The following is a 72,089-nucleotide window of genomic DNA, read 5'->3' on the forward strand; positions in this document are numbered from 1 at the left end:
CTGTCAAATTAATGCTGTTATATGCCGAATACAAATTTTAATGCTTTAAAATGCTTATCGATTACTAATTTCCACAACCAAATCTGAATTCCTAGACCAAAATTTGATATGTTTTCAATTTCGGGAATTCCCGGGACAAAATATGAAAAATCCCGGGATTCGGGAATTCTCGGTTTTGGAAAAATCCCGGGATTTTTGTCCCGGAAATTTCCGGGATGGACGCACTAGACCCAATCTCATCCCCAAGACCCAACGTCACACCTGATGACGGAAATTGAACATGTGATGATTCACTTAAAACTTCATTTGAAGGTTTTTCGACTGCAAAGTTCTACGTTTTGTTCTAAGTTTTTGAAGAAAAACAATTACCCTTGAAATTCACCAATTCGAAACCTTTCTGTTTTACAATATTGTTTACAAAAAAAATTACTTCAAGAACTAGAACGAATGAAACTCAAACTTTGTTATGCTAGTATGAACTATTTGGTATTTTTTGTGAATTATCAAGTAATTCCGGTGTTCCACAATTGTGGGAGGTAAAACAATATCTAACAGTTTGAAGTTTTTATTCAATATTTTCAAGCAAAAATTTCGAAAAAGTATCAAATAAATCGATGTTAATTGTTGTTATTTCATCAACACATCATGCCTTCGTCACGGAAAAATTTTTATCTCGGTGGTCAGTTTCGATAATAGCATCAAAATTGGGGTTTTCCAAATTATTTTTTCAAATTTTTCTGGAAAAATCAATTTAATTCCTGTTTATCAAAACTATTCGCATATATTTGAAGCAAATATCATGTAGAATAAATTTGCAGGACAGATATTACTTTTACATCGAAACTCGAAACTTATAACAATTTGAATGTACAATAAGTTGCAAATTTTCGAAATTCTGTGATATATTTTTTCAGTTGAAGACCTGTAAAAATCAAAGTATTCACTCTACAACTCACAGGTCTTGGCGGTCTCTATTGCAAGATTTGTACTCGCACCTAGGCATCCGAAGGATTGGATGGGGAGTGTACCCAAAACTTTTTTTACACCTAGTTCCCTTCCACTCCGGGATTCAAACTGTGACATTTCGATTGCGAGTCCAATTGTTGACCAATGACTCCACCGAGGCAGGCACCAACTCCAGGGAGACGACTGCTAAACCTGGAGTGACCAAACGACCTGTTTTGACTTTCAGGCCGGGACCGACATTTACTTCCCCGTCCGACGGAAAGGCGTGGTCAAGCATTTCTCGTCTCAAGAAACGCTAACCGGGATCGAACCCAGACCGAATGGGGTCACTGACAACTACGCTTGCAACTACACTACCAACCTCGGCTTGAAGACCTGTATCTCCGGCAAATATCAAATGGTCACTACTGGTTACATTCTTCAAGTTTTTTTTTCTAAGCTTTGACTAAAAATAGTAATATCTGTGCCAGGAAATCTACCGGTTCCGGAAATACGGAACGTACGAAAAGTTCGACAAACCGCCCAAAATCCCGAACCGCCCGAGCTTTGGGGAAAAAACCCAATCGGCCCTGTGAAATTTATACAGAATTTTACGATTTCGATTGCTGCTATTTTTGAAAGGCAAATGAACATCGAGTGGTAAAATTTTTGGTATTTTTGGTATGATTTTCACGATTGTCAGTTTTGATTTCATAATAACAAAAATGCTTCCGCGGAACTACCAGTACGCGTCCACCGTACGCTATTATCAAAACTATCTTAATCATTTGGTATTTTTCTCAACGTGTTCCAATGAAGCCATTAAATCGTCCTACCAGGTAAAAATTCGAAATGGATACCCTCCACAACCGACCGGCAGCTCAGCTCTGTTGCGTTCTGTGTTCTGTATTATATTGGCACTCACTCTCTGTGAAGGAAACGGCGGTGAAGAGCAAAAAAATGCGCGCACATGCAGGCAAGCAACATCACACACATAAAAATAAAGTTTGATTTAATAACATTTAAAGGTTTTATGTGTGCGGTCAGAGGTGTTGCACGGAACCGTAATCAAAAAATAATGAAAACAATTTTACGCGTAAGGAAAAGAGAAGAGGTTAATAGCTATAATTCAGATGCGTTAAAGTGTCTGATGAAGTTTAATATAATATTAAATCGATGCATCGTGAAAAGGAGTATAATTTCATTGCATGTTTATATAAACCTGCCCCATAATGATAATAATAGGCATACGCGGATGTTTTAGTGCGGGGAAACCTGGTAGAAATCCACACAGTAGAGAGCGACAAACTTTCCTCGACATGGCTCAATTTCCGAAGAAGTTTTGATCCGTCCTGTGCTGTGGACTGACTTTTACTTTAACGTTGTAATTTTGCAATCCATTAGCGGCATTGACGTTAAATATGAACTGCATTTTGGCTGCCGGAAATCTGCATCAGAAAGAAAGGTAATATTTTCAGAAAAAGTGCCAAGCAAAAAGAAAAACAACAAAAATTGTGGCCTGATAAGGTTCGAAATACATTTTGCATATTGATTAACAGCTTGATTAATCACTTCATTACATTCACAAATTCAATTCAAATGCAAACAAAAGAAATATAAATTTATAAACCTTGATCAAGGGCGAACTGGGACAGCAGTTTAAGCAGTTTAAGCCATGTGTTTTGCAATGTTTTGTAAGTATTGTATGTATTACATTAGGACATCTATTTCCGAGTTTGAAGTTTTTAAATGCGGTGGTATACACTCAACCCCCGGTTGTTGGTCACTTTTTCGTTTGACACTTTTTTAGTTTGTACCCCGTTGGTTGGTCAGAGTCAAACTAAAAAGTGACGAACTGTCACTTTTTACACGGCGCTCACGCACACTATCAAAACAAACGTTTGGTGGTGTGTGTGAACTCTGTGTAAAAGGGGTGTCAAACTAAAAAGTGACCCCGTTCGTTTGACAAGAGTTGGTGTCAAACCATCGGGGTTTGAGTGTACTGGTAAACGTGGTTGCCTCTCACCCCAGTCGGCCCCGTCCGCAGTCGAGAAATGTGTCATCAACCGTGACGAGAAATGCCCAGAAGAGTCGCTGGACGGCGGTTGGACTCGCAATCCAAGGGTCGTCAGTTTGAATCCCTGGGTGAATGATCCATATGGACGAACAAATAATGCAAAATGCTTTCTATGGTCAAAACGTTTCTGCCAAATAATATCGTTGCAAATACATAGTTTTTGAACAATTAATTCTGTTGTTTTGCAATCATTAGTTCTCAAAATTTATAAGTATGCTGGTTGGTCACTTTTTCGTTTGACACTTTTTTTAGTTTGTACTCCTTTGGTTTAACAAAGTCAAACTACAAAGTGACGAACTGTTACTTTTTACACGAGACTCACATTCACTATCAAACCAAACGTTTGGTAGTAAGTGTGAGCTCTGTGTTAAAAAGTGCCAACATTTGGTGTCAAACCATCGGGGTTTCAGTGTATTGACAAACCACATTTTCTAAAAAAAAAACTCCTTCGGTACTGGACATCGGAATTTCTCAAAGATTCAAAATATTTTCAAACGAGCTCAAATTAGCTAATTGTGATAATCAACACAAGAAAAAGCATTTCAATTAATTTTTCTTATTGTTGATTTCTATGCGAAAAAAAAATCAATTCCCGAAATCGTGAATTGTGTTCATGAATTTGAGAACCACGAAGGAATATATTCACGTTTGGAAATGCACTATACTCATGAATAAGTTCCTTCGTGGTTCCCACATTCATGAACACAATTCACGATTACGGGAATCGATTTTTTCCGTGTAATCCCATTGAAATTTGGAAGTTTTTTGAAAAATAATATTTTTTTTTTCGTCCTCTGATTTTTTTACCTGATTTTAATATAAACTTTGTAATTGTAATGGTCAAAAAAATACAAATAAGATCCATTTCCGCCTCGGTTCGATTGCCGATGCCAGTTCAACGTTTGATGATTTCAAAATTTGAACGAAAAAAGTGTTTTAAAAATCATTTTACACCAGTCGTGTTGTTTTAGTTTCAAAATATCAAAATATCAACGAATTTTTTTTATCGCGAAAATAAAACTTTTTGCGGTACTGTACATTGAAATTTCACATGATTTTTAAATATTGTTTTATCCAAGCTTCCCTGTACCGTGTGGTACACGCAGTTCATTTGTACCTCGGTTTTGCTTTGCGCCTGCTTTGTTCGGTTTACACCCGTACCCGACTCACTCGAGCCGATGGTATTTTGGTTCATCGTACCAGCGCACCACGACACTCTCGGCTCGTCGCCTCGGTTTCGTGTTTGGCACTCACCCGTGGCATGAACCCAGCTTATGACCAAGATGCTTCACTCGGTACGAGCCGAGCTACGTGTCGCGGTACGCGATCCCTCATTTTTCTGTCCGATTTTGAAGGAGGGGGGGGGGGGGAGAGCGACATAAATTTTAAAAAATATTTGCAGCAGCCTTACCGCTTGGTAACAGTATGTTCATTTTAAATGGATAAAAAAATCGTAGCTCACTCAACCCCGGTGGTTGGTCAATGGTCACTTTTTCGTTTGACACTCTTTTTTAGTGTGTTTGTTGGTTTGACGTCAAACTGAAAAGTGACGAACTGTCACATTTTACACGGGACACACACATACTATCAAACCAAACGTTTGGTAGCAAGTGTAATCGCTGTGTAAAGAGGGTGTCAAACTAAAAAGTGATCCCATTCGTTTGACTATAACTGATATCAAACCAACGGAGTTTCAGTGTAATTGGTGTTGTAACGATTCATTTGCAAATGGAAAAGCTTTTGTTGAAAAAAGGGAAATAAATATTCTGATCGGATGTATTTCTCATTGACGAACTGTCATTTCTAGCAATCCAATTAGATACTCCTTTTTCAAAATTAAGAGGAAGCATGGTGAATCACGTAGATCACGTATCATTTCAATCTTAGGAAGCCAAATTTACAGATTTGCTTGTATATTATGGTAGGGGAAATTCTCGCATGTTTGGCAGGTTAAGTACTCGCACCTAATTCCATCCAATTTGCTGTTTTAATTATTTAAACAACTTATTTTGTAAAACTGTTGATACAAACTTGCTTGCTCACTTACTATTGAGCTATTTACCACTCGATTTCAGTTGGAAACGCTTTTTATGAGCTGTAATTGAACGTCAAAATGCTGATATGGCAACATTAGAGGCACAATTGAGTTAGAGGTTGCTTCCTTAGATGTTTGAGATGGTGTCATTGTCGTGTTTTTATTTTTATTTTTTGTAACTGTTTGAAGTAGTTTGTGTAATTTGTGCGCCATTTTTAAAAATGGTCGTACTTACTTTACATTTACTGCACGGGAAATTCTCAGGTTATAAGCTGTCTCCGGAGGCGTTGAAAATTAACTTGATTCTGGGGTGATCCTCTCCAACTCCGGTGCTGCGGAATACCAGCTCGATGTTGAAACAAAGCCCAGCGATATCGTTGCCTTACCACAATCCCTCACGCGATTCAATCGAGTCCGAGATCGCACCCGATCTCGAGCATGTTACAGCCCAACAATAATTTTTGCTCGTTCGACAAACGACAAATGAGGATTTGTGATAGCGCTTTGTAGGCCGCGTAGAGAAGAGTGATAGCTTGGTAGTTCTGACATTTCAACTCGCCCCTTTCTTGTAGTTCGGGCATATGACTCAGACGGATGTTTGGGATTTCGGATTAAGAAATTTAAATCCATATCTGCGTTAACAGTTTATTTTATTAGAAAATTATAATAAACGGCCACAGGTAAATCGTTTGCACTCATATCAATTTTGTAGTTGCTCGCACGCACTAGTGGTGTTCCTCTCTACTCCACCTGTACTGATTGCTGCGCTGGCCTCTCGCCTCAACCTGCCTGGACCGCTCACTGTTGCCATTGGCAGCATGTCCATTGTCACCCCCATTCCCGTCATAATCCCGTCGACGGTAAATCTCTCGATGCTCTCTAGAGCTGGACGGCTCAAACTTTCTGGGCGATCTGTCGCTCCTCCAGTTGCCGGATCCTTCCGCATAGTTGTATCGTCCGTTTCTGCTGCTTTGATGGTAACTTCTGTCGTCGTTTCGCTGGTACGAATCGCGGGGAGCGCGACCCTCGAAGGAACGACGCCGCTCGTCACTTGGGGCCCGTTCGGCGGAATTTAGTGCCATGAGCGAGTTCAAGTAGTTGGCACGCTCCATCTTGTGGAATCTCGCCTTGTTGAACACTGTTTGAGACCAGGAAAGATATATAATAAGTAGGATGCATTGGAGTTCGATTATTTTAATACGAACCATTGATGGTATCACGAGGATTGCGGCCTTGCTCCAAAATCATGTAGGCACACACGAAGTAACCAGTTCGATTTAGCCCATGTGTACAGTGAACTCCAATCTGCTTGTCTAGAAATGATTGTTTTATTATTTATAACAAAATTATTTTATACCATTTATTACCCTTGTTCTGTTCATCACTGAGAAATTGTTTGACGATTTCAATGAATCTGGAACAGAATAAATTTATTAGATACTAACTAATTAAATGCTGTAAAAAAAACCAAACATTTACACACTTTGTACGTGTAAATTATTTCAATTTACCATACAAAATTGATTTTCATTTTCCATTTATCCGGCACGCTTTTCGATGCTTATCCGAGTGAGAATAAAGAATTGCATCGAGAAGCGCACACGCGCGATGGAACTATGACCGATCGATTCGATCGGATCGAATGGTTTATTACTCTAACCTGCACGCGGCGCGGATGCTGCATAATACAATTTATCGCGCATGTCGTGCAATACCTCCTATAAGGATGTGCACAATAATGTCGGTGCAGAGTAAATAGTGATTTTGAATAAATTTAAATAAAACAATTTTGTCGACTCGGAGACATCTTCTCGTTCTGTGAGAATCGATCACAAAAGTGAATAAATTATAACCATTGGAAATTGAGTCTTAGCCGCAATAACTAAACTTTTTCAGCTAAGCCAAAGCGCATCAAGTCACTAGCCTACATAGCTAATTTTGCGCGATCTTCTAGACACGATTGATTTATTTCCGCTGAGCGACAAAAATGCACACATTGCGCTGCGCTGCGAGACATATATCATTGCAACAGCGTTCGAACCCAATTCGAAGCCAGCTAGCCTTAAGAGCCAAATACTAAAGGGGTCTCCAAAATTGGATAGTACTCACTTGTCTACCAGCGATCGTTGCGGTATTTCATGACCCTTTGTTAAGAGCTTTTTGTGCTGAATATTGTAATTGTTGAATTCCTAAAGAAATAAACATGGTTAGAACTTAATATATCTTGTCATACTCAACACACTTACGACTGGACTGTAATATTTCGTCGTGTAGGTCAAATCAATCATCATTCCCAGATTCGGAAGCTGGGAGCGAACATCCGCCGGAGTGAAGCTTTCTGGTGAGCGGCCTTTGAAGAATGCCTGTTGTTGAAAAAACATAATGTGTTATTAGAGAGGTAGTTAAAAGATATATTTATAATTTATATTATTTTCCTTGGCAAGATATTTTAACATTCTGCGGTTCTAGAGAGCGTCAGTCTGGCTACTGCGCAAAGTGCGGCGGTCTGTTCTGAACTGTTGGTTGGCTGCGACTATAAAGCGCACTTTGATCAGCGCAACGCATTTTACGACCACGTGTCACTTCAAGGTACCAAAAACCAGCATGGCATCCCGAGCATGCTTTGCTTATTTCAGATTTTTTGCAGCCACGTGACTTATTTAGATATGAAATCAAGCATGTTGATCGAGCATGTCAACAATTGAGCCTACTAAGGGACCTCTGCGATTTCCGCAACGGCGGGATACGATCGCAGCGGAATGATAATTAATCCTGAACCCGCAATAATTAGATAAAAAAAAAATGAAAAAACGATATTTTGAATTGAATTGACATTGAAAATATCGGTTACGTCGAATTGAGATTTTAAAATTGATTACAAGTTTCGAGTACTTCTGTAATTCTGTAATTTCGGAATACATTCGTCCGGCTTCAGCTGAAGATTCATGCTGTCCCATGTTGCATGTTCGAGTGTAGACCTACGGAAAACCTTGCCGCGAGGAGAGGTGAGTGAGAAGTACACGAACCACCTACGACATAATTCCTCGGGCGGCCCAGGTCAACTCGAAGTTACCCCAGGCACCCCCAGTGCAGGACACATTGGGGGTAGAAAGCGGATAGATATTTCAGTGAATACAATAATTATGACAATATAGTTTCATATAATCCCTATTCCTTGATCTTACTTTTTGACACTATCAAACCTAGCAATATTACTATTGCATCTTACCATTCCCTTTTGATAGTGTCAACTTCAAACCTTCATCCATTGTGCAATTAACACATAATTTCCGCTATATTCTTCATGCGGAATCGTCGTCTACTTTCTTCGCCTTATTATCACTGAACCACGGCGCGATATTGTTCTCACATTTTTTGAGCTTCAACGACCGATTGTTATTCACGCACTTATAAAAATACTTGTTCTGTTTCGCGGCTTTGTGAAAAATACACGTGTGTTGGCTTATACAATGACTTTTTTGGTCATCGTATGCTCGCAAGGTACATGAAAGAGAAAAAGAGAAAAAATGGGATAAGTACAATGTAAAATAAAATCGAACATTGAATAACAGACTAACACATAAAGAAAGAATAAAGAAACCTTATTTTGCAACTAGACAGAACTACCAACTTGTAACGAGAAGTTTACAAGATAACAACTGAAGTTGTGAAATATGGGACAGGACAAACAAACTAGAATAGTTAATATATATAATAAAACAGATTGAACGTACCTTTAATCATATTAATAACAGTTATGCCCAAATTTCTTACCATTTTTTTTTTCAACTGTTACATTTCTACAATAATGTATTGCGATTCCAAGTTTGAAGAATAGAGTAGTTAAAGTTTGTGAGGTAAGGGACAAGTTATAGCAATAGCAAAATAAATAGATGGATAGATTTTACTAAATTTTATCTTAAAATAATAGGAAAAATCTAGCCTGATTTGAAAATAGCCAATGCACCAATTGCAAACATACAGCATTTCACGCTCACACCGTATGGAGTAAGTGTGATAAACTATATGTCGACATTCGGCGCATCACTTTTTTCAAAATACAGGAAATGATAGAAGGAAGGCTCCATTATGTAGAGCGGAAGGCTTCTGTAACACTTAGAACTCAGAACAGGCATCCTCTGAAATAAGAGAGAAAGACAAATATTAAAATTGTGGTATTATCACTAAATCCTATCATCCTTTCACCCCCCAAGACATGGTCTATCCTTCGTGCCTTCGTGTCTTGGGTGATGGCGAATTCTACCTTCTTCAATGATCTTCGGACCACCTCCAACTAGAATTCACAACAGGACCTCCCTCGGCTCCAGTTTACAACATGACAGCGACGAGAACACAGCCGAATGGGAGTTGACAGTATCAAATGCATGCTATAGGGGCAGGGGGGGCAGAATGGACCAGGGGGGCAGAATGGGCCACCCTTGGTTTTGGGCTTTAGAATAGATTTAGACCAATTGTAAGGCAAGGGTCTTATAAAGGACGTCAAATAACTTCACCATACCGAAAACGACGTTTGAATTCATTGTATTTTTCGAATTATGAGCAAAAATGTAAATTTATTAGAAAAACCACGGAAATGTTGTTTATTTCGAGGATTTTAAATAAGATTTTTGAAAAGTTGGATTGTTTGAAAAAGTTTGCTCAATGCTTATAATGTTACTAGATGCTACTACCAAGGTATACAAACAACAATGGAACCTTAAAATCATTTAGAGGCTTGGTGGTGGATGTGTTAAATTAAAATCCACTTGGGGGCAGAATGGACCACCCTTTTCCTTCCTTATAAAAACAATCAAAAGTTAAAAAATATGAGCTAAATGGATTATTTCACTCCTGGTAGCTTCGCAAATCACGTTTAATGCAACAAAAGTTGATTTTTTAGTTGTTTCGACGCTTAGTTGTAAAAATAGTGTCTTTTTTCGACATATTTACACTATTTTCAAAAATCTTTGTTTTTTTAAGTTACTATTTTTATAAAAGTGATCAAATTTCATGGAAACTATAATGGAAAAGTCCCTCCAGTAATTTCTTATCACCCTTCAACGTTGTATTAGAAGAAATGGCTTGTTTTCTAAGGTGGCCCATTCTGCCCCGCAGGGTGGCCCATTCTGCCCCGCACCCTGGAAAGTTAGTCGAAAAAACTTTTTTTTAAAGTGGCTCAAAAACAGTTTTAAGTAAAAAAATTTCATCAACCAAGTATACAACATTGAAGGGAACATTCCAAAGCATAAGCCTACTACACTGGATTCATAAATTTGTATGTTTTTCTATGTTTTTTGGTGCATTTCCCTTAGGCGGTCCATTCTGCCCCCCCTGCCCCTACCCTTTGCTTTGCTGGATACTTACTAATAGCATAGGGCGAGAGTCCTGCGACACTCAGCAATCATGTATACTGCCCATTTGCCACATTACAAGTTTCGAGTACTTCCTAACAAATTAATTTTCGAATTTAATATGAATTCCGATTAGTCCCCTTGAACATTTTGAATTAGGTTAATTAATTAGGTTGAATCTTAATATAAAAAAAAAACAAAAAAAAAACTAGAATGGATTTAGAACAACTTTAAGGCAAGGGTCTTATAAAAAACGTCAAATGACATCACCACACCGAAAACGATGTTTGAATTCATTGTTTTTTTCGAATTATGAGCAAAAATGTAAATTATTGACAAAACCACGCAAATGTTGTTTATTTCGGGGATTTCAAATAAGCTTTCTGAAAAGTTGGATTGTTTGAAAAACTTTTTTCACTGCTTCTAATGTTACTAGATATTACTACCAAGGTAATCAAACAACAACGGAACATTTAAATTATTTAGAGGCTTGGTGATGGAAGTGTTAACTTAAAATTCACTTGTGGGCGGAATGGACCACCCTTTTTCTGCCTTATAAAAACAATCAAAATTTATGAAATTTTTATTAAATGGATTATTTCACTCCTGGTAGCATCACAAATCACGTTTAATGCAACATTAGTTGATTTTTCAATTGTTTTGATGCTTATTTGTAAACATAGTGTCTTTTTGCGATATATTTACACTATTTAAAAAAATCTTTGTTTTGTTAAGTTACTTTTTTATAAAAGTGGTCAAACTTCATGGAAACTATGTTGAAAAGGTCCTTCAAGTCATTTCTTATCACCCTTCAACGTTGTATTTGAATAAATGGCTTGTTTTCTAAGGTGGCCCATTCTGCCCCGCAGGGTGGTCCATTTTGCCCCGCACCCTGGGAAGTTAGTCGAAAAAATATTTTTTTTAAAGTGGTTCAAAAATAGTTTTAATTGAAAAAAAATCATGATCCAAGTAAACAACATTCCAAAGCATAAGCCTACTACACTGGATTCATAAATTTGTATGTTTTTCTATGATTTTCTGTACATTTTACTTAGGTGGACCATTCTGCCCCGTTCACCGTTCACTAACGGTTGCATCGTAATGACGATCATGGCAGGCGCTGTGTGAGCATTCAATTATCGTTGTAACATTGCAATGATTTTATTTACTGTGTAGATTATTGAGGTTTTGCAACGCGACTGTGTTTCAAATGTAAGAGGCGCCACTTAAGAGGCTACTTGCCGTAAAATCGTATACCTTTCTGCCGGGTTGAAGAACAAAATCGATTATTTTTCATGATTCTCTGCATCAATCTTAATGAAACTGGTTGCAAAAGACGGGAAACTATTTTTGCATTAAAATAATGAACATCAATCTTGAAGCTAGTTGGTGAAGAAACATAATGTGTTTACTTATATTTAACAATTTTTATTGATTTTTTGAAGACTATCTTGCAAAAAAGTCCAAACCACTACCTTTTTCTAAATTTACAGTGTTATTCATAGAATAATCAAACAAACATTGGAATGTTGTACACCAAAATGATGGACATATTTTTTCCTATCGAAATCAGACATAAGTTTTATAAAAATGTAGATTTTGAAGGTAAAACCGGTTAAACCTTAATTTCAAATATGTATTTAAATTGTAATTTTAATTTTCAGTTCGTCGCTAGTGCATACTACTCAAAAAATCGTACAAAATGCATATGGAGTAACCCACAATCCATACAAAATATTGAACTAAACCTTCCCTAAAAAGAAATGCACATGATTCCGGGGGTATTCTAGTGAATTCCCATGAATTGATAATTTTCAGAAAAGTGGCTGGTCGGTGTCATCGTCATATCAGCAATTGTTTTTGAATAAAAGCTTTCAAAAAGTGTTTTAAACTGTCACAAAGCAATGTTTAGTTTGAATTAAAGTCCCCCCTATTTTTTTATTTAGGCCTGAGGGTTGGGTTGTAGAAGGTTACGCCACAAAAATATGACTACAAAGTCCTGTTTGAAACAAAGTGCCTTATAAAATTGGATATATGAATATAATGTTTCAAATCCGAGCCCCTTTTATATACACAAAACACCATCGAATCGATCGAGTTTCTGTTGTTGCAGTCAACATGAATCCAATAATAACCATCTCAGGCATTCGGCGCGCACCGACGCCACTTGGCGGGTGTGTACCAATTTTGTGTGTTTATTTTGGGAAACATGTCGAGTTCTGGTTATCAACAAAAACTATCTATCCCAAACATGACAAATATACGTGTGCGTTTTGGCAATATAGGTTTGCACGATTTATTATTATCGGAAAAGTGCACTTTTCATGTGTGTTTTTTGTTGTTGTTTTTTTTATGGCGGCAGTCGCTGCAAGAAATGGAAGGATATGAGCAGGGAAAAAAAGCTACATGTTATGGGAGTGAGTTAGCAGCACAGACAGCCATCCCATATGGGAATAAATGTGCGCCTTAAAAGTTTGTTCTTTACGCTCTGATAAAATTATATTCCAACCAAACGAGCGCGAGCCCCAGAGAGAGAAAAAAAACAATTATGATGGTTCCAAGGATTTGCCGCGCGCGCACGCTCGAAAGATGGTATAAATAACCCAGTATCATCAATCTGAGATCATATAAAGTTTGAAGAAAAAAATAAATTCTAGAGGCGGGGGCGAGCGAGAAAAAAGGATACAAGAAAGCTTACCGCAAGAATCAATCGAGGTGTCCTCATTTCTAATCGAAAATTACCAGAAAGTTTTGTTAAATGATCTTGATTGAAATTGTAATTTTGATTTATGTAGGAATTTATTAGCATTAGCATTAGCATTAGCATTTTAGGACGCCCTATCCACGCATGGCTCCACAACGCTTATCCCACTGTTTGGTCTGGTTGTGTTAGACCCTCATCCGGAACAATAATCCAACACGGGAGATACCATGTCTTCATCTTTTGATGAGTGTGTAATACAGCCCAGGGCATAAGGGGGTCCTTGCCGGGTCTAAGCTATCCTTTGGGGAGCGGAAGGAATATTAGTAAACACCTATCTAAAGTGCGCAAGGATCCCTACGACACCTTAGGGTTGATTTATGTAGGAATTTATCATATTTTATTGAAAATATGATTTTTATGCATGATTTATTTGGTTAACATTTCTACTTGAAAAAAAAATAGTTTAGTGCATCATTGAGGCAAAAATAAGTGCCATTTGAGAAGAAATAAACAATACCACAGTTCAACAAAAAATCAAATGTTTCTTGTCTCTGAGACGAGAATATGTGTTCCTAGTAGATTTTTGCCTGCTGAATCCGAATCCGGGCCCAGAATTGCTCCAAATGGTCCCAATTTTGAGATACACCCGTTTAAAATGTTAGTTTAGGCCAAAATTAGCTACTTTGTCGACTATTTTACAAAAGAACTATTGAATAAACAACTAAATCAATACATGTATCTTAAAGTTCACGTTTTCCCCTTTCTGAAACACCCCTGGTTTTTGAAATTTGATTGTTTCTACGCATATTTATAGCTATTTTAAAATTAGAATTTGACTTGCATGCAAGTTGGAAAAACTTGAATGAGAACCAACTGAAAATATAATTTTAAAATGGCTATAAATATGCGTAGAAACAATCAAATTTTAAAAACCAAGAGTGTTTCAGAAAGGGGAAAACGTGAACTTTAAGATGTATTGGTTTAGTTGTTTATTCAATAGTTCTTTTGTAAAATAGTCAACAAAGTAGCTAATTTTGGCCTAAACCAGCGGTTCTCAACCTGGGGTACATGTACCCCTGGGGGTACCACGAGCGGTCTCAAGGGGTACCGGAAGACAAACCCCGTAATGGCGGACATTTGAATGATATCCCGGACAAAATATTTGAGAGAAGCAAAAACCAACAGATTAGAAACAAAAAAATAACGCAACATTTTTTTTGTAGATTATTCAATTTACTTCGTGTTTGCTAATCGGAAAAAAAAAGCAAAGCAAACCACTTTAACGACCCCCGGGTCTATTGTGGTCTCTGTTGCAAGTTTCTGCTCATTTCTAGTCGTCCGAAGGTTATGTGTGGTGAGTCACTCAAAACCTCTTTTACGCTAATGGACCGACGTTTTACTTCCCCATCCGATAGAAGGCAAATTTCGTCTCGAAAAATGCTACCGGGTCTTTCTGGGATTGAACCCAGGCCATACCGGGGTGAGAGGCTGCCACGCTAACCACTGCGCCACCGGACCCGGCGCTAATCGATTATCATTAAATTTGAAAAACAACTATTTTGCATTATAGAGCATTCTACGTGCGTATGTATTGCGTGTACGTACACGAAAATAAAGTGAGGTTAAATTTTGTCAGCCAGCAAAACCGAATGGTGCGCTAGTGTGCGTACGCGAAACGTCATAAAGCTCTATTGATTGATACATACATACAAAATGGGGGCTGTCCATACACAAGTGCTTTAAATATTTTCGAAAATCTGTACATTGAGATGGCATGTTCTGATCACAAATCTTTGGCAAAGTTTATGATATGGTTTTCCCAGAAACATTTTTTTTTTTCGAATTGTTGGCCAAATTTAAAAAAATCGACAAAACACATAGCAAATATTTAAATGAGAAAAATCGCTTGCATTCGATAATTTTTTTTATTAATTTAAATAAAGTGTACCTTTTTTAAGATTATTGTCCTTTTTTTCTTTAAATTTTTGTCTCATATCTGGAAAAGAAAGAAAGAAACTACCATCTCTTAGAAAAATTCAATAGGTTGGTAAAAGATTCTAAAGTTTCATTATTTAACATTATTTTTTCGACCTGTAGGACCGGCCCGTGGCTTAATGGCTACGGCTCCCGCCTCATAAGCGGAAGGTTCCGGGTTCGATTCCCGACCGGTCTCCTTGAAATTATTTGACTATAATTGAACTTTGAATATGGACAAAAAACGCATGGAATCAGGTGGGATTCGAACTCACACCTTTTGGATTGGTAATCAGATGCTCTAGCCACTCGGCCACCGAGGGGTTAACACCCCTTGAGTGAATTAATCCGTAGTGGTGAAATAATGTCACAAGGTCATTTACCAAGGGGTAGGACACAGAGTAACTGAGTGACTCAATTTTACAAAATTACTCAATGTGGCTCAAAGTTACTCAATCTTCCTCATGATTTTTTTTTTCACCGAGTTGCGGAATTTGTGAATAAACGTTGACCACGTTCACAGAAGAGCGTGTTTACAAATACATTAGAAATATTTTCACGCCACGCTGCTGCTAAAGTTCAGTCAGTCAACGAAACCGGGAACAAACTATTCCGCCCGACGACGACGTCGATTCCGCCTGTTACGGATTGTGCCGTGTTGATCGTCGCCGCCGGTACCGGTGAATTCGATACTGGTATTATCTAAATCCGGATGGCACAGAGATAACATGCTGGAACCGTCCACCAAGATGTACTTGTTTCAAGCAGAGGCCATCAAGCGCAAGAGAGCCAGGCTGACGGCAAGTGCCCAACGGACCCCACCGACAAGCCCCTGCATCTGCCCCCCGGGAACGGAAACCGGTTTGAACAAGCCCGGTATCGCCATCGTCTTCGCCCCGGTCAACCTGGCCGCTGAAGTCAAGTCCGTCCGCACAAAGAAGCCCTGCTGGACAACGCCAAAAATGTGTCCGTCAAGGAACTGCGTCGTGGTTACGTCGCCGGTGACTCGAAAAACTCACCGCCCAGGTCATCGTGCTGAACCACCCCGGTCAGATCTCCAACGGTACACCCCAGTGCTGGATTGCCACACCGCTTGCGAGTTCAGCGAGATCAAGGAGAAGGTCTTTCGTCTTTCCGGCAAGTCGAGATGGGCAGTGGCCCGAATCGCTGGCGGATCGGATCATGATCTTGCAGCAGGAAGTTTGATCGGTTCCAAAAGCCAGCGAAGTGCCAGCACACGGTCGTCACAAAAATCTCTAAGAGTTCTAGATCTAGGAGAAGAAAATTGTCGTGGGACTGGAGGGGGGCATCTGAAGCAGTCGCTCCGATCTTTTCCTATTTTTACCAGCGACTAAGCGAATGATGCGTTTTTTATTGTGTATGTATATGCTTATTTATTTTGCTCCAAAATCATACCTAGACCCCTGGCAGAGTGATGACATGAATCATAGCGGTACCCTTCTGCACCTTAGCCTCGATGGCCTTCTTCTCACGGTGGCGGCGACCTTCTTTTTGGCGAGCTTCTTTGCGGCAGCCTATGTTGCTCCGGCAGCTCCCTTTTTCTTGTGGACAGCAGCTCCAGTGTCACTGGCGGCTTCTTTTTCAGCACCTTGCTGACAATCTCCAGGTTGCGTTTCTTCTCGCCCGGCAGCGCGCTTTTGCTTCCTTCACGCCGATTACGCGGTCCTTCGTTGGTCAGCTTCTCCTGTAACTCTCCGGTCGACGCCTTGGCGACGTTGGCAGCAGTCATCAACTTTCATCCGGGCGATTTCGTTCATGGCATACCTGTCAATGCGCAAATATCGCTTCGTCCTTGTTGGGTTCCGCATTCTGGGGCACCTCTACCACCCAATCCTTCTCCCTTTCGGCCTTGAACCGCTGGTAGCTGTAAGTGGGAACCGATTTGTCCAACACCCCGTCGTACCTTCTCGTCGCGGGCTCTTTTTCTGCTTTTGCAAAACCTCGTCCATTTTGCCAAGTTTTGAACGAAATTACTTGGAACCATCGGCACCGGCGACGTAGCCTAGTGGAAACGCTTCCGCCTCATAAGCGGTAGATCTGAGTTCAAATCCCGGCTCGGACCAACACAACTGGTGATCTTTTCCCTTCTGGATTCGATTGCTTAGTAAAGGGAAGGTAGTGTATCGTCACAAACTGGACCTTATCACGACACCTTAGGGAGGCGACCTATGGAATGTTAACATTAACCTAAACATGTTAACATTAGTTGAGTGAAAAACTGCCACTGAATCCGCTTTGTAAATGCCGGCCCCGATACTCTTCACGGGTGTTCCCCTCAGGAACTGGGAAAGATTTACTTTTATCGGCACCGGCGGCACTCTCTTTGGAAACGGCTTCTTCGGGGCTGGCTTCTTGGCGGCCTAAATGTTCTTGGCCTTGGCGGTGGCAATAGCAGCCAATTTTGGCTAAAGCCGCCGTCGGAGCCTATTTGCCAGCAGCGGCACTGTTTCCGGTAGCAGCAGCATTTATCCCTTTTTGGCTAGAGATCCTAAATAGGGAGACTGGACGAAGTGAATTTGACGTACCCAAACAGACGCGAGTTTGACGTATCCAAACGAGCATTTGCCTTTACGCCCAGCAAAACTTATCAGTGTTGCCAAGCTCAAAACATACGTTGCCAGATCGATTTAGCAAGCTTAGACCAGTCTCCCTATTTAGGGTCTCTATTTTTGGCCGGTTCGGTATTTGGGGCAGTGGCCAAGCCTTCTTGCCTCCCTCAACACCTTTCTGGCAGCCGGAAAAATTTACGCTCCCGCTGTTTTTGTGTTTTACAAGTTGTCAGTGTCAGCGTTTAAATGTCAATGTCAAAATTTGTTACGTCGTTTGTAAAAATCATGGTGAAGATTGAGAAACTCTGAAAAACGTGCGTGGCTCAATGTTACTCAATTCTATTCAAATTTTCTCAAAATCACTCACTGTCCTACCCCTTGTCATTTACTAAATAATACAACAATCCCTCTCCCAACGATTCCCCTACACACACCACACACCATATTCTATAAATAACTCGAAGTGGTTGGTACGGTATGTCCCCACTTCTTCTTCTTCCCCTGATGATTCCATGAAATGTGGGTTCCGTTCATAGAATCTGTCTCTTGCGGTTAATGCAACGCAGTTGGCCGGACCGCTTTAATGAGTGTAATACATTTCGGGGGTTCTCGAAAGTACTGCAATCATTAAAAATGACAAGAAAGAACTCAAGGCGTAATCTAACCATAAGTTCTTCCCGGATGCTTTCTTCGGACTGGCTGCGCTTGTGTTCGATTAGATTAGATTAGATAAAAAATGTTTAAAAAAATGTTCATGCAAAATATAGCAATATTATAAAAAAAATCCATTTATCTACAAAAAAATATTTTTTTTTTCGAAAAACGATCAAATTATCAGTAAAATATTATTATTACAGCTAAAAATTAAAGAAACGTATCAAATACAATCTAATCTGAATTGTAAGCAAAATAACATGCTATTATATGGTTTGTTCCTCTTGCCCCACTAGTTGAGTAAAACGTACTGAAAATCAATAATTTTATAATCTATTTTTTATCGTGAAAAACTGGATTTTTTAGAAACTTGTTCTATCAAAGTCTTAGTCAAGACCTGGGACAAGATGACTATCAAAAAATTCGACAGATTTTTTTAACGTTTTTAATGGATTTTAACGAGCATTTCCTTAGCTTGCCCCACTTTCCCCTACATGGGCATTGTTTGGCCTACCCAGTACTTGTTTTAAAACAATTCTAGACACAAACTTTAATCTATTAACAATATTTTTCGATTTTTTTAAATATTTAATAACATATTTTTTCATTTTAAGTGTTTTTTAATAACCCAATGCGGTTTCAAAAACACCCAGGAAGCAAAAAAAAAAATTAGTTCAAGAAAATTCCAGATTTAGTTTAAATTCTATCAATGTCTCCCGAGTTAGAGTTACAGAACATATAAACAGATTTTTTTTTCTCCAAAATTTATGTTTCTCATACAAAAAAAACGATATTTGGAATTTAAAAAAAACTCTATAGGCGAAAAAAATTCATGTTTAAAAACTAAGGGGTACCAGCAGCTTAAGCAAAAAGAAAAGGGGTACCTAGCCAAGAAAAGGTTGAGAAACGCTGGCCTAAACTAACATTTCAAACTTTTTTTCAAAATTGGGACCATTTGGAGCAATTCTGGACCCGGATTCGGATTCAGCAGGCAAAATTTTACTAGGAACACATATACTCGTCTCAGAGACAAAATCTTGTTGGACTGTGTACTTGATAAACGTTACTTGTAGTTATTTTGAGCTATTTTATTTTTGAATCTCTGTTAAAAAAATTCAAATTAGTGATAAAAAAAAAGAATTGAAGTTTTAAATATTGAATTGGTCAAAAATTAAGTTTAAGAATTCAATTTTGTTTAAAATACAATCTTTAAGAAGTAGCGAAATTAAAAAAGCTTACAATTTGAAGAAGTTTTTCATACCGTTCGATCATATAAATTCAGAAAGAAGCATTTCCAAGGTCCCGGAGCAGCGTGTTTTGATTGAATGCCTTTGGAATGCAAACATGCGATATTCGCTGCCTGGGTCCATCGTAATTCATGGAATTTCCAATCACCTCGTACATCTTCTAATCACCAGTATGCGCTGCACGTCTGATAACATTAAGGGCAGCCACAAACAGGTTCATTCAGGTGAAACCGTCAGCCACAGTGGCCCCCTCTCGAAAGGGCTCACTGCAATATAGTAATTAAAAATGGTTAATAAATATATAATTTATTATATATTATTATAAATAATTATTATCTTTGACCAAATAATTGAAAATAGACCACCAACGTTGACTGGCTTGGGTCTCTCTTTTTTTGCCTTCGAGACTGATGTGTTGTGTTGTTCCTCTACCTACGCCGCCACGTTATATCCAACGAGCGAACAAACTTGTGTGTGTGTGTATGTGTGTTGTGTGGATGGCCCGGGTAAACATCAACAGCCTCCGCGCGATCGATCGAACCGCCAGACCGCCACCGACGGACGACTAACTGACTCGAGGAGGCAGGTATGTTACGGTGACCATCAGGAGAAAAGTCTGGGAAATTTGTTCAAGTTCGGGAAAGTATTAGCTTTAAGTTAGTCTTACACATCATAGCTTAAACTTGCTGACCAAACGTACAATAAAAATTCGCAGAATTTCTTTGAGAAAAGGAAACGGACTAAGTTCAACTAGTCACCCTAAGGAATATATGCATATCACATACAAACCACACCACCGGCCACCGGGACTGGCCCGGGCCTGGAAGCCGCGCGCGGAACAACACGGCAGCGCCAAACGAATAAATAAAAATTGATCCTCGGCGCACTCATCGATCTCCGACTCTTCTGGTGTAAAAAGTGACCATCAAAAGCGCGCACAACACAACGAACGACCGAACGCAGCCGTCGCAGTTGAGGGTAAAACGAAGAAGTCCAGGGCGCGATACAGTTGCGATATAGCGATGGATTCCTGACATTGTGTAAGGTTTTGGGCTTTTCATATTTTCGCCTTCCCCTTGCGGTGTGCAGAGAGGACACTTAAGGTACAACAACGGTAGCCGAGCACCTTTGACACAGGCGCCCATCAAGAATGGTTTTTAGCACCATCATTTGGTATTGACATGTGTTTTGTCACTTTTCAAACTTCTCTGGAGCGAGTAGCTGGGCAATGAGTGAATATACATTTTGATTTGGAACGACCGATGTTAATCTTACACCACACTACACCCAGTCTGGAGCGGACAAATCTTCTACCCAATTTTACAGAAGCACTGACAACAAACTATTTCATTTATTTTAAGGTAAAAAGAATGTGTTCTCATAATTTGCGACAATTTTTTGCTTCTAGGAAGAGATTCTAAAGGAGGTATTAGACTATGACAAACAAAAAAACAAACTCGCACTTTTTGACAGTTTGACAGTACATTTTGCTTTGTTTGCGAGTTGGCAAACTGTCAAACACGAAAAAGCGCGAATATGTTTGTCATAGTCTAATACCTCCTAAACTCTCGACCATTAGAACTGTTTTGTAACGGCTTCATTTTTTTATTTTTTATTTTTTCAAAGCTTACATCTCTGTGATGGCAGTGCGTGGCCGAATGGTTACGCTGTCCGCTTTGTAAGCGGATGATTCTGGGTTCGATTCCCATCTGCTGCAACCTTCCATCGGATGAGGAAGTAAAATGTCGGTCCCGGCCTCGGTTGTTAGGCCGCGTTAAGTCATTCCAGGTGTAGGAGTCGTCTCCATGCCATAAGTACAAACAACACACCAAACCAAGCCTACTCCGGTGGAATCGCTGGCGGCGGTTGGACTTGCAATCCAAAGGTCGTCAGTTCAAACACTGGGGTGGAAGGTTCCTTGGAGTAGAAAGAGGTTTGGGTGCTCTTCCCATTCAAGCCTTCGGACTCCTAGGTTCGAGCAGAAACTTGCAATAGAGACCACAAAAGACCCGGGGGTCATTAATGTGGATGGTTTGATTTGATTTTTTGATCTCTGTGATAATAAAATTGTCCAAACTACTTTGTAGCTCTTTAGTCTCCTAAAACAAACTTTTTTTTAATAAAAAAGCAGTTTACGGGAATTTCAAATTATGCAAATATTAAATATTGGAATTAAAGTCTTGTTTAGTTTGTTTGTTAGTCATAGGTTCTTTATGATGCAAAATACCTTCTTTGGGTATGAGCTTTCATGAAGAAACTCCGCAAAAAGTTTAAGCCAAATAAAGAAAACAAATGAAATCCACTTCCGGTATTTGTAAAGAATTGATCTGAAAAAGCTATAATCATCAATAATTTTAGGTATTTTTCTTCAGAAACTTAAAACACTTTTTCAACGTTTCGTTGATGCCAACCAAACAAAAACAAAATTTATGTAATATTTTAGATGTGTATGCCCGTTGTAGTCAACGATGTATCCTACAAGGAATTGTTCAATGCTAATTGGCACAAATGAACGAGAATTGCAGGTCGCAAGGTCGGAGTCCTTCGAATTTATCCATTCAAACCCCTCAAGCCTCTTTGCCATCAGGAGGACCGCCCCAGCGACGAGCCTTTTCTCTCACCCACTTTTGCTTTCTCTCCTTTCTATGAATTACATTTTCATGTGGGCAATTTCTCTGAAATTCAATTCATTAGAACAATAGCGCCGGGGTCAAAACTGGACAGCATCTGAAACTTTCAGCTGCTCTATTTTGACAAAGGGAAAAAAAACTCAAAAGTGTGAACAATGCGGTGCGTGCCAACAGCACGCTGGAAGGCATGCTGCAAAAGTCAACGTTTAGAGAGCAAACAATTTAGCCCCCACTCCAGAAGAATTCTTGGCCCTCTTGAGACGGTGTTCGTTGAACCCGTAATTGCGTAACACAGCACAATCGGACCACACGGATTACTAGGCTCCCAATACGAGTCAGGTGAATGGCACCATACCTCAATTTACTACTATTTTTGGATGGCTATTTCGAGATCTAGGTCAGTTAAATAACATTGCAAATGTAGCGTCCGTCTGCCAGTACACCTTCCTTGAGAAACTTTTATTTTTTATTTTTGGTATTTCTCACTGAGAGTTGGCCACATTCCAGCAAATATCAGCTAATTCCTTAACGGGCGATAGAAGCTAAACTTTCTTCGCAACTCCTACATATATCTCGGTATGAATATATCAAATGTCGCTATAACGCTGTTCTTTGCACTATAGACCTTTCGATGTAATAAAATGGCAAAAAACTTTAAAATACTTGAGCTACGCTTTTAAATAAAACTTTGTTTTAATCATCTTTGAAGAACGAACCAACAAGGATATAATCAGTTCGCAAAACGTAAAAAATAACCTAAACAAGTTTAATTTCATGATACAGTCCAGACTCCATTATCCGAAGGCCTAGACAAAATTTCACTTCGAATAATCGAATCAAGAAAAAAAATATGTTTTTCGTTGTCTTTTTTATGGTCGAGCTTAAATATGACTCCAAAACTACTTTTAAAAAGATTTAGAATTTTAAATCCAAGATGGCAGCCGAAATGGCGGTGATGAAATATTTAAAAAATCATTTTATTATATTTTCATCTATTGACTATTGACTACTCAAATTTGACTGAAATATTGCTGCATTTTTTTTTTGTTCGTGATTCGCAGATTCTCGGCCCGAAACTTCAAACACGAACAAAAGCAGTGAACCGAAGATTGGTAATGACATTTTAGAATTTTGACAGTCTGGAACGCATGAATTACCCTATTATCGGGTTTCCGCACGCGTGAAGTGGAAATTGTTGCACACGGCTGAAATTAGGCATTTTGCAACTTATCTTAATTAATACTGAATTTCGACATTTAAACACCAATCTACAACAAACTGGTTTGAAAACTAAAGATAAACTAAAGGCACGATGATTTGTTGCATAATCTTGCTAAGAAACGCAATAAAAGCGGTTTAAATTGAAAAATTTATATTTTTTTCTGTTTTAGAATTTGAATTTTTTTTTTTTTTATGGGTTACGGAAATTGCTTTCCACATAATTGATCGACGCCACCAATATCGTCAGCACAGCCGACAACAGAAACCTAAACTGCGAACAAAGCTAAACTTCGTTTACCTCGCCGCGATTAAAGCAAGTAGCTCGATTAATGCTCAGTAAGCAAAACCTCAGTACCTCGTGTGTGAGGCTCTGGGGGACTTTTCGATCACAATAAAATCAGAACGTTTTGAACATTCAAACACAACGCTTTGGCGTTATTTATTTCGAAACATCTCCCCTTCTACAATGGACGTTTTATAACTTATGTAAGATTTTAAAATTGGTAGGTACACAACGGATATAGCATTTTTTTTTAGTTTTTTTTTCGGTCCGTCTACAACCAATTTTATGTTGGTGCCAATGTTGTTCGGTAGCTCATATCAGGCCATCGCCGGGGCCCTGGTGATTCGATTATTCGAAGTCCTAACCTAATCCAACTTCGGTATACGAAACTTCGGATAATCGAGTCTAGACTGTACGTTGTCATTTAAAAAAAAACCTTGATATTGAACGAATTTCTACGTGATTTCAATCTGATTAATCTGATTATTGTTTGTAAAATCATTTATTTGTGGCTCTTTAGAAGATATATTTTTGTGGCTCTTTAAAATAATGAACAAACTCGTCGCATAGCTTACCATAATTGGTCTGCACCTCACTGTAAGGATCAATTCGAAATTCTTAAACAATTTAATTGAAAGAAAAAAATAAGAAAATAACCAGCAACACAACCTCTTAAATTGTTTTATTATATTTAGAGCCATATCGTTTTTGTTCCAAAGTCGCCCCACTGCCTCCCACTTTCTAAATTTTGGTAAAATCATTCAATGATAAAACTTTTGAGTACATCATCCTGGTTCAGGATTCAAAATAACAAGTTTAGAATCTTAAAAACATCATGTGACAAAAATTACCCCTTCGCAAGCCCATAGTGCTTTGGCGCCATGTAGAAAATTTATCGACGTCTCCGCGCTCGTCCGAGGTTTCCAATACCTGTGATTTTTTTTATTTATCTACCAAAATATTTTGCGGTCCTTCCTACACATCGATTCCCGTCTAATGGTCCTCCCCAAGTGGCGGTGCACTGGGAATGATTTACAGGTTCTAAGGCGGATTCCGCTTCACTTTTTTTGTTGTTGCCTTTATGAATGCATCGAGATGACCTCAAAGCCCTCCACAGCAATCTCATCTTCAGGTGCCGAAAACGGGGACCGTTTCCGCACTCCCTTTTTTTCTGGAAATTGCTGTTTTCGTAAGATATTTCCCAAAACTACCAGAACGGCAAACAGTTGTCGTGCGATCGGAAAATTCAATAAATTTTACAACAATACAGCCCCTATTTTCGAGCAAACAATTTGGCGGAATTTAGGAGCGTTTAATTGTCTGCGAGAAAATGCGGTGCGCCGAAGGAGAAAGTTCTGGCCCGCCGGCTGGCCTCTGGAATACGGGCAAGGCGATAAATCAACACCACTGATGATGTGCATTGGAAGTCTATCATTGAGAGCGGGCGGCGGGCAGCAACCCCCGAAAAAGAGGGTGATAAATTTACACCGGACGGTTACAATGTGGTGAAAAAGTGTGGCCAACATCCATAGCCATTCAGAATTTCACTCATTGTTTAGGATAGGATATTTCTGTATTGTGATTTGAATGTATGTACAAACCACAAGGAAGAGATTCGAGCTTGCTTAGAAAAAAAAAAAAACTTACGACCGTTATCTCCAATCAACTTGGAAAATTTGCCGTTCTGTTAGTGCGCGTTCAATTATTATACAACACAAAAATCTCTCGTCATTTTTTCAGTAAAAATTTGGTAGAGTTAATCTCTCAGTCGTCTGTTGTATCTTTTTATTGTCATCCAGTTTCTTAAAAGGTTCACACAAAAAATTTCTGCTTTTTTATGAAACTTCGAGTAATCACGGATTAGAAACAACCACCCCACTATACTGGAATAGCAAAATTATCATGAGAAACGAGCATCCCACCCCAATTGCTGCTTAAAATTCAAAGTGGGTAAACGTCACAATTATCGCTGATCCCTATCCGCGGGGGATCTTTAACCTTGCTCTGTGTAGGAAAAGTGGAAAATGAGGGAATAAAAATTCACCTTTGTCCTTCGATTTGCTCACGAAAATGTCACGATCCGGGATGCACTCCGTTGCTGCAGCACAACAAATAGTGCTTCAATCAATCTGGCGCTATAAAAATCATCTCCCCACCCTAAGCGAGCACTTTAAACCGAGATTTCGCTATCACCACAGTCACAGTCTGCCCTCAATGGATGGTAGAGCCACGTGGCATTTAATTTTAATGGGCACTATTATGCGGCATTATGATTATCCCGCTCATAACTAGGAATGGAACGAAATTAAGATCATTATAATTGAATGTGTGCAAAAGACAAAAGTTTGCGCTAAACAATGATGCCGCGGAATAAAAAAGGTGCAGGTGGTTATGTTACACATGACCAGTATGACAAAGAACTTTAATAGAAGATTGTTGAAATTTTCGATTAGAACGTCCGATCCAAATTTCCCCATGATTCCCTTATAATTACACAAGACAACTCTTTTGTGGTCTATTTCGTGGCTCTGAAACAGGCTGTTTGATTTGTAAAGTTTTAAGACATAATATCAACGTCCTATCGAACTAAGGGGATGAAAATTGCAAGTGGAGCTGAACTGCCCTATTCAGGGCTCTAATTGATTACGAAATAGTTATTCTAAATTTCCAGAAACAGATTTCAGAAGTGTAACAGTCATTTTTCCCCAACTCTTATGGTTCGGCAAATGTCCCCCCATCGGAACATCCCCGGGGCCTCCGGCCACTTCGGAGTGTGGCCACTACTGCCGAAATTTCAAATTTCATGTCCAGTATCAAAATCCATAAAGTTTGATACCCATATTGCCCCAACTCTTATGATTCGGCAAATGTCCCCCCATCGGAACATCCCCGGGGCCTCCGGCCACTCCGGATTGTGGCCACTACTGCTGAAATTTCAAATTTCATGTCCAGTATCAAAATCCATAAAGTTTGATACCCATATTGCCCCAACTCTTATGGTTCGGCAAATGTCCCCCCATCGGAACATCCCCGGGGCCTCCGGCCACTCCAGGTGGTGGCCACTACTGCCGAAATGTCAAATTTCATGTCCAGTATCAAAAACCCTAAAGTTTGATACCCATATTGCCCCAACTCTTATGGTTCGTCAAATGTCCCCCATCGGAACATCCGCGGGGCCTCCGGGCTATTCGGATTGTGGCCACTACTGCCGAATTGTCAAATTTCATGTCCAGTATCAAAAACCCTAAAGTTTGATACCCATATTGCCCCAACTCTTATGGTTCGGCAAATGTCCCCCCATCGGAACATCCCCGGGGCCTCCGGCCACTTCGGAGTGTGGCCACTACTGCCGAAATTTCAAATTTCATGTCCAGTATCAAAATCCATAAAGTTTGATACCCATATTGCCCCAACTCTTATGGTTCGGCAAATGTCCCCCATCGGAACATCCGCGGGGCCTCCGGGCTATTCGGATTGTGGCCACTACTGCCGAAATGTCAAATTTCATGTCCAGTATCAAAAACCCTAAAGTTTGATACCCATATTGCCCCAACTCTTATGGTTCGTCAAATGTCCCCCATCGGAACATCCCCGGGGCCTCCGGCCACTTCGGAGTGTGGCCACTACTGCCGAAATTTCAAATTTCATGTCCAGTATCAAAAACCCTAAAGTTTGATACCCATATTGCCCCAACTCTTATGGTTCGGTAAATGTCCCCCCATCGGAACATCCGCGGGGCCTTCGGCCATTCCAGGTGGTGGCCACTACTGCCAAAATGTCAAATTTCATGTGCAGTATCAAAAACCCTAAAGTTTGATACCCATATTGCCCCAACTCTTATGGTTCGTCAAATGTCCCCCCATCGGAACATCCCCGGGGCCTCCGGCCACTTCGGAGTGTGGCCACTACTGCCGAAATTTCAAATTTCATGTCCAGTATCAAAATCCATAAAGTTTGATACCCATATTGCCCCAACTCTTATGATTCGGCAAATGTCCCCCCATCGGAACATCCCCGAGGCCTCCGGCCACTCCAGATTGTGGCCACTACTGCTGAAATTTCAAATTTCATGTCCAGTATCAAAATCCATAAAGTTTGATACCCATATTGCCCCAACTCTTATGGTTCGACAAATGTCCACCCATCGGAACATCCCCGGGGCCTCCGGCCACTCCAGGTGGTGGCCACTACAGCCGAAATGTCAAATTTCATGTCCAGTATCAAAAACCCTAAAGTTTGATAGGGACCATCCATAAACCACGTGGACACTTTAGGGGGGGGGGGGGGTATGGCGATTGTCCATGCTCCATACAAAAAAGATTTTTTTTGTATGGACAATTGTCCACGAGGGGGGGGGGGGGGGGTTCGAGATTACCAAAAAAGTGTCCACGTGGTTTATGAATGGTCCCATACCCATATTGCCCCAACTCTTATGGTTCGACAAATGTCCACCCATCGGAACATCCCCGGGGCCTCCGGCCACTCCAGGTGGTGGCCACTACTGCCGAATTGTCAAATTTCATGTCCAGTATCAAAAACCCTAAAGTTTGATACCCATATTGCCCCAACTCTTATGGTTCGGTAAATGTCCCCCCATCGGAACATCCGCGGGGCCTTCGGCCATTCCAGGTGGTGGCCACTACTGCCAAAATGTCAAATTTCATGTGCAGTATCAAAAACCCTAAAGTTTGATACCCATATTGCCCCAACTCTTATGGTTCGTCAAATGTCCCCCATCGGAACATCCGCGGGGCCTCCGGGCTATTCGGATTGTGGCCACTACTGCCGAATTGTCAAATTTCATGTCCAGTATCAAAAACCCTAAAGTTTGATACCCATATTGTACCAACTCTTATGGTTCGGCAAATGTCCCCCCATCGGAACATCCGCGGGGCCTTCGGCCACTCCGTATTGTGGCCACTACTGCCGAAATGTCAAATTTCATGTTCAGTATCAAAAACCTTAAAGTTTGATACCCATATTGCCCCAACTCTTATGGTTCCGCAAATGTCCCCCCATCGGAACAGCCGCGGGGCCTTCGGCCACTCCGTATTGTGGCCACTACTGCCGAAATGTCAAATTTCATGTCCAGTATCAAAAACCCTAAAGTTTGATACCCATATTGCCCCAACTCTTATGGTTCGTCAAATGTCCCCCATCGGAACATCCCCGGGGCCTCCGGGCTATTCGGATTGTGGCCACTACTGCCGAATTGTCAAATTTCATGTCCAGTATCAAAAACCCTAAAGTTTGATACCCATATTGCCCCAACTCTTATGGTTCGTCAAATGTCCCCCATCGGAACATCCGCGGGGCCTCCGGGCTATTCGGATTGTGGCCACTACTGCCGAAATGTCAAATTTCATGTCCAGTATCAAAAACCCTAAAGTTTGATACCCATATTGCCCCAACTCTTATGGTTCGGCAAATGTCCCCCCATCGGAACATCCGCGGGGCCTTCGGCCACTCCGTATTGTGGCCACTACTGCCGAAATGTCAAATTTCATGTTCAGTATCAAAAACCTTAAAGTTTGATACCCATATTGCCCCAACTCTTATGGTTCCGCAAATGTCCCCCCATCGGAACAGCCGCGGGGCCTCCGGCCACTTCGGAGTGTGGCCACTACTGCCGAAATTTCAAATTTCATGTCCAGTATCAAAAACCCTAAAGTTTGATACCCATATTGCCCCAACTCTTATGGTTCGGTAAATGTCCCCCCATCGGAACATCCGCGGGGCCTTCGGCCATTCCAGGTGGTGGCCACTACTGCCAAAATGTCAAATTTCATGTGCAGTATCAAAAACCCTAAAGTTTGATACCCATATTGCCCCAACTCTTATGGTTCGGCAAATGTCCCCCCATCGGAACATCCCCGGGGCCTCCGGCCACTCCGGATTGTGGCCACTACTGCCGAAATGTCAAATTTCATGTCCAGTATCAAAATCCATAAAGTTTGATACCCATATTGCCCCAACTCTTATGATTCGGCAAATGTCCCCCCATCGGAACATCCCCGAGGCCTCCGGCCACTCCAGATTGTGGCCACTACTGCTGAAATTTCAAATTTCATGTCCAGTATCAAAATCCATAAAGTTTGATACCCATATTGCCCCAACTCTTATGGTTCGGCAAATGTCCACCCATCGGAACATCCCCGGGGCCTCCGGCCACTCCAGGTGGTGGCCACTACTGCCGAAATGTCAAATTTCATGTCCAGTATCAAAAACCCTAAAGTTTGATACCCATATTGCCCCAACTCTTATGGTTCGGCAAATGTCCCCCCATCGGAACATCCCCGGGGCCTCCGGCCACTCCAGGTGGTGGCCACTACTGCCGAATTGTCAAATTTCATGTCCAGTATCAAAAACCCTAAAGTTTGATACCCATATTGCCCCAACTCTTATGGTTCGGTAAATGTCCCCCCATCGGAACATCCGCGGGGCCTTCGGCCATTCCAGGTGGTGGCCACTACTGCCAAAATGTCAAATTTCATGTGCAGTATCAAAAACCCTAAAGTTTGATACCCATATTGCCCCAACTCTTATGCATGTCCAGTATCAAAAACCCTAAAGTTTGATACCCATATTGCCCCAACTCTTATGGTTCGGTAAATGTCCCCCCATCGGAACATCCGCGGGGCCTTCGGCCATTCCAGGTGGTGGCCACTACTGCCAAAATGTCAAATTTCATGTGCAGTATCAAAAACCCTAAAGTTTGATACCCATATTGCCCCAACTCTTATGCATGTCCAGTATCAAAAACCCTAAAGTTTGATACCCATATTGCCCCAACTCTTATGGTTCGGTAAATGTCCCCCCATCGGAACATCCGCGGGGCCTTCGGCCATTCCAGGTGGTGGCCACTACTGCCAAAATGTCAAATTTCATGTGCAGTATTCATGTCCAGTATCAAAAACCATAAAGTTTGATACCCATATTGCCCCAACTCTTATGGTTCGGTAAATGTCCCCCCATCGGAACATCCGCGGGGCCTCCGGCCACTCCAGGTGGTGGCCACTACTGCCAAAATGTCAAATTTCATGTGCAGTATCAAAAACCCTAAAGTTTGATACCCATATTGCCCCAACTCTTATGCATGTCCAGTATCAAAAACCCTAAAGTTTGATACCCATATTGCCCCAACTCTTATGATTCGGCAAATGTCCCCCCATCGGAACATCCCCGAGGCCTCCGGCCACTCCAGATTGTGGCCACTACTGCTGAAATTTCAAATTTCATGTCCAGTATCAAAATCCATAAAGTTTGATACCCATATTGCCCCAACTCTTATGGTTCCGCAAATGTCCCCTTATCGGAACATCCCCGGGGCCTCCGGCCACTCCAGGTGGTGGCCACTACTGCCGAAATGTCAAATTTCATGTCCAGTATCAAAAACCCTAAAGTTTGATACCCATATTGCCCCAACTCTTATGGTTCGACAAATGTCCACCCATCGGAACATCCCCGGGGCCTCCGGCCACTCCAGGTGGTGGCCACTACTGCCGAATTGTCAAATTTCATGTCCAGTATCAAAAACCCTAAAGTTTGATACCCATATTGCCCCAACTCTTATGGTTCGGCAAATGTCCCTCCCATCGGAACACCCGCCGGGGCCTCCGGCCATTCCAGGTGGTGGCCACTACTGCCGAAATGTCAAATTTCATGTCCAGTATCAAAAACCCTAAAGTTTGATACCCATATTGCCCCAACTCTTATGGTTCGTCAAATGTCCCCCATCGGAACATCCCCGGGGCCTCCGGGCTATTCGGATTGTGGCCACTACTGCCGAATTGTCAAATTTCATGTCCAGTATCAAAAACCCTAAAGTTTGATACCCATATTGCCCCAACTCTTATGGTTCGGCAAATGTCCCCCCATCGGAACATCCGCGGGGCCTCCGGCCACTCCGGATTGTGGCCACTACTGCCGAAATGTCAAATTTCATGTCCAGTATCAAAAACCTTAAAGTTTGATACCCATATTGCCCCAACTCTTATGGTTCCGCAAATGTCCCCCCATCGGAACATCCGCGGGGCCTCCGGCCACTCCGGATTGTGGCCACTACTGCCGAAATGTCAAATTTCATGTCCAGTATCAAAAACCCTAAAGTTTGATACCCATATTGCCCCAACTCTTATGGTTCGGCAAATGTCCCCCCATCGGAACATCCGCGGGGCCTCCGGCCACTCCAGGTGGTGGCCACTACTGCCAAAATGTCAAATTTCATGTCCAGTATCAAAAACCCTAAAGTTTGATACCCATATTGCCCCAACTCTTATGGTTCGGCAAATGTCCCCCCATCGGAACATCCCCGGGGCCTTCGGCCACTCCGGATTGTGGCCACTACTGCTGAAATTTCAAATTTCATGTCCAGTATCAAAAACCATAAAGTTTGATACCCATATTGCCCCAACTCTTATGGTTCGGCAAATGTCCCCCCATCGGAACATCCCCGGGGCCTTCGGCCACTCCGGATTGTGCCCACTACTGCTGAAATTTCAAATTTCATGTCCAGTATCAAAAACCATAAAGTTTGATACCCATATTGCCCCAACTCTTATGGTTCGGCAAATGTCCCCCCATCGGAACATCCCCGGGGCCTCCGGCCACTCCAGGTGGTGGCCACTACTGCCGAAATGTCAAATTTCATGTCCAGTATCAAAAACCCTAAAGTTTGATACCCATATTGCCCCAACTCTTATGGTTCGGCAAATGTCCCCCCATCGGAACATCCCGGGGCCTCCGGCCACTCCAGGTGGTGGCCACTACTGCCGAAATGTCAAATTTCATGTCCAGTATCAAAAACCCTAAAGTTTGATACCCATATTGCCCCAACTCTTATGGTTCGGCAAATGTCCCCCCATCGGAACATCCGCGGGGCCTTCGGCCACTCCAGGTGGTGGCCACTACTGCCAAAATGTCAAATTTCATGTGCAGTATCAAAAACCCTAAAGTTTGATACCCATATTGCCCCAACTCTTATGGTTCGTCAAATGTCCCCCATCGGAACATCCGCGGGGCCTCCGGCCACTCCGGATTGTGGCCACTACTGCCGAAATGTCAAATTTCATGTCCAGTATCAAAAACCCTAAAGTTTGATACCCATATTGCCCCAACTCTTATGGTTCGGCAAATGTCCCCCATCGGAACATCCGCGGGGCCTCCGGCCACTCCGGATTGTGGCCACTACTGCCGAAATGTCAAATTTCATGTCCAGTATCAAAAACCCTAAAGTTTGATACCCATATTGCCCCAACTCTTATGGTTCGGCAAATGTCCCCCCATCGGAACATCCGCGGGGCCTCCGGCCACTCCGGATTGTGGCCACTACTGCCGAAATGTCAAATTTCATGTCCAGTATCAAAAACCCTAAAGTTTGATACCCATATTGCCCCAACTCTTATGGTTCGGCAAATGTCCCCCCATCGGAACATCCGCGGGGCCTCCGGCCACTCCGGATTGTGGCCACTACTGCCGAAATGTCAAATTTCATGTCCAGTATCAAAAACCCTAAAGTTTGATACCCATATTGCCCCAACTCTTATGGTTCGTCAAATGTCCCCCATCGGAACATCCGCGGGGCCTCCGGCCACTCCGGATTGTGGCCACTACTGCCGAATTGTCAAATTTCATGTCCAGTATCAAAAACCCTAAAGTTTGATACCCATATTGCCCCAACTCTTATGGTTCGGCAAATGTCCCCCCATCGGAACATCCGCGGGGCCTTCGGCCACTCCAGGTGGTGGCCACTACTGCCAAAATGTCAAATTTCATGTGCAGTATCAAAAACCCTACAGTTTGATACCCATATTGCCCCAACTCTTATGGTTCGGCAAATGTCCCCCCATCGGAACATCCGCGGGGCCTCCGGCCACTCCGGATTGTGGCCACTACTGCCGAAATGTCAAATTTCATATCCAGTATCAAAAACCCTAAAGTTTGATACCCATATTGCCCCAACTCTTATGGTTCGGTAAATGTCCCCCCATCGGAACATCCGCGGGGCCTTCGGCCATTCCAGGTGGTGGCCACTACTGCCAAAATGTCAAATTTCATGTGCAGTATCAAAAACCCTACAGTTTGATACCCATATTGCCCCAACTCTTATGGTTCGGCAAATGTCCCCCCATCGGAAAATCCGCGGGGCCTCCGGCCACTCCGGATTGTGGCCACTACTGCCGAAATGTCAAATTTCATGTCCAGTATCAAAAACCCTAAAGTTTGATACCCATATTGCCCCAACTCTTATGGTTCCGCAAATGTCCCCCCATCGGAACATCCGCGGGGCCTCCGGCCACTCCGGATTGTGGCCACTACTGCCGAAATGTCAAATTTCATATCCAGTATCAAAAACCATAAAGTTTGATACCCATATTGCCCCAACTCTTATGGTTCCGCAAATGTCCCCCCATCGGAACATCCGCGGGGCCTCCGGCCACTCCGGATTGTGGCCACTACTGCCGAAATGTCAAATTTCATATCCAGTATCAAAAACCATAAAGTTTGATACCCATATTGCCCCAACTCTTATGGTTCGGCAAATGTCCCCCCATCGGAACATCCGCGGGGCCTCCGGCCACTCCAGGTGGTGGCCACTACTGCCAAAATGTCAAATTTCATGTCCAGTATCAAAAACCCTAAAGTTTGATACCCATATTGCCCCAACTCTTATGGTTCGGCAAATGTCCCCCCATCGGAACATCCGCGGGGCCTCCGGCCACTCCGGATTGTGGCCACTACTGCCGAAATGTCAAATTTCATGTCCAGTATCAAAAACCCTAAAGTTTGATACCCATATTGCCCCAACTCTTATGGTTCGGCAAATGTCCCCCCATCGGAACATCCGCGGGGCCTCCGGCCACTCCGGATTGTGGCCACTACTGCCGAAATGTCAAATTTCATATCCAGTATCAAAAACCCTAAAGTTTGATACCCATATTGCCCCAACTCTTATGGTTCGGCAAATGTCCCCCCATCGGAACATCCGCGGGGCCTCCGGCCACTCCAGGTGGTGGCCACTACTGCCAAAATGTCAAATTTCATGTGCAGTATCAAAAACCCTACAGTTTGATACCCATATTGCCCCAACTCTTATGGTTCGGCAAATGTCCCCCCATCGGAAAATCCGCGGGGCCTCCGGCCACTCCGGATTGTGGCCAATACTGCCGAAATGTCAAATTTCATGTGCAGTATCAAAAACCCTAAAGTTTGATACCCATATTGCCCCAACTCTTATGGTTCCGCAAATGTCCCCCCATCGGAACATCCGCGGGGCCTCCGGCCACTCCAGGTGGTGGCCACTACTGCCGAAATGTCAAATTTCATGTCCAGTATCAAAAACCCTAAAGTTTGATACCCATATTGCCCCAACTCTTATGGTTCGGCAAATGTCCCCCCATCGGAACATCCCCGGGGCCTCCGGCCACTCCAGGTGGTGGCCACTACTGCCGAAATGTCAAATTTCATGTCCAGTATCAAAAACCCTAAAGTTTGATACCCATATTGCCCCAACTCTTATGGTTCGGCAAATGTCCCCCCATCGGAACATCCCCGGGGCCTCCGGCCACTCCAGGTGGTGGCCACTACTGCCGAAATGTCAAATTTCATGTCCAGTATCAAAAACCCTAAAGTTTGATACCCATATTGCCCCAACTCTTATGGTTCGGCAAATGTCCCCCCATCGGAACATCCCCGGGGCCTCCGGCCACTCCAGGTGGTGGCCACTACTGCCGAAATGTCAAATTTCATGTCCAGTATCAAAAACCCTACAGTTTGATACCCATATTGCCCCAACTCTTATGGTTCGGCAAATGTCCCCCCATCGGAACATCCGCGGGGCCTCCGGCCACTCCGGATTGTGGCCACTACTGCCGAAATGTCAAATTTCATATCCAGTATCAAAAACCCTAAAGTTTGATACCCATATTGCCCCAACTCTTATGGTTCGGCAAATGTCCCCCCATCGGAACATCCGCGGGGCCTCCGGCCACTCCAGGTGGTGGCCACTACTGCCAAAATGTCAAATTTCATGTCCAGTATCAAAAACCCTAAAGTTTGATACCCATATTGCCCCAACTCTTATGGTTCGGCAAATGTCCCCCCATCGGAACATCCGCGGGGCCTCCGGCCACTCCGGATTGTGGCCACTACTGCCGAAATGTCAAATTTCATATCCAGTATCAAAAACCCTAAAGTTTGATACCCATATTGCCCCAACTCTTATGGTTCGTCAAATGTCCCCCATCGGAACATCCGCGGGGCCTCCGGGCTATTCGGATTGTGGCCACTACTGCCGAATTGTCAAATTTCATGTCCAGTATCAAAAACCCTAAAGTTTGATACCCATATTGCCCCAACTCTTATGGTTCGGTAAATGTCCCCCCATCGGAACATCCGCGGGGCCTCCGGCCACTCCGGATTGTGGCCACTACTGCCGAAATGTCAAATTTCATATCCAGTATCAAAAACCCTAAAGTTTGATACCCATATTGCCCCAACTCTTATGGTTCGGCAAATGTCCCCCCATCGGAACATCCGCGGGGCCTCCGGCCACTCCAGGTGGTGGCCACTACTGCCAAAATGTCAAATTTCATGTCCAGTATCAAAAACCCTAAAGTTTGATACCCATATTACCCCAACTCTTATGGTTCGGGAAAAGTCCCCCTATCGGAACACCCGCCGGGGACTCCGGCCACTCCAAGTGGTGGCCAATTCCAATTCCCGCTCATGCCGGCTGGCATGTCTTGGCGTGTCCATGCCTCCAGGCTATCTGCTCCCGGGCCTCCAGGCCGTCTGCAAACGGGCCACCAGGCCATCTGCTCCTGATGTGTTCTCGTCGACGTCCAGCAACAGAATGAATTTTCGGGACCGACCTAGCCGAGTTTTGTTGATTTAGGTCGGGGACGTATGCCCCGCCTCTTTGCACCCATTCTCCTACATCTCCTTATTCGCTTTTTGCCGCGTCGACGATCCGAAAATTATGAGGTAGAGTGGGGGTGATTTTAGATACATCAATCTCACGTCTCTATATTGACTGATTGGGAAACGTTTGTTCAACCAACCAGCGTGCACCAAAAAGAGGGGAAATTTGCCGAGAGGGGAATTCGTCACGTAACGTTTTCGCTTCGCGAAAATTTTGGATTGACACCCCGTATAGAAACCTTAGGACAAAGTTCTTTGTCAAAAAAAAGCCGCACGACTTTGCGCCGTTCATTGTGCTGTAGATGCACCTAGAATGTTTTGCCTAAAAAGTGGTGCTCTCTTCCACCTTTCCAGCGGCATAGAGCAGCTAATTGTGAGTGAACATCATCGATCGTTGTTGGCGGCGGCAACGGCGAACATTCCGCCAATCACGAGTTATTGCTAACCTTTGGCAAACGCATAGTGTCGCTTGCAGACATCAGACACATAAATAAACATCATCCCGAAACGGGCGGCGTGAGAGTACCGATGTATAATCAATGTAAACCGAAGAGAGTTGCACCGTTGCATTGCGGCGACTCCAACTTCAAGGCGAACAATTTGACAGGAATATAAAAAAAAAACTCCTAAATCTGAGAATCAAAACTGCTGAATTTTGGAATGATATTCCAACAACACTAACACCACTGACCGAGCTACGTAGCTTAGTGGTAACGCTTCCACCTCGTAAGCGGTAGATCGGGGTTCAAATCCCGGCTCGGACCAACAGAACTGCACAGAAAAAAATCAATTCCCGTAATCGTGAATTAAGTTCACGAATGTGAGATTCACGAAGGAATTTATTCATGAGTATGGTGCATTTGCACCATAAACGTGAATATATTCCTTCGTGGTTCTCATAATCGTGAACTGACTTCACGGTTTCGAGAATTGATTTTTTTCTGTGTGGTGATCTTTTCCCTTCTGGATTTGATTGCTTAGTAAAGGGAAAGTAGTGTATCGTCACAAACTGGACCTTACAATGACACCTTAGGAAGACGACCTATGGAATGTTTACTAGGGTGGGTACGTTTTTCAAAAAGTTCTCGGATCAAGTTTTAGTATGGTTCCCCTTATAGGGCATGCCCATAGGGACTTTCATGCCAAATATCAGCTCATTTGGTTGTAAACTGGCTGCGCGCATCAGGGTTAAAGTTTACATGGGAATTACTATGGGAAATTGGAACTTTTTATTCAAACGCTCCTACAGGTCTGGGAAAATCACGCGCCAACTTCTGGTATGGTTAGGCCTATGGGGAATGGTCTGGAGAACACTTTTCCCGAAGAGAGCATATGGATTCGTTGTCCCTAGACCTGGCGCATCGGCAAACAATCCGATGTCTCCAGAATCAACGGTTTTCCCTGCAAAAGCATCACATTTTCCTTAGCATGCTATGAAAGCTCGATGAACACCGCGACGCCATATGTCAGACAGCTACCACGTGGGTGAGAAACGGCTGGAATATTCAATTGCAAACCTTCTTTTAACTAGAAAATGATCATTTCGAGTAATCCTGATATTATTTAGTCGAATTCAGAATCTTTGCATAGCAAATTTGTATTTTTTTGCAAATATTTCAACCACGTGGTAGCTGCCTGACGTATGGCGTCGCGGTGTTCATCGAGCTTTCATAGCATGCTAAGGACAATTTGATGCTTTTGCAGGGAAAACCGTTGATTCTGGAGACATCGGATTGTTTGCCGATGCGCCAGGTCTAGGGACAACGAATCCATATGCTCTCTTCGGGAAAAGTGTTCTCCAGACCATTCCCCATAGGCCTGACCATACCAGAAGTTGGCGCGTGATTTTCCCAGACCTGTAGGAGCGTTTGAATAAAAAGTTCCAATTTCCCATAAGAATTCCCATGTAAACTTTAACCCTGATGCGCGCAGCCAGTTTACAACCAAATAATCTGATATTTGGCATGAAAGTCCCTATGGGCATGCCCTACAAGGGGAACCATACTAAAACTTGATCCGAGAACTTTTTGAAAAACGTACCCACCCTAATGTTTACATTAAGTTGATTAATAAACTGTCACTGAACCCGCTTTGTAAATGCCGGCCCCGAGATACTCTTCACGGTTATTCCCCTCAGGAACAGGGAAAGTTTTACTTTACTAACACCACGTTGTGTTAGCAAATCAAAACATACAATATCAATGAGACACTTTTGGTTTTTAACTTTCAACGATTTTATGTATTTTCCATTGGCACATTCTACTGTTTTTTTTTTTTTTTTTTTTTTTTTTTTTTTTTTTTTTTTTTTTCTTTTAATGTCTTCTAACATTGGCCAAAATATGAGATCGATCTTACGTCTACAGCCAGAGTTATTCAACTGTCTCATTGTAGACGCACTTGGCAGAAACAATGAGACAGCTGGGAAACAATGAGACACTCTACGAAAATCAATACTTTTCTAGTAAAACATCATGTTTTTGTATTGTTTCATTGCAGATAACTTGCCCCTGAACATTTTAATGCAATTTTGCCAACTTGTAACTTTAATTAACAAAATTAATACTAAAAAGTAATTAAAATCTTTTAAGTACTTTTCGAATTTTACATACAAAAATGAGGTCAAAAAAATGTATAAATAAAATTTTGATTTTTTTTTTGTCCAAAAATCACTGTTTTTAAAAGTACTTCTCTATGGCTCAAAAGTTGTGGCTTTTTGTCCCTAAAACATATCAAAAATTCTCAAAAATTAAAAAAATACGGATTTTGGGAAATTGTTTTTTTTTTGTTTAAAAAAAAATCTAAAAACCGCCAAAGATTTTTTCCGTTTACCTATTTTTTTTTCTCAAATAGTCCTCAACAACACCTACAACTTTGCCGAGGACACCGAGTTGATCAAAAGTTACCGATTTTCGAATATTTACGTACCTTTTTTGTGTAGACAGCTGCTTGGGTGAACCAATGACAAAAAATGGCTTCTTTGGTCATTAGGAAGGCCCCACAAAGTTTGAGCTAAATCAAAAAATACAAATAGAACCCATTTCCGGTTTTGGTAGAGAATTGCTCGTTTCAGGATTTTGGCAGCTGGTGGCGCAGGTCTCGCCCAAAATTGTCCAAGTCTGGAGTTTTTTTTTAAAAAAAAAAAAGGTCCAATAAACCGAATTTCCAGTTTTTGCTTTTTGGGTGTTTTTGAAGCCGCCTTGAGTCAGGGATATTAAAAAACACCCAAAAAGCAAAAACTTAAAATTTGATTCATTGGACCTTTCCAAAAAAACTCCAGAAGTCTGAGATTCTTGTAGCAATTCTCTAAAATTTTGTCGAAGGGTGTAAGAAGATCCGAGTTGATCCTGATGAGTTATTAGCAATGCGATGAAAAGAAATCGGCTAATATATTTAAAAGTATCGAATGGGACCATCCATAAACCACGTGAACACTTTTTTGACATCTTAGAACCCCACCCGCCCCCCGCCCCTTGAAGAAAAATGTCCATACAGAACAAATCTTTTTTGTATGGAGCGTGGACAGTCGCTTTTCCTGGAATCCTAGAATCCCTTGGATTAATTCTAAATACCACAAAACATAAAATTTACAAAGCACCACCCTGGCACGGTACATCCTGGGAGAATTCCTACTGCGAAAAGAAAATCTTTGCCCGTGTGTCGTACCGAGAATCAATTCCCGATGGCACCTTCTCCCCGGGCTGGCCTGGTGATCTCGCTCGGTCCTGGTTGGGCTCGTTTTGTCGTTTTGGAGTGGCAAAGTGTGCGCGCCAAGAAAAAAAAGCAAAGAATTCCGAAATAAACTCTCCTTTACCACTGCTGGCTTCCCGGCCAGGCCGATGAAGAAAATCGAAGAAACAAAAGTCATTATTTATTTATTTGTTTTCATACAAAATAGGGCGTTTCGATTGTATTTATTTTGCAAGAACCTTCTTTTTTCCTAAGCCACACCACTTTTGCACCCTGGACCCGGGTCCTCCGGATGGCGTTCGAGTTTCCAGAGGGTTTTATGAGGACCGACCAGGATTGGAAGGCATGGAAAAAGCGTTTGCTTTAATTTCAGCTTACGGTCCAACGGGCTCAAAGAAGTGTGGATTTATTGAGTGTATAATTATTTGGAAGTGATGTTGAAGTGTGAGAAAATTTCAGCTTCCACTTGAATGGTTCGCTTGGGCAACATAAAAATTGGACAACTTGCACGTCGAGTCAAGTCGGGTCGTCGAGTTCCGATAAATACTCATTTTTGGTGCCTCTCCGCGTGGTAAAGCAGGGTTTCACTTTTTCGTGAGACCTAGTGCGACGACGATCTATGAATATTCAGCTTTCGAGTGATCCCTATGGGTTTATTGTTAACTTCTTCTTCAATTCAAGGCGAGTAATGATCACGTGGGCAGAACAAAGCCTCACGCGTAAAGTTGTCTTTATTGTGCGCGGGAGAGAGGAAAAAAAAGAGATGTGCACAGATACGACGACGTGGTGCAGTTTCGGTGCGGTCTTATATAATTATTATTTTTCTCTCTCAATGATTGCACGCAACACATCACTTAGATGCATAGACCGCCCGTGAGACGTCAAAGTAAAAACGGAACCGAAATAGTTTAAGAGCAGTTTAACCAATCTTGAGGCGAGCCCACCGATTTAGGTGAAGTTCTATTGTTTACTCGAATAACTTTCAAAAGCATTGAACGAATTCAAGTAAATATTTTTAATGAATTCTGCTTCTTTTAGAAATAATTGTCTTAGAAATAAGAAATAATTGTCAGGGTTGGCATAAACCAAGGGAAATGCGTAGTAATACCATTCTGGGTGTTGAAAGTTTTGGTACTCGCTAACCATTGAACATTAGTCCCAAGTCTAGGAAGTAGGGGCAGGGGGGGGCAGAATGGCCCATGGGGGCAGAATGGGCCACCCTTGGTTTTGGGCTTTAGAATGGATATAGACCAACTGTAAGGCAAGGCTTTTATAAAGGACGTCAAATAGCAGCACTATACCGAAAACGACGTTTGAATTCATTGTATTTTTCGAATTATGAGCAAAAATGTAAATTTATTGAAAAACCACGCAAATGTTGTTTATTTTGAGGTTTTAAATAAGCTTTCTGAAAAGTTGGATTGTTTGAAAAAGTTTGTTCAATGCTTATAACGTTACTAGATGTTACTACCAAGGTATACAAACAACAACGGAACCTTGAAATCATTTAGAGGCTTGGTGGTGGAAGTGTTAAAATAAAATCCACTTGGGGGCAGAATGGACCACCCTTATCCTGCCTTATAAAAACAATTAAAAGTTATGAAATTTGGATTAAATGGATTATTTCACTCCTGGTAGCTTCACAAATCACCTTTAATGCAACATTAGTTGATTTTTTAGTAGTTTTGATGCTTATTTGTAAAAATAATGTCTTATTACAACATATTAACACTATTTTCAAAAATGTTTGTTTTGGTAAGTGACTATTTTTATAAAAGTAGTCTAACTTCATGGAAACTATGTTAGAAAGGTCCCTTAAGTCATTTCTTATCTCCCTTCAACGTTGTATTAGACGAAATGGTTTGTTTTCTAAGGTGGCCCATTCTGCCCCGCAGGGTGGTCCATTCTGCCCCGCACCCTGGAAAAGTAGTCGAAAAAACTTTTTTTTAAAGTGCATCAAAAATAGTTTTAATCTATAAATTTTCATCAACCCAGTATACAACATTGAAGGGAACATCCCAAAGCATAAGCCTACTACACTGAATTCATAAATTTGTATGTTTTTCTATGGTTTTTGGCGCATTTTACTTAGGCGGGCCATTCTGCCCCCCCTGCCCCTATCATATAAAATCTTTGTGATGTTATTCAACAAATGCCAGCGATTTTTAAGGGACATATGGTTTTTCACGAGCCATATGCCCTTAGTTGATTTTATATGAGAAAAATGCTACAGCCTTATTCCTCCGATTTTAACATGGTAGTAAATCAGATTCGTTAGCCAACTTTATGTAGAGAATAATCAGGATAATCAGTTCGAATCCCGAGGGAAGTTTTCTAAGTGCAAAGTAAGTTTGAGGGTCAGTTCATAAAAAGGGTCATTATGACTTTCAAATTGGAATATGAAATACTTATATTTTTGTAATTATTTCAGATTTTTACCTAAGTCAAGTTTGAACGTTTTATATTTTTTCGAAAAATGTTTCTTGAAAGTTTTGACGATATTTACTAGTTTCATTAACATAGAAACGGATTAAGTTGTTATAATTATTAAGAATTGTTATCAAAATATTTGTGCAGTAAAATGAGGATCGAAATATTAATAAATCATAAGTTTTTTATTATTAAAAAATGAAAAAAATGATCATAAAAAAGTATGAAATTAACCTGAATTTCGAAAAAGTATAAAATCACTTCACAAGTGGTCAACGGGCCAATTCACATGATCATTCAAAATAGGGTCCGCGGGCCACAAAAACTCACCTCGCGGGCCACGTTTGGCCCGCAGGCCATACTTTGGTCACCCCTAGCCTAAACAATCCAGTACTTTGTTCTAGAAATAAGGAGGAAATCCAGTCTTTTCGCAAAAATTTAACACGTAGCCTTATGTGTGGGACAAACTTTAAATGCATTTTTCTCAGCTTGCTGTTTTTGCATATGGGACAATTATGCGAACATGGGCAGTTTACCAGTTATATATTTTTTAACAAAAATTATTGGTACGTATTGTGAATCACAGATCTGCAACGGTCCTTGCACCATCAATGTATTCTATAAGGTTTAAATATTTTTTGGACATGGAGTTTTACGTTTGCATGAGAATCATGAGCCCAGAACAGGGTTTTATTTTACTATTTTACTCGACTATCTTCGATTTTATTGAATGTGTTATTGAATTTGTGAAGTTGAATTTATTGAATTTGTGTATATGAAGTTCCACTTGATAATGACAATTCAATTATTGCTGTATTTTGAAGCCGTTGTATCGTATCAAAAAGTGTCCCAAGATAAACTTGTAGGAAATTTGAATAACACTGAAATAACATACACGCAAATTTATAGATGATCCATTGATATTTTTTTGTACAAACAAACGAGATAAATTCAAAAGATGCCCTAACGTTTATTGAACATTAGCTCGCAAAAATGCATTTCAGTAACCGACAGTAAGGAATGATGTCCAAAATGACAAAATGACTGTTTGAGAAGTTAGGTAAAACATGGAACTTTTGGTTTCATTATGGAGATTTCAAGAGTCATGCATCGAATTGCTTCATTAAAAAAATATATTTCCCTCTGTCCAAATTACCAGGCTTAACTATTTTCCTTTTCTGAATACTGAATCGGCGCAATAATGAGAAAACGAATACACACACTTGACTCGGCTTTTGCCTCCAACTTCATCATTCCTCCGGCGAAAATAGTCAAGTTTCTCACATGTAGGACGATGCGTCGAAAGCTCATGTTTACACACTCTATGCTCAGTTAATTTGTGATTTGGGCCTTTTCCCATGTTTTCTCCCGGTTGGTTTGTTGTTCGGTGCTTTTTTATTATTCCGTTTGGCGGTGCAACAACGAAGCCTGGACACCGTGAAAAGGGGAGGAAAAAAAAGCGACGATTCAACACACCACAAAAGCGAAGGAAGTTTTCGAGGAGTGAAGTTCATAAAACATACTCCAAGTCGATTATTGGTACAGAAATGTGTCTTCAAACTCTCTTGCTTTGGTTCTGGTATCCCGTACGTGTGTGTAGTTAGGAGTTGTTATGGGCTTTGACGCGCGTCGTTCCTAGAACGTTTGGAATGTGCTTCTTGGTTCTGTTGGTTTAACGCATCGCAGCAAAACAAAAGGCAGTCGAATGATTTATTTACTCACCACCAGGTTGTTAATTATGAGCTCTCTACTTAGTGAGAAGATCATGCAAGTAGTCCAACTGTGAACCCAACCGAAAACGATGAGCGATTTGGTTAACGATTATTGTTTTGTTCATATACTAAGGTTGACTGCAAATATTTTTTAAATAAAATAAAAGTATTTCTTTCTTATGATCTTCTTAGATCAAAAAATGGTTTTAAAAACCATTGTTTTTACATCGATCCCTCGAGACGAAGTTGGGATGCAAAGATACAGGCTTCCAAAATTGAAGGGTCAAATTATTAATTTTCGCAACTACGTTGTGATACTACAGTCATCCCTCATATTCGGAACAGTTTACAGATCGGCCAATGTTCAAAAAATCATAGAAAATCGATAATTGAACTTAATGATTCGCTTTTACCTTCATTTGGAAGCTTTTCTTGCGATCTTTCGAATGCTGTATCGAACAACTGCAAATTTTGACTTTTATATCAAGTTTTTGAAGAAAAACTTTGACCCTTGAAATCCACAAATTCGGAACACTTTTTTCTTACGGATGTAAACAAACTTTGGTTCTCTCCATGAGTACATAATTTTTACAAAATAATGACTTCACGCACTGAAACCAACGAAATTCAAGCTTAGTTATGTTTTATGAATGGTCTGATAACTTTTTTTGTGAAAATATCAGTTAAAGTCAATTTTTTTTATCATTTTCAGTAGAACTTTCAGTTAAAATCAGGTGTTCCGTTATTTTGGGAGGTACAATAACATCTCACAATTTTATATAAAATAGCAGAAATGCAGTATTTTGTTGAATATCAACTTTTACTAGTGAAATAGTAAGAGGATTGCCACAAAAACGTCCGAAAAATAGTAGGGTCGAGGTCGAAGTTGTATTTGGCATCCTATCGACAAAATACAAAAAAAAAGGTTCCGAGTTTGTGGGTGTTCCGAATATGTGGGATGACTGTAATACTGGGCCAAAAATCTGGTGAATTTACGTTACGCATAAACGCTAGGCTAGCTTAGTGCATGAAATTCGATTATCTCACAAAAAAAAACGTTACTTAATCCACCTTAGGTGGTTGGTGCCTTCCTCGCATTCATAAAGTTAATACACTACACAGCCACAAGAAAGTGTATAAATAACACTTATTTTTATCAAAATGTCTGAGATTCGGCCTCAAAAAATGTGTATTAAAAACACTAAAGTACTTATAACTTTTGATAGGGTTGTCAGATCTTCAATCTTTTGGGCTCGTTGGAAAGATCTTTTGATGATCCGGACAACTTTTTCATCAGAATATTTGAGTTCCTTCCTCAAAAAAGTGTATAAATAACACTTAAGTGCTCATAACTTTTGATGGGGTTGTCAAATCTTTAATCTTTTCAACGCGTTGGAATACCTTTCTAACAATCTATAGCATGACGAGTTTTCTTACAAAAACCACCCTTTTTACAATCTTCCGAAGTTTAGCTAAACTCGTTTTTTTAGCGTAACTTTTGAAGTACTTTTCTAAACTTCATAATATTAACTAGGGTCTTGTGGGACCCCAAAACGGATCGAATGAGATCAAAACGGTCCAAATCGGTTCAGCCAGTCCGGAGATAATCGTGTGCATATTTTTTGGTGCACGGACTCACATCCATACACACGCATAGACATTTGTTCTGAATTTGATTCTGAGTCGATAGGTATACGTGAAGGTGGGTCTACGAGGTCGAATAAAGAAGTTCATTTTACGAGTGATTTTATAGCCTTTCCTCATTGAGGTGAGGAAGGCAAAAACCTATGTATAGGGTGTTTTCGGAGTTGAAGCATTTTTTTAATTTGCTTTTTTATACTTTTAAATTTTCTTGTATTTGTTGGGGTGCCTTCCGTATGTCCAAAGAAGCCATTTTGCATCATCAGTTTTTCCAAAATATTTTCCATACAGATTTGACAGCTGTCCATACAAAATGGTATGTGCTGGAAAAAAATGTCATCTTTTCAGAAAATTCCAGAAAGGACCAACATTCTTTGATCAAATTATGGTTTTACAAAAAATTGAGAAACGTAAAAAACTGTTTGACTTTATTTTTTGTAATATCTAATTGCAATCAAAAAGTACTTCAGTGTAACTATGAAACTTTTGTGTAACATTTAAAAAAAAATAGTAACAAAAGTGATTTTAAAAAGCTGCAACAAAAAAAATGTCGCATATATTTTTACTTTTTTCGAAGACCCCAAATCGATCAAAAAATCCCTTCAAAATTTTGAATTTTAACATACCGTTTTTGTATGAACAGCTGTCAAATTTGTATGAAAAATGTTATGGACAAACTGACGATACAAAGTGGCTCTTTGGGCATGTGATTTATGGAATGTTCTAGTGTGCTTTCATGTCTTGATAACGTTCCAGATTGCATAACACCTAGGTGTATACATTATCAGTTATCACGCATTAAATAGTCTGGGCGACTTATAGAACTCATCCATCCAAACTCCGAGCGAAACTTACTTGGAGATACCAAGGAGAATTTCCCTTATCCCCTTAAAAATTGGAGCAACACTTCCTATCTTCCGAATCCCTTATCCATGAACATCATCCACATTTTAACAGATTGATATGCAAAATGCAATATAGCTGATAAGCGCGGCGCCGAGGCCGTGCGTCCTCAAATATTCAAGTGTGCAAACGACAACGACGACAACGACGCTAGGTAAGTGCAGTCAGCATTCGGTTGTGCACTGTCTGTTGTCTACCATCCTGGACACGGCAACGACGACGACCGATGACGGCATTTTTCCTTTAAACTTTAATGAAATTCTGTTTGATTGCATAATTGAGAAGCGTCATTCACTCAACCGCATTTGGTTTACTTTACCACGGCCATGTGCGAGGGGTCCCCAACCCGAACCGAGCTTTCCTATATTAAAGCTAACCGATCAAATTGCCGCCTGTCCAGCCACTGGCACTGTGGCCACTGGGGTTTGGGGTTCCGTACGTACGTGGTTGGTATCTTTTACTTCATGCGATGATTGACTAATATCTCACTAACTAACCTATCGAGAGCCATATCAACAGCACACAAGAAAGCAACGGCGGCGGCTGCCCCAGACTTTTTTTTTCGTTTTTCGATGATGGTGAAAAAAACGAAAAGGTATTTGAAAGAAAAAAAGAGTTAAAAAATGCACTCACTCACTCACCCCAAGAGAGATGATCAATAGCTTGTGTGGGCATCGTTTGTAATTTTAAATGAAGTAAATAAATATTTGTTAAATATTTTCAGTTAATAGCTAGCACCTAACTGTATATCTCACTCGTCGTCCCATACAGCAGTGTCTTAGGGTCGACATCGAAAAATCTCAAGCGCAGACGACGACGACATTCCCCGAGCTTCTTCTCACAGGTTCAGAGTCGGCAGCTGCAGCAGGTTGCGACTCCTCCGATAATTACACGCGACGGAGTGGCCGCGGCTGCTGCTCTTAGGTTACTCCTCCTAGTTGGTAGTAGTGGCCCTACAAAATGCAAGCGATCCTCCAACGCGCGCTTTTGTCACCTCTTTACAGCCGAGCAGAGAGCCAACGAGATTTTTTTTTTCGCTCGCGGTCCGGAGTGCTTATGGTATAATTTGAACTATAGGGGAAAGTGGGGCAAAAAGAACTCCTTTTTTCATGGCATAATTAATTATTTTTGAAGTAGTTCTCTATGATTCCGTAATATTTTTCGTGATTTTAAAATTCTCATTTTTTGATTTTGATGAAACTTTGTCCATACATTCCCTATGTCCAAAGAATTTTTTTTTTCATCATTAGTTTTTTTCATACAAGTCTCCATTTGGAGGCTAGTCATATAAAATGGGTATGAAATTCTGTATCTTGAGAAAGGACTTTCTGATCGATTTGATGGCTTCGGCAAAGTTGTAGGTTATGATTAAAAATTTTCGGAAATAATTTGGCACACGGAGAAATCCGATTTTTATATTCAATGACAATATCCGGAATTCTATTTCCCGGAATGGACGTTATCCAGAATGCATCAAAATTTTCTTAATTGAAATACGGAACTTTTGGTACCTAAACATCGTACCCGATCATCGCTAAAATTTTCGAGTTATCTCAGTTTTAGTGAAAAAAGTAATTTTTTTCCCGTTTTTGTAATTTTCTTGTTTTTGTCGCACGGCGCTTCGAAAACCCGAAATTTTACTTTTAAACAATCATATCTTTAGGGAGGGGGGGGGGGGGTATGGCGATTGTCCACGCTCCATACATTTTTTTTGTATGGACAATTGTCCACGAGGGGGGGGGATCCTTTAAACATATTTTCAGATATAGGTTCTTTGGTCCAGACACCGTCAAAATGGCATTTTAAGTTTTCATGAGACTTTTTAAAATGTTAGGCTAGATAAATATTTTCATCATCATTTTATAATGAGCCTTTTGTTGCATTTCCGTTCTATAAAAGTGTTCTAACATTGCCCAAAATATGAGATTGATCCGACCTCTACAGCCAGAGTTATTCAACTGTTTCATTGACGACACACTTGGCAGGAACAATGAGACAGCTGGGGAACAATGAGACACTCTACGAAAATCAATACTTTTCGAGTTTTACACCATGTTTTTGTGTTGTATAATTGCAGGTTAAATATAATGAAATGCATTCAAAAGTAACTTTGCCAACTTGAAACATAAATTGACAAAAGTTAACCAGAAAAGAATTTAAGTTTTATAAAAACCTTATATTTGGGTCATTCCTTCCCAAGTGACCACGCGTCCAACATCGACCTTCACCAAATCTGCTCATATTTGGCATGGGGGTTGTTTTTGCCCCAAAAACAAAGAATCCCAAGTTTGGTGACATTTGGTCCACCCCCGCGCCCGTGGCACCCCCCTCTTTTTCTGTGATTTTTGAAAAACCTCATTTTTGAAATGCATTTTTCTAAGAGAAAAGTTTACAAAAAATCAACTTTTGGGTATGCAAATTTGAAGATTTTCTGACGTAGAATCGACTGGCGTACTCAAAATTTACGTACAGTGTTGCCAGATATGAAAATTTTGCGATTTAAGTTTTAAAATGCATTTTTAACCCTTTGTACGAGCACTTACGGGAAAACTGACAATTGCAATCGATTGCTGAGAGTTTTTTACATTAAATTCAATCAAAACCTCAGGGTAAATTGGATATTTCTTGAGATATCACATTTTTAAGTTGGAAAGCCCTGTATTGCATAGCAAATGTTTTACTTAACCATCAATTTTCAACAGTACATTGCGTTAGAGCATAGTAGGTCTTGAAATTTGAAACGAAACCGAAGTTGACTTTATAGCTGTCGGCCACCATTGCTAGTACCAACCACTAGTGTCTTCCTTTTTATCTACAAGGACTTCGCCGCCCTGAGCCCTGAGTGTATGAAAGTATGGCACGGAGCGACGGCGCCGAATACCCATATTTACACAAAGAATTTTAGAGCGCCGGCCGCGGGATTCGAACCGTCGAACTCTGGATTGTGAGTCCAGTGCGCGGTCCGATTGATCCACACGGGTGGGGAAATTTGAAGATTTTTTAAAATTTCGTAGCGGAAGTAAGTGAATGTGAAATTAAATGAAATTGAATTCATGTATGTAGCTAACCTGTAAATATGACCTCAATTGGTTAAGGTTTAGCGGGTCCTTTTTTTGTAACTTCAATCTATTTAGCATGAGGAATTTTCACTTCTTACATCTTCTTCGACAAAGTTTCTCAAAACGCTATCAAAGTTTCTTAAAGATTTTTCGGGGAATAACTTTGTATAGAACATCGCAAAGCGCTAGGAATTGATCCCTGAAAGATACAGGTTAATTTTTTGGGCATGTTTTTAAATTTTGCCAAAAAATCTCCAAAAATTCTTCAGGTCAAAATTGGACTCACTAATTTAGGTTTTTAAACCTTAACCAAATGACCTCATATTTACAGGATAGCTTCTGAGGCCATAATACTTGGCAATTCCGGTTGATGCACTCAAAATTAAATCTTTTGTCATTTTCATCCGTGAACCACGCCAAGTCTTGCCAAGACGGGGGTTCAAATACATAAGTTATAAAACGTCCATTGTAGAAGGGGAGATATTTCGCCAAATTAATAACACCGATGTGGTTAGTTTGACTGTCCAAAACGTTCTGATTTTATTGTGATCGAAAGTCCCCCAGAGCCTCACACATGAGGTACTGAGGTTTTGCTTACAGAGCATTAATCGAGCTACTTGCTTTAATCGCGGCGAGGTAAACGAAGTTTAGCTTTGTTCGCAGTTTGGGTTACTGTTGTCGGCTGTGCTGACGATGTTGGTGGCGTCGATCAAATATGCGGAAAGCAATTTCCGTAACTCATACATACATACATACAGACATGAATTCAATTTCATTTAATTTCACATTCACTTACTTCCGCTACGAAATTTTAAAAAATCTTCAAATTTCAAGGCCTACTATGCTCTAACGCAATGTACTGTTGAAAATTGATGGTTAAGTAAAACATTTGCTATGCAATACAGGGCTTTCCAACTTAAAAATGTGATAACTCAAGAAATATCCAATTTACCCTGAGGTTTTGATTGAATTTAATGTAAAAAACTCTCAGCAATCGATTGCAATTGTCAGTTTTCCCGTAAATGCTCGTACAAAGGGTTAAAAATGCATTTTAAAACTTAAATCGCAAAATTTTCATATCTGGCAACACTGTACGTAAATTTTGAGTACGCCATTCGATTCTACGTCAAAAAATCTTCAAATTTGCATACCCAAAAGTTGATTTTTTGTAAACTTTTCTCTTAGAAAAATGCATTTCAAAAATGAGGTTTTTCAAAAATCACAGAAAAAGAGGGGGGTGCCACGGGCGCAGGGTTGGACCAAATGTCACCAAACTTGGGATTCTTTGTTTTTGGGGCAAAAACAACCCCCATGCCAAATATGAGCAGATTTGGTGAAGGTCGATGTTGGACGCGTGGTCACTTGGGAAGGAATGACCCTTATACCAAATTATTTTAAATATATCTTTGGTTAAATTAATTTTAAACTCGGTAAATGTGCCTTGATTACGTTCAATGCATATTTTGGAAGATTGCCATGAATTTTGAATAGTTTAATTATGGCTACCAACTGTACGGATTTTTTCCTTACCGGACGGATTTTCGACCATCTTCGCGGATTTTAAACAGTCCGGAGTTTTGTACGGATTTTTTCATATAATACGGATTTGTACGGAATTAAAAGATGACAACAACCACATTTTTTAATTTAAATGCATTTTGTATTGGTTAATTAAGCGTTTTTATTTAACTTATTTGATTTTTTGGCCTGGACCGTGGTGTAGGGGTAAGCGTGATTGCCTCTCACCCAGTCGGCCTGGGTTCGATCCCAGCAGGTCCCGGTGGCAAATTTTGAGACGAGATGTGTCTGATCACGCCTTCCGTCGGACAGGGAAGTAAATGTTGGCCCCGGTCTAACCTAGAAGTTAGGTCGATAGCTCAGTCCAGGTGTAGGAGTCGTCTCTCTGGGTCCTGTCTCGGTGGAGTCGCTGGTAGGCAGTTGGACTAACAAACCAAAGGTCGTGAGTTCGAATCCCGGGATGGATGGAAAACTAAGGTGTAAAAAGAGGTTTGCAATTGCCTCAACAATCAAGCCTTCGGACACCTAGTTTCGAGTAGGAATCTCGCAATCGAGAACGCCAAGGCAATGCTGTAAAGCGAATAATTTGATTTTTTTTATGTTGGCCAAGGGTACAGATTTTTGCTCAACAAGTTATATTTCAACCGAATTACATATCATAAGATAATAAAAAAAAAGAAATGTGGAACCCACAGTAATTAGTCGTTATTAGTGTTTAACGTAGACATTTACAAAAGGAGAGGAATTAGTTTCTACTAGTCTCCCCTAACCACGGTAAAGAGGTGTGTGCTCTCAAAGCCTTGCGCCTCCTTCAGCATCATCCTCGCGCGCGCAGACCCAAGCCAACAGACCGGGCCAGGCACGGCTAGTGCAAATGTTTTCTTTTTTCGAACGCGGTTTCACTCTCACGCGCAACTTCACGAAGCCCACAATGGGTTAGATTTTAGTACGAAGACAACAAAAAAAGCAGGCAAAATGAAATGCTCAACTATCACGCGGCCGATGTGCGTATTTATTTTACATGGCTTCGACAATTATTGACTAATTACAGCCAAGTTGAACAATCACATTTGAGGTCACGACGGCCGACGAACGTGTTTTTGTCGTGGCGGGCGGTGACGTAGAGGTACCCTCTTTGGGAGTTTCCCGCCACTTTGGACGTTTTTGTTTGCCCTGATGGGTTGAGACATTGGGTTTGCAACCGATTCCGGTTTTCGAGTTGTTGTGACGAAAAGTTTCTAGCCGTTCCCAAGAAAAGGGGAAAAAAATCAATGAAAGTTACGTTGGCTTTAGACTATGCTAAATGCTAGTATAACTTTAAAATTTACAATAGCAAAAAATACCGTAAACTGGGGTGACTTTGATAGTTTTGGCCACTAATTTTGATACATCCAATGTAACAGTCTCATTTTTGCATATATGTTCGATAATAAGCTATCCCTTAACGCTTACATACTCAAAATTCTCAAAAATGTTTAGATATTAATTTTACGAGAATTTGAAAAACCTATCAAAGTCACCCCGGGCTATCAAAGTCACCCCAGTTTACGGTACCAATTTAGAAAACATAAAGCATCATTACAACAATTATTTTATGTCATCATTTTCAATTCCTGATTCTAAAGTCATTCAGCCATCGATTATTTGTTGCACTTTTTGATTTGTGTTTAACTTTGTAGTATTGGTTCGCCCACACAAGTTTCCATACAAATTTGAATTTTTTTTCGCCATTTCTGAAACATTACTAGCAGGTTTAGTAATACTTTGAATATCAAAATATCAAACCATCCACTTTAACACCCCAGGCCTTTTGTGGTTTCTTTTTAAAGCTAATCTTTTTAAAGCTAATTGTAGATTGAAACAAGACGAACAAGTTGCTTGGAAAAGATTGCAAAAAATATGTCGTTTTAAAGTAATCAAAGAAATACAATGCATAACTATGCGTGGTTTAACTGTACTTATAACTTTGCCCAAGACACCAAATTTATTAGAAATTCCATTCTCAAGTCGCAGATTCTAGAGCATTCACAGTACTTATTCGGTAACTGGGCAAGAGGATCGTCTGCGCAAAATATTTCTTTTTCAAATATTAATAGAAGATAAGCTGTTCAAATCATGTCTCGAAGGATTCTCAATTGTTTATAGGACCTAATCAAAAGAAAGTCCAGCAATATTCGTATTCAAACGACATGATTTTTTTAAACACAAAAAAGTACGGTTTTTCTTTGAAATTGATTTTTTGCATTTATTTGCCCCTAAGTTTGACTACTTATCGACCTTTCAATTGAAAACCGACCACTTGAACAACCCCCAGTTAGCAAATAAGACCTGCAGATACCATTTTTGAATGGACAGTTGTCAAATGATAAGGAAACGTGTATGGAAGAACCAAAGACGCAAAATGTCTTTTTTGGTAAAAGAGAACGCCCCTAAAAAGTTTTAAGCAAATCAATAAATAAAAAATTCGAAATTTTAAATAAAAAAAAATAACATTCCAACACCCAAGCTTCCAAAAAAATCGCAACGGTAACATCAACTCGGTGGATCTAGGCCATAACTCAACCAATCGAGACAATTCTTTTTTCCAGAGATGTGTAAAAATTTCTAGTAGTGTGGCTCACGGATATATGAAAAAGACAAAAGTGTTTAATTTCGAGCGCATCAACCAGAATTTTCAAGTGCAGTGCTTGTTCGGTAACTGGAGTAAGAACGTTGTCCATTTACCGAATGCTGCTCGCTAACTGGGCTGAACGAAAAATGACCAGGGGACCACCGATTCATATCATTTTCTCTATAAAATATTAAAATAAAGGTTGTCTAAGTTTGTTTCCAGAGCTCACCTTACAACTTGACTTCAAATTTCAAAAAATCTTTAAACATGATTTTATATTTGTTGAACTTGCTTTTTGCATCTACTAGCCCGACTAGCCCCTTGTTTTTTTTTTGGCGTTTGGCTGACTTTTAAGTGGGCTACGCCCAGTTAAACAACTGGGCGAACGAGTACTGTACAATAACCCCAGAAGCTAGCCTGAAAATTTGAGCTCATTTAGGTTTAGTGGATCCAGTTTAGACCTGAAGTTAGTATGGAACTTTAATCACATTGTCTAATCTAATCTAATCTAATCTAATCTAACCCTAGCGCAGCCAGTCTTTCGAGGGCATCCTAGAAAATGCCTTAGGTTGATTAACGCCTAGCATCCTCTTGTCATTTATTAACATTTGCAGTGCCCCATTGCATTAAATTGCATTGAAACATCACAAACGTTAAAACGGCCAGGCCAACTGCGTAAAGTTAACCGCAAAGATGATCCGTTGAATTGGATTGAGTTTGAGCACGAATATTCAAACAGCAATACAGTTCTGAATCTACAGGGGAGGAAGAAACGTGGGGATCCCCCGCTCACGTTCCTGTTTGTTTAAGCAATAAATCGTTGGGAGCACCATGCTAAGAAGGTTTGGTGCTCCGGGACCCTCTGGGATGGGACATAGTATTTCCACAAATGCCCTGGACACTATTTGCCGTGGTTATAGCGCCACAACTCGCTCAGGAACTTTAATCACATTGTCTAGAGACCAAATCTGTGATTTCTGCGATCGAAATCATCATTGGCGTGCTTGGAAAGTTTGGCATTTCTTTTAGTTTTTGCAAAATAATAACTTTAATCGCTGGAAACAATAAAACTTTGTTATACTTTTATGCCAAATGCATCTTTTCTTTCGACCATACAATTTTTCTGACCTTTATTTGGACATTCTCTTGCTATTTCACTAGTAAAAGTAGTTCTTAAAAAAACGGCATTTCGAGACTATTTAATCCAGAGCAGCAAACACTGCCTCCAAAATGCTTTCACGTAAAAGCATGATGTTCAATAATTGATTTTTTATATTTGTTTGAACAATTACCGATCTGTAAACTGTTCCGAATAAGTGGGAGGACTGTATAATATATATTATATTATGATTATATTATATTATGTGAAATTATCAGTTAAATTCAGTTGTTCTACAATTAAGTCCTAAAATTAAGCTGAAATTTGTGATATCATTGTTCACAACGATAAAGCTTATTTTTCTGAGTACAATAAATGTGTGTTTTATTGGATACGACAACTTGATAGTTGAACGACCACAAAGGATTAAAAATGGATTTTTAAATCAATTTAAAAAAATAACTTCACGGCCCTTCTTGACAGAAAAGGTCCTACTTGATAGCTCGTTCCAAGGTATGGTATCGAAAAAATGTTGTCTTGTCAATCAAATCAATTCAGTTTATTTCTTTAGTTTATCGACTAACAGTAGTTTTGTAAGTGCAGTACAGAGTTTTGTGGGGATCCTTTCAGCTGTGTGTAAGGCATTTATCACAATGGATACAAATAAAGTTGTTTGTAAAGGAAACAAAAGACAAGAACTCGCAAAAAAAACCTGTATTGTAATTTTTTTGGCATTAAAATAAAAAAAATGATCAGTAATTGTTTTCAATCGTGTTTTCTACAGTTGTACATAAAAATAACATAGGATTTTAGGACCCCATTCTAAAATTATGAAACAGGAAATTTGTTTTGCTGCACTTGATAAAATAATCTTGAATTGTTGTATTTTGTTTAAAAGAACTACTTTTACTAGTGAAACAGCAAGTTAAAGTCCTTAACAAGATCCTACAAATAAAAGGGTCGAAACAAAAGTTGCATTTTGCATCCTATTGCCAAATATTTAGTAAAATGTTGCCATGTTCCCCATAAGGTTCAAGGGATCCGAGATTATCGAAATCTAAAGTCAATACGCGATTAAAGGGATCCTCCAAAGAGGCCAAAGTTGTCAGTATTGTAACATTAATAATTCGCAATTCAATTCAATAGTTTGCTGAATCGAATAGACCGAGAGCCATATTCTCCCTGTGGTCACTTTTCCGCTATGTAAGCGGTGGAATGAAAGTTCAATTTCCGGCTCAGATTAAACTTAGGAAAGGGAAGTAGTAAATTTATGCAGTTACCTTTTTCAACGGAACTTTCAGAGGGACGAAAGGTGTTCCCTCTACCTGGGCTCCGATGCTGGTGTAATTTAGCCATCTAGAATTGAAACCATGTTTAATCAGAAATTTTGATTCAAAACTTTTTGAAATCTATGAAATGTACGATGCTCTCACCTGTCCGGTAACCTTTTCGCCATTTCCAGCAACTTCACTTATCAATGATGCGTTCAAAAGAAATTAATTCTTATAAATTCCGCCTAAACTTTGTAAAATAAAAAGACGCAAACACGCTCACGTTGTGCTGTTCAACAAGCAAGGTGATGTTTGTTGATATTTTGCATGCTGCTGTCAAAAACCCATCCACAGGAGTTTTCATTTATGCCGACTGCTTTTATAATAATGCCGACAAAAACTCGCTGAGGCCATCTCCACTCAAGATTTATGATCACTAATACCCAGTCAAATCAATCGGAATTCTGAAACGGAATTCATTTCGGATCGTTTACGTATCCCGTTTCAAAAGCAACAACCGGTACGTACACGGAATCGGTTGTTGCCGTTGTTTCGTTTGAAACAAAATACGTAAACGATTCGGATTGAATTCCGTTTCAGAGTTCAGATTTAGTTGACTGGGTCCTAAAGCCCCATGTAAATTTTTATGTACAACGGTAAAAAACACGATTTAAACCCATTTCTGATCCCTTGTTATTAATTATAATGCAAAAAAAATAAATTGAAAAGACAATTTTTTTTCGATGAATCAGTCCCGTGATCAAGAAGGCCGCGAAGTTAATTTTTTTTAATTGGGTACTAAAGCCCTATGTCAATTTTTATGTACAACGGTAAAAAACACGATCAAAAACCATTTCTGATCACTTTTTTTTTTCATTTTAATGCAAAAAAATAATGACAAGACAACATTTTTTCGATGGATCAACTATGGTCCCCTTGGAACGAGCTGTCAAGTAGGAACTTTTCTGTCAAGAAGGACCGCAATGTTAATTTTTCAAAATTGATTTAAAAGTTTATTTTAAAGTCTTTGTGGTCGTACAAAGGGGCATTTTACTCAGAAAAATAAGCTTTATCGCTGTAAACAATAATATCAGCAATCTAAGCTTCATTTTAGGACCCAAATCTATAGTTTAATTCCTTTGCGGTCGTACAAAGGGTCATTGTACCCAGAAAATAAGCTTTATCGCCGTGAACCAAAATATCACAAATTTAGACCTAATTTTAGGACCCGACTGTACATACATAAAAAAATCTTTTTTGTTGAATTTTAGCGTGGACAATTGGGTCCTAAAATAAAGCTTCGATTTCTGAGATTATTGTTTACAGCGATAAAGCTTATTTTTCTGATTACAATGACCCTTTGTACGACCACAAAGAATTTAAAATTGATTTTTAAATCACAGAAAAGTTCCTACTTGACAGCTCATTCCAAGGGGACCATAGTTGATCCATCGAAAAAATGTTGTCTTGTCAATATTTTTTTGCGTTAAAATGAAAAAAAGTGATCAGAAATGGTTTCTAAATGTGTTTTTTACCGTTGTACATAAAAATTGACATAGGGCTTTAGTACCCAATTCGCCATAACCCATCGAGGATCCTTCTTGGGTCTGAACGTAACTTTTGAAGAACCCCTTTGTTTTGTTAATGAGCGTTCTTTTAATACGTAATGCAAAAAATCTGATTTTTCTCGAATAAAAATGTCCATAAAAAAAATAAACACAGCTTACGACCCCCTCCCTCTCAACTGCGTTGTAGGGATTGAACAGTGTCAATGGGAAAAATAACATAATTGAAAGAGAAACATTTAATCAATAACAATCAAACACAAAACCATTGAATTTAATTAAGCTTTCATCCTATGGAAAAGACCATATCCAATATCAACAACTATTAAACTCAATTTAAGGTAGATATATAAGTAGTTAAACTTGAGTAGTATCTTGGTTGTATCTAAGTTTGGGTTATCTGTTTTGAGCGTGTATGTTTCGGTTTTGACAACTGCGAGAGCTTGCGAAATCAGTCTTTCGACGGGTGCGAAAAGATAAACATGCGTGCGAGAGTGTTCAGGAAAAATTAATAGGAAAAACGGGATGTTCGTCGTGCTCCGTCACCACATGGCGCAGTTTGGCAGGATTAGTGCAAGTGTTTTGGGGAAAAGTGGAAAAAAAATAGTGATATCATCACAGAGAAGGTAAGAAGTTCGATAATAGTAGTTTATGCAACAAGTTGCAAAAAGAGGTTTTTTTCAGCACGAGTCGTACATTTATCCAACGAGGTTCACCGAGTTGGATAAATACGAAGAGTGCTGAAAAAATCAAGTTTTGCAACGAGTTCCATACAACATTTTTTGCAATTCCAAAAAAAAACACACTGAGTGAAATTTTTAGTCAAATTTTCAAGTATTTTGTCAATAAACCGTTTAAATCAAAAAAAATTTGAAAAGAGTTACTTTTCGAAACAAGTGCTGAAAAGTTCAACTTTTCAGCACCCATTTGAGTGCTGAAAAGTAGAACTTTTCAGCATTTATTTTGAAAAGTGTTGCTATTCGATTCTGTTATTTTTGGTACAGAAAAGTAGGCTTTTTCGTCGTTCAAGAATGACAGGAAAAGTAAGTAGTTTTACGACGGAATTGCAAAAAGGGATTTTTGAACCCGGAAAAAACACCATCGTCAGGGTTGCCAGGATGTTCATCCAGAGTATGCATGTCGTTGAGGGGAAAAGTCTGTACAGAAAGTGATTAGTGGGAGTTGCCATAAGAATTTGAAGACAGATATCTTGGCTTTAAAAAAAAAAAAAAAAGGAACACACGATAGCTGGCGGAGATAAATAAAATGATTTTGGTTAATTTAATACATGATTTTATACTTAAGGACGTTTTTAAAGAAACAAATGTTCTCGTATGAAAATGACTGGTTAAGTGAGAACAAAACAGCAGGTATGTGAAATTAACATGACTGAATGAGAGAAAGTAAAAAGATTAAAGGGGATATTTTTATGGAATTCCCAGAAAGAGCTAGAGGAATGAAGAGTGTAAACAGAAAAAAAAAATGTTGGGAAAGAAGAAATATAAAGAGCGATAAATCTATGGCGCAAAGGTGATAAGAGAAACAAAAAGAAAAAAAAAGAAGGAACGAAAGACTCAGGCAAAGAAGTGATAAAATGAAGAGCAAAGTTTTACAAGGGAAACACGCCAAAAAAGAAAGGGCGATGGACTCAAGAAAAACAAGCCAAAAAAGAAACGGCGATTTACTAAAGAAAAAAAGCCAAAAAAGAAAGGGCGATGAAGTCGAGAAAAACAAGCCAAAAAAGAAAGGGCGATGGAGTCGAGAAGAACAAGCCAAAAAAGAAAGGGCAATCAAAGAAGTAATTGAATAAAGAACAAAGTTTTTACAAAGAAAACTAGCCAAAAAAAGAAAGAGCGATGGACTCAGGCAGAGAAAAGAGCAAATCAAGAGTGAATTTTCAAAAAAAAAAAACATCTATGCGCCATGGGTTTAATGACTCGAGAAATAATGTACCATATTGCCTCAACTTCTTGCTTATAATTGAGTTTCTTGGGAATATGGTGAAATATTGGAATTTAGTACAAATAGGACAAGTGTTGGGATGTTTGAAACAATTTCGGTCAAAGAGCAATGAGTTGAGATGTAATTGGCTTGCTACCGTATTGCCTCAAATTCGTGCTTATGATTGAGTTTCACGGGAAAATGGAGAAATATTAGAAATTAGTATAAAAAAAAAAAAAAGAGTTGGGATGTTTAGAAGAATTTCGGTCTGTTCAAAGAGCAATGAGTCAAAATGTAATTGGCTTGCGACCTAAAATTTGTGCTTATGACCGAGTTTCATGGGAAAATGGAGAAATATTAGAAATTAGTACAAAAAGAAGAAGAGTTGGGATGTTTAGAAGAAATTCGGTATGTTGAAAGAGCAATGAGTTGAGATGACTACCGTAATGCATCCAAGCTTGCGATTGAGTTTCTTGGAAAATGGAGGAATATTAGAATTTAGTACAAATAGGACAAGTGTTGGGATGTTTGAAACAATTTCGGTCAAAGAGCAATGAGTTGAGATGTAATTGGCTTGCTACCGTATTGCCTCAAATTCGTGCTTATGATTGAGTTTCACGGGAAAATGGAGAAATATTAGAAATTAGTAAAAAAATAAATAAATAAAAGAGTTGGGATGTTTAGAAGAATTTCGGTCTGTTCAAAGAGCAATGAGTTGAGATGTGATTGGCTTGCTACCGTTTTGCCACAAATTCGTGCTTATAATTGAGTTTCTTGGGAATATGGTGAAATATTGGAATTTAGTACAAATAGGACAGGTGTTGGGATGTTTGAAACAATTTCGGTCAAAGAGCAATGAGTTGAGATGTAATTGGCTTGCTACCGTATTGCCTCAAATTTGTGCTTATGATTGAGTTTCACGGGAAAATGGAGAAATATTAGAAATTAGTAAAAAATAAATAAATAAAAGAGTTGGGATGTTTAGAAGAATTTCGGTCTGTTCAAAGAGCAATGAGTTGAGATGTAATTGGCTTGCTACCGTATTGCCTCAAATTCGTGCTTATGATTGAGTTTCACGGGAAAATGGAGAAATATTAGAAATTAGTATAAAAAAAAAAAAAAAAAAAAAGTGTTGGGATGTTTAGAAGAATTTCGGTCTGTTCAAAGAGCAATGAGTTAAAATGTAATTGGCTTGCGGCCGTATTGCCTAAAATTTGTGCTTATGATCGAGTTTCATGGGAAAATGGAGAAATATTAGAATTTAGTACAAAAAGAAGAAGAGTTGGGATGTTTAGAAGAAATTCGGTATGTTGAAAGAGCAATGAGTTGAGATGACTACCGTACTGCATCAAAGCTTGCGATTGAGTTTCTTTGAAAATGAAGGAATATTAGAATTTAGTACAAATAGGACAAGTGTTGGGATGTTTGAAACAATTTCGGTCAAAGAGCAATGAGTTGAGATGTAATTGGCTTGCTACCGTATTGCCTCAAATTCGTGCTTATGATTGAGTTTCACGGGAAAATGGAGAAATATTAGAAATTAGTATAAAAAAAAAAAAAAAAGTGTTGGGATGTTAAGAAGAATTTCGGTCTGTTCAAAGAGCAATGAGTTAAATTGTAATTGGCTTGCGACCGTATTGCCTAAAATTTGTGCTTATGATCGAGTTTCATGGGAAAATGGAGAAATATTAGAAATTAGTACAAAAAGGAGAAGAGTCGGGATGTTTAGAAAATTTCGGTATGTTGAAAGAGCAATGAGTTGAGATGTAATTGGCTTACTACCGTACTGCTTCAAATTCGTGCTTATAATTGAGTTTCTTGGGAATATGGTGAAATATTGGAATTTAGTACAAATAGGACAAGTGTTGGGATGTTGGAAACAATTTCGGTCAAAGAGCAATGAGTTGAGATGTAATTGGCTTGCTACCGTATTGCCTTAAATTCGTGTTTATGATTAAGTTTCTTGGGAAAATGGAGGAATATTAGAATTAAGTACAAATAGGACAAGAGTTGAGTTGCTTAAAAGAATTTCGGTCTGTTCAAAGAGCATTGAGTTGAGATGTAATTGGCTTGCTACCGTATTGCCTCAAATTTGTGCTTATGATTGAGTTTCACGGGAAAATGGAGAAATATTAGAAATTAGTAAAAAATAAATAAATAAAAGAGTTGGGATGTTTAGAAGAATTTCGGTCTGTTCAAAGAGCAATGAGTTAAAATGTAATTGGCTTGCGACCGTATTGCCTAAAATTTGTGCTTATGATCGAGTTTCATGGGAAAATGGAGAAATATTAGAAATTAGTACAAAAAGAAGAAGAGTTGGGATGTTTAGAAGAAATTCGGTATGTTGAAAGAGCAATGAGTTGAGATGACTACCGTACTGCATCAATGCTTGCGATTGAGTTTCTTTGAAAATGAAGGAATATAAGAAATTAGTACAAATAGGACAAGTGTTGGGATGTTTGAAACAATTTCGGTCAAAGAACAATGAGTTGAGATGTAATTGGCTTGCTACCGTATTGCTTTAAATTCGTACCTATGATTACGTTTCTTGAGAAAATGGAGGAATATTAGAATTTAGTACAAATAGGTCAAGAGTCGGGATGTTTAGAAAATTTCGGTATGTTGAAAGAGCAATGAGTTGAGATGTAATTGGCTTACTACCGTACTGCTTCAAATTCGTGCTTATAATTGAGTTTCTTGGGAATATGGTGAAATATTGGAATTTAGTACAAATAGGACAAGTGTTGGGATGTTGGAAACAATTTCGGTCAAAGAGCAATGAGTTGAGATGTAATTGGCTTGCTACCGTATTGCCTTAAATTCGTGTTTATGATTGAGTTTCACGGGAAAATGGAGAAATATTAGAAATTAGTATAAAAAAAAAGAGTTGGGATGTTTAGACGAATTTCGGTCTGTTCAAAGAGCAATGAGTTGAGATGTAATTGGCTTGCGACCGTATTGCCTAAAATTTGTGCTTATGATCGAGTTTCATGGGAAAATGGAGAAATATTAGAAATTAGTACAAAAAGGAGAAGAGTTGGGATGTTTAGAAGAAATTCGGTATGTTGAAAGAGCAATGAGTTGAGATGACTACCGTACTGCATCAAAGCTTGCGATTGAGTTTCTTTGAAAATGAAGGAATATAAGAAATTAGTACAAATAGGACAAGTGTTGGGATGTTTGAAACAATTTCGGTCAAAGAACAATGAGTTGAGATGTAATTGGCTTGCTACCGTATTGCCTTAAATTCGTGTTTATGATTAAGTTTCTTGGGAAAATGGAGGAATATTAGAATTAAGTACAAATAGGACAAGAGTTGAGTTGTTTAAAAGAATTTCGGTCTGTTCAAAGAGCATTGAGTTGAGATGTAATTGGCTTGCTACCGTATTGCCTCATATTCGTGCTTATGATTGAGTTTCTTTGGAAAATTTAAAAATATACTTGTTTAGTAAAAGTTTTGTAAGTGTTGGAAATTTTTAATGAACAAAGAGCTAGAAGGTGATTATCTTAAACCTGTGTTTTGGCTGGTTGAAAGTTGTATTTTTTAGTTTTCAGTAAGATTTAATCATGATTTGATTTTCTATGCCATACTTTCTTTCATAATAGTTGGATTTTTTTTTCTCTACTTTAAAAAACACCTGCTTACGTACGTACAAATGATAGAAACACATAAAAAAAAAATGGATCACTAGATTGAAGAGTAGAGTAAAGCGAGATTGTAGGGATTGAACAGTGTCAATGGGAAAAATAACATAATTGAAAGAGAAACATTTAATCAATAACAATCAAACACAAAACCATTGAATTTAATTAAGCTTTCATCCTATGGAAAAGACCATATCCAATATCAACAACTATTAAACTCAATTTAAGGTAGATATATAAGTAGTTAAACTTGAGTAGTATCTTGGTTGTATCTAAGTTTGGGTTATCTGTTTTGAGCGTGTATGTTTCGGTTTTGACAACTGCGAGAGCTTGTGAAATCAGTCTTTCGACGGGTGCGAAAAGATAAACATGCGTGCGAGAGTGTTCAGGAAAAATTAATAGGAAAAACGGGATGTTCGTCGTGCTCCGTCACCACATGCGTTACGTAATAAAAGAATGCTCCCTTATTAACAATTAGGTTTTACAGGTTTTACACCGTGACGTCATTTGACAGCTCGTGTGCACTGTTTACAAGTCCATGTAAACAGTGCACTCCTTTCTAACCTCCAAATCGAGTCGGCGTAAAACCTAATTATCCCGACACCCAGTCCGACTTTTAATTTATTCCGACAATTCGACGGTAACATTTCAAAAGGCATCATGTACATTTTGACACTTTCTGGGTTATTGCATATTCTGAAAGTACTCCTAATAAGCTACCTCTCCACCAAATATGAGCAAAAGTTACTTCAGTAAAGTCTGTTTAATCATGATTTTAAATAAAGTAACATAAACAAAATCTTTGCCATCAGCAGACCCTGTTTATATAGCCCTGTCAACCTGTCAAACAAAAGACTACATGAACCTCGTGGCGAAAAAAAAGCAACATGAACAAAGCGCCATGTACATTCGGCGAAGAAAAACGAATCATAACAAAGCGTCCCCCTCAATGACAGCAGGGTGATATATACGTTGGTGATTTCAAAAGAAGTTATGTTTGTTTTTCTCAAATAAAATTATGGAAATAATGTTTTATAGAATTTGGATGATCAAGTATCAATAAAAGCAACGTTTTCCATCGTTTGTTGATTATTAGAACATCTTATTTTGCTTTTATATTAAAATGGGAATTGAAAATGGATGCTCAACATTTAAATGCGTTTTTCTCAAAACGCATGGTTTGTACATGATGCTTTTTGAAATGTTGGCGTCGAATTCCGACAAACTTAATTGTCAAACTCGCGAAATTTGCGCGTTCGCATGTTGTCAGAGTGCGGTGGAATGTGCGATTTCCCGGCGGTGATCCGTTTCTGACCATAAATTTGCAACTAAAATCTCCCCCCTCCTTCAAAATGGCCCAAAACGCCGACCTCATCAAGCAGGCCATGTTCGAGGAACTGCAAAAGATCCTGAACCCGAACGGAGAAATCCGCCGCAATGCCGAGGAGAGGTTAGCCCAGCTTAAGTACACGGAAGGTAAGCGGGAGTGTCCGGAACATGGTGGGACCCTATAATTATGACAATTTGGTTGTAGGATATGGCATCTATCTGGCGGAGATTACGATAAATCAAAGTTTGGACCTGGCCCTGCGGCAGCTGGCCTCCGTTATGTTGAAGCAGTACGTCGAGGATTGCTGGACCGTGGAGGAAAGTGAAGCCGATGCCGGAACAAACGGCACGCTGCTCGTGAACAATGAGGCCAAGACGGCGATTAAGACAATCCTGCCGCAGGGCTTGAATGACCCGAACAGCAAGATTCGGAGCGTTGTTGCGTACTCGATTTCGAACATTGCGTCGTACGATTGGCCAAACGACTGGCAGGAGCTGTTCGGAATCATCGTAAAATGCCTCAGCAGCGGGAACGAAAACTCCGTGCACGGTGCCATGAAGGTGCTGGTCGAGTTTACGTTGGATCTGGACGAGAAACAGATCGTGGATGTCGGTCCGATGATTCTTTCGGAAGTGTACCGGATCTTCGAAGCCCAGACGGTGTACAGCGTATCGACGCGGAGTTACGCCGTTGAAATTCTGCACTCTATGCTGCGGAGCATCACCACCCACATCGAGTCCAAGCAGGAGCAGGGCAACATTCTAAACGCCGTCCTCCCGGCGTTCATGCAAAAGATGATCGAAGGGTTGACGGTTCCAAACGGACCGTACAGCAGCTTCCAGCTAAAGACCAAGATTGTCAAAGGTGAGTATTTAAATCGTAAGAAAACCCGTCCATATTCACATTGTTTTGTCCTTTCAGTTCTCAAATACATGATTTCCGACATGTCCAAGTTCGCCAACCAGTATTTGGCGGCTATTCTGCCTCCAATTTGGCAGCTTCTAACGCAAATGGCCGACGTGTACATCAAGGTGATCGTGAACGAAACGGAGGAATCGCCCTTTGTGGACAACGGGGAAGGTAAGTCCCCCTTTGCGTACCACCCAGTTATTACCTTATTCAAAGCAGCTTCATTCCATATTCCAGGCGATGAAAATGAAGAGTTCATTTCGATGATTTTGCAGATTTTCGAATTTCTGCACACGATCATCGAAATTAAAAAGTACAAAGGTGCCATCACGAACGTCCTCACGGACCTCATTTACATCGTCATTCTGTACATGCAAATGACGGAGGAACAGGTGCAGAGCTGGCACGAGGATCCGGAAAAGTTTGTCGAGGACGAGGACGAGCAGGGCGTCGACTTTACGATCCGAACAACCGCGCTGGATGTGCTGCTGATGCTGGGCCAAGAGTACGACCAGAAGTTGCTGGCCAGCTTCTCGGAAGCGCTGGGCAAGCACATCACCGTGGCCGATGCCGACCGGAACGCCGGCCATCCGTACTGGTGGAAGCTGTACGAGGCGTCCATGCTGGCGGTGGGCTCGTTCAAGGAAATGATTGTCAAGAACGAGGACAAGTTCGATCTGGGCCAGTACATGAACCTGGTCAAAGGCATTATGGAGTATCAGGTATGTGATCTATCGGATTTTAAACATTGCTAATATTTGTCATCTAATGCCAATGTTTAAATTGTATATTAGCTGGCACAGGAGGAAAAAGTAAGCTATTTTTACGTTTGGAACTGCGTATTTTTGGGAGAATAGCCAGAGGCCGATTTACTTCAGCTGAGTGTTAGCAATCGAGCTGTCAAATCTGCAACATGGAGTTAAACTTACTGTAAAGTTGCTGTGAAGATTTCCATGACACTCCGAAAAGCTAAACTCCATGTTGCACACACTCTCACTTTTAATTTCTCGATAGAATGAAATTTAATTTGGACTGTCGTCCTTTTTCACCTCCGACTCCCCTATACAACGTCAACTCAGTCTACTGTGATCACTTTTAAAGCTAAGAACAATATTTTCCACCTTTGAAGTTTAAATGGGATTTAACACGTAAAATCGGTGCGTTTTGGGTTTTGCCCGTTTTGAGCCTCTGCATTTTTCAAAATCAACCCGAGCTCATAGTTCATGTTTCAGGGAACAACTTTGCCGAAGAGTGCGAAAAGATTTGCAAGCTGATGGTTGCCAGAAGAGCTTGAAGAAAAAGTTTAAGAGCTTTTTTATTTATTTATTTTTTTTTATTTTTTTTGAATAGGTCCTATAAACATATGAAAGACAATAGTTTATTGGACCTTAAAAAAAACTCTAGAAATTTTCTGCGCCGGTGTTATACATTCTGTAACATTCTTAATATTTTATGAGTTAAATCCCAATTAAACTTCAAAGTCAGGTCCTGTCGCAACTAATCAAGCTCATATTTGGGATTCGGCTTAGTACACGTAGAGGGGCCCTGAAATGCCCGCAAAATTCGACCATTTTGTTGCATCCTAAGAGCGAGTCCACGAACAGGGCATACCCCTTTGTATGGGGTCCAATCTGCCTGAAATTTTCAGGGGTTGTTTGTACATATAAAACTAGCATCTGGCCAAATTATGAGCACTCTAGGCTAACGGGAAGTGGGGCAAATCGGGACACAAAGTTTGAAGGTTCAAAAACGTCAAAAATCTTAAAAAGGCTATAACTTTGGCAAAATTCAATTTAATTTCAAAATTCAACATGCATCTGAAATGCAACAAAATGCAGGGTAGAGCATCCCAATTGGTCAAACCTAAAGGGAGTTATTGGCATTTTAGTGAAAAAATACCATAATGTTCAAACTCAAATAAAAAAGTGTTCCATCCAGATATCAGCTCGGTTCGATCTGCAGCTTGTAGGGGACATCTGGGACTACCATCTGAGACTAAGAACGCTTTGAGTAAGGCAGTTTAACATATTAAATAGACACTTTTACTGCCGTTCTAAGCATAATTGTCCCATGTCAGTTTTGGACGATTTTGACTTTATGACATTTTTAAGTTCAGTCTGATGTGTACTTTAAGAAAAACACATAAAATTTAGTACTTTGTTCGGAAACTCATTAAAAACAACACCAAGTCTGTTTGTCCCATCGTTAAACTTCTACGCATAATTGTCCCACCAAGTATTTTTTTTTTACACGGAATCATTAGTTTTACTTAGCATTATTTCTTGTTTACCTGTTGTATAGCAAGAGAATCACAAACAAGGGTGATAAACAGCTAACTGGGGCGATTTGGGACACATAGGGCGAATAGGAACCCACGGGACAATTATGCGTAGAAACACAGAAATCGGTCGAAAAATTTCAATCGCGTTTTTCTCAGTTGCACTTTTTTTGAACATGGGACAATTATGCGTAGAACGGCAGTTTCCTTTATTGAATTTTCTGGTTGTAAATTTTTGCTCGGGGGACCCCTTAGATTTATATATATGATAATTTTTTCATATTCGTGTTCCTGAGACAATTTTACATTAGAAACATGCATACAAATGTTTATTTTCATGCATTTTAACCCTTTAAAAAATGAAAGTTTAAAAAAATTGAGAAGCTGCTTTTTTCTGGTGTCATCTAGTATCCTTGGAAACGAACTTGATTTTCAATAAATGTGAATCGAAGATTTTTTTAACTTTTATTTTTTAAAGGGTTAAAATTGATGAAAACAAACATTTGTATGCATGTTTCTATTGTGAAATTGTCTCAGGAACACGAATATGATAAAATTATCACCAGAAAATGGGATCTAAGGGGTCCCCCGAGCAAAAATTTATAACCAAAAAATTCACTAAAAGTAAAAGTGTCTATTTAATATGTTAAACTGCCTTACCCAAAGCGTTCTTAGTCTCAGATGGTAGTCCCAGATGTCCCCTACAAGCTGCAGATCGAACCGAGCTGATATCTGGATGGAACACTTTTTTATTTGAGTTTGAACATTATGGTATTTTTTCACTAAAATGCCAATAACTCCCTTTAGGTTTGACCAATTGGGATGCTCTACCCTGCATTTTGTTGCATTTTTAAGCCCTTTCAGATGCATGTTGAATTTTGAAATTAAATTGAATTTTGCCAAAGTTATAGCCTTTTTAAGATTTTTGACGTTTTTGAACCTTCAAACTTTGTGTCCCGATTTGCCCCACTTCCCGTTGACCTAGAGTGCTCATATTTTGGCCAGATGCTAGTTTTATATGTATAAACAACCCCTGAAAATTTCAGGCAGATCGGTGAGGTCGATGCGAGATGGGTATGCTTTGCTCGTGGACTCGCTCCTAATATACTGCCCATGTTCGCATAAATGTCCCATATGCAAAAACAGCAAACTGAGAAAAACGCATTTGAAGTTTGTCCCACACATAAGGCTACGTGATAAGTTTTCGCGAAAAAACTGGATTTCCTCCTGATTTCGAGAACAAAAGATAGGATGTTATAGGCTCTTTTGAAAGAGCACACGATTTTGAACCAAACTGCATCAATAACTCAAAAGTGATGAAAATGCATATGGGACATTTATGCGATCATGGGCAGTATAGATGCCTCTGTGCTCTCTTATGCCAACTGGAGAGGAATCACAGCAAGCTTAGTACAAGAGAGCACGTGGGTTTGGTTAAAAGAAGCCCTTTTGTTTGCGTTTTTTTATTTTTTTTTTTTATTATAATACTGAAGGTGACAAGACTCATGCAAACATGTCAGGTTCTTCAAACAGTTCATAATCATAACTATTCACTATTCATAAGTTGACTATTCTGCAGCGTTAAAACAACAAATTCCATTTTCCCCTCCACCTTGTAGGCCTCCCCGTACCTGCTGGGTCGGTGCCTGTGGATCATCAGCCGGTACTGCGACTGCAACCTGTTCGACCAGCAAACGCTGCTGCAGGTGGTGAACATCATCATCAACAGCATGTCGCTGGACAAGCCGGTGGTGCTGCGACTGACCGCGGCCCGGTCCATCTACGGCTTTTGCACAATCCTGCGCGAGTGCAACGACGAACGGAAGCTGTGCCTGGTGCCGAAGCTGGAGCAGTTCTTCGAGTGTCTGATGCCGCTGTTTAGCCAGTCCCAGAACACGGTGCAGAGTTTGCTGCTGGAGACACTGACGGCGATCATCGCGTACGATCCAAACGTGACGGCGTCAATTTCCAGCAAGGTCGTGTCGCTGACGATCGCAATGTTTTTAAAGTATCACGACGATCGCGTCATTCTGGAGTCGGTGCAGGACATTTTGAAAATCCTCGCCCAGAATCCGTTCTGCTTGGTTCCGCTGCAGGAGAAGATTATTCCGACGCTGGTCAGCATTTTGAGTTCGGAGGGCGAGCAAACGGCCACGATGCACGACATTGCGCTGGACATTTTGGGCACGGTCGTCAAGTATTCGCGCGGACCGTTGAGCAGTTGTATGGTCGAGAGTGCCTTCCCGGCCGCGGTCCATTGCATTTTGCGAACGGAAGACGCTTCGGTTATGCAATCCGGCGGGGAGTGCTTGCGGGCTTTCCTGACCGTTGACGCCGAACAGATCTGCGGGTACAAGAACGGTGAAGGGTTGAACTACATCATGGAAGTCACGACGATGCTGCTGAATCCGATCAACACCGAATCGACGGCGGCGTTCATCGGTCGGCTTGTCGTGGTCATCATCACAAAGGTGGGAAACCTGCTAGGAGAAAACGTTGACCTGCTGCTGAAGGCGGTTCTCAGCAAAATGCAGCTGGTTCAATCGCTGCACGTGATCATGAGTTTGGTCATCATCTTTGCCCATCTCATTATTGTCCAGATGGACGCGGTGCTTAACTTTTTGAGCACCGTTCCGGGTCCAACCGGCGAACCGGCAATGTCGTTCGTGTTTGCCAACTGGCTCAGCCGGCAGCACATGTTCTACGGAGCGTACGAACGCAAAGTCTGCACGATGGCACTTTGCAAGCTGTTCGAGTACGGAGTGACCACAAAGGATGAACGGATCACGAGTGTCATGATCAAGGAAGCGGTCGTCAATGTGCAGCAGGGCAGGCGAACCCGATCGGCCACCGCCAGCGCCCAACAAGAGTGGGTCGATGTTCCGATTTTGTTGAAGATCTTCAAGCTGCTGCTCAACGAACTGAGCAATTTGAAGGAGTCGAAAGAGGCGCTCCAACAAAACGGGTCGGAATCGGACGAATCTGGCAGCGAGTCTGCGGAACCAAAGGGCGCAACCAACCTGTCGGCGATGATGCTTTTCGATGATGATGACGAGGAGGACGACGATCAGCAGATGATGATGCAGGAGCTGATGCAGAACCCGATCTTCCAGTGCGACATGCAGGAATATCTGGTCAAGTTTGTGCAGAGCTTCAGCTGCGACGAACACTGGGATTGAGAGGCAGCCATTTTGGCATCGGTCGCGTTTTTTTGTTGCCGCAAATAAATCGTTCGTTTTGCAGTGATTTTGATTGTTTTTAATATTGGAAAGTGTTAAATATCATAGATAAATTGGAAGTCCATTGAGAGATAGTGAAATTTTACGCGAATTTTCGGTTTTAGTCTGTTTTTGGGCAATTTTTACTTCGGCCAGGCGTTCTCTTATTTTGATTTCGATGCGGGCGTGTGTGTGTGTTTGTGCGCGGAAGTGAATTTTGTCGGATCGGAGAAAGAGAGCTGAGAAAAAGTTTGACAGCATCTCTCGTTGTGTTCATTTCTATCGGTGTGTCAGTGTCGTGGAAGAAAGGTCTGTGCTTTCAGACATACACTGGTTGGGTGTGTAGGTGAAGCAGCAGCATGAGAGGGGGCGGCTGGCCGGAGGCCGGATGTTGGACACGCGGACATCAACAAACCGGGAAGCCGGTCACAGGAGCGGCAAGCGGTCTCCGGAGTTTTCAGCAGCTTTGGTGAGCGCGTTTCTTGTTAGCTTCTCAAGTATGTGTGGGTGTGTATGAGGAGGAATGAATCATGAGTGAGAGCCACTTGAGGGTGACCACAGTTTGAAAATGTGAGTGCCACCCACTGATTGGGGAATTTTGACAATGAGCACGCTTGTCCGGAATTAGAAATTTTCTAATATTACTGGAAATATGAAAAA

General features: G+C 40.2%; 2 protein-coding genes and 1 pseudogene across 5 annotated transcripts in view; 2 read left to right on the forward strand and 1 right to left on the reverse strand.

Annotated features, from left to right (window-relative positions):
• Positions 1–5,690: 5,690 nt before the first annotated feature.
• Positions 5,691–56,868, reverse strand: LOC120423168 (RNA/RNP complex-1-interacting phosphatase homolog). The gene is made up of 7 exons (XM_039586849.2): positions 56,706–56,868; positions 56,553–56,628; positions 7,304–7,420; positions 7,167–7,246; positions 6,425–6,471; positions 6,263–6,370; positions 5,691–6,195 (listed from the first exon to the last, which is right to left on the reverse strand). The coding sequence occupies exons 1-7, from the start codon at positions 56,726–56,728 to the stop codon at positions 5,783–5,785; spliced, it is 864 nt and encodes a 287-aa protein (XP_039442783.1). The 5' UTR covers positions 56,729–56,868; the 3' UTR covers positions 5,691–5,782.
• On the forward strand, positions 15,465–16,430 carry LOC120423169 (elongation factor 1-alpha-like; annotated as a pseudogene).
• An 8,045-nt stretch (positions 56,869–64,913) lies between the features above and the next one.
• LOC120423159 (importin-9-like) overlaps positions 64,914–72,089 on the forward strand; it is an 8,735-nt gene continuing 1,559 nt past the window's right edge. The window contains exons 1-6 of one of the 4 annotated variants that reach the window (XM_052707295.1): positions 64,914–65,170; positions 65,229–65,888; positions 65,946–66,104; positions 66,153–66,655; positions 66,728–66,745; positions 69,831–72,089. The exon at positions 69,831–72,089 is cut by the window's right edge and continues 1,559 nt beyond it. In XM_052707295.1, coding sequence (XP_052563255.1) covers positions 65,047–65,170; positions 65,229–65,888; positions 65,946–66,104; positions 66,153–66,655; positions 66,728–66,745; positions 69,831–71,390 — 3,024 coding nt within the window. In that variant the 5' untranslated portion in view covers positions 64,914–65,046 and the 3' untranslated portion in view covers positions 71,391–72,089. The remainder of the gene's footprint in view (positions 65,171–65,228; positions 65,889–65,945; positions 66,105–66,152; positions 66,656–66,727; positions 66,746–69,830) is intronic. The other 3 variants (XM_039586840.2, XM_052707296.1, XM_052707297.1) reach the window with 3 other exon arrangements.

Source organism: Culex pipiens, chromosome 2 (genome assembly GCF_016801865.2).
Source record: "Culex pipiens pallens isolate TS chromosome 2, TS_CPP_V2, whole genome shotgun sequence".
Classification (NCBI taxonomy): Eukaryota; Metazoa; Arthropoda; class Insecta; order Diptera; family Culicidae; genus Culex; species Culex pipiens.

Excerpts from the sequence above, each read along its gene's own strand:
- LOC120423168 (XM_039586849.2), bottom strand. The coding sequence starts at position 56,728 with ATGGCGAAAAGGTTACCGGACAG. Across the intron at positions 7,421-56,552 it reads TGAAAGTTCCGTTGAAAAAG|GCATTCTTCAAAGGCCGCTC; the intron begins GTAACTGCATAA and ends TTTCAACAACAG. Across the intron at positions 6,196-6,262 it reads TCCTCGTGATACCATCAATG|TGTTCAACAAGGCGAGATTC; the intron begins GTTCGTATTAAA and ends GGTCTCAAACAG.